This window comes from Phoca vitulina, unplaced genomic scaffold (genome assembly GCF_004348235.1).
Source record: "Phoca vitulina isolate PV1807 unplaced genomic scaffold, GSC_HSeal_1.0 scaffold62, whole genome shotgun sequence".
Lineage (NCBI taxonomy): Eukaryota > Metazoa > Chordata > Mammalia > Carnivora > Phocidae > Phoca > Phoca vitulina.
In genome coordinates this window covers 7,171,184-7,242,688 of record NW_022589765.1, presented here as the reverse complement: position 1 = coordinate 7,242,688, position 71,505 = coordinate 7,171,184, and the positions used below count along the sequence as shown (strand labels likewise).

At 45.8% G+C, this 71,505-nt stretch overlaps 1 protein-coding gene across 1 annotated transcript; it reads left to right on the top strand.

The window, feature by feature from the left end:
- Window positions 1-12,524: 12,524 nt before the first annotated feature.
- Window positions 12,525-65,341, top strand: IL13RA1 (interleukin 13 receptor subunit alpha 1). The gene is made up of 11 exons (XM_032391410.1): window positions 12,525-12,767; window positions 18,832-18,971; window positions 26,700-26,838; window positions 28,600-28,720; window positions 37,998-38,185; window positions 40,278-40,429; window positions 45,585-45,632; window positions 45,917-46,049; window positions 48,828-48,924; window positions 50,699-50,783; window positions 62,848-65,341. Exons 1-11 carry the CDS (start codon window positions 12,686-12,688, stop codon window positions 62,938-62,940), a joined length of 1,278 nt encoding a protein of 425 aa, XP_032247301.1. The 5' UTR covers window positions 12,525-12,685; the 3' UTR covers window positions 62,941-65,341.
- Window positions 65,342-71,505: the final 6,164 nt, after the last annotated feature.

The following is a 71,505-nucleotide window of genomic DNA, read 5'->3' as shown; positions in this document are numbered from 1 at the left end:
TGGGTTGCTTCCGTGTTTTAGCTACTGGGAATAATGCTGCTCTGAACCTGGGTGTACAAATATTTGTTTAAGTCCCTGCTTTGAATTTTTTTTTTTGGATATATACCTAGAAGTGGACTTGCTGGATCATACAGATGAGGGAACAGAAGGCAAGCGGAGGACAAAGCAGAAGCTGACACCCCGCAAACTCCCCCCCCCCACCGCCACTCCCAGGTGGGACATGTGTGACATTCCTCGGGCACCCCTGGCTGCCCTAAAGCTAAGGGAAGGGAAAACAAATAGGTAACTGACAGAGATCACAGTCGTGCCAGACCTGAGTCTCCATCTGTTTACCAATGACTTAGTGATTTACAAGGAAAAAGCATTCTTATCAATAACCTAGCTTCCAGAGACCCATAACTCAATTTCCTGGAGTCACCCTCCCCTCCATCCCTCCGTGATGTGGGAAACCGAGGCAGAAGAGAAAGGGAACAAATTTAAATTTCTTTACCACCTGCAGCCCATTGACAAGGACCTGAGAAAGGCAGAGTATAACGTTCCTCCGGGAAGCTCCCAGCTGTCTTAATGTTAATGCCTTAGTAGAAGGAAAAACAACCTTAGCTTGACAATGACCAGGCCTCCAGTATCCCGTGAGCTTTCTTTAGCATATGAAAGTCCTTTTGGACACCCCCCTTTTTCCTTACCTCCCCCAACTCCCCAGTATATAATCACCCACCCCTCACCACCCCGCTGCAGCAGCCCCTTCTGCCACGGGTCCTGTCCCTGTGCTTTCATAGAATCACCTTTCTGCACCAAAGACGTCTCAAGAATTCTTTCTTGGCCTTCGGCTCCGGACCCCACCAACATTCCAAAACGACATCAGTACAAGTCCGCGTTTAAGTTTTTGAGGAACCGCCAAGCTGTGTCCCACAGCGGCCGCCCCAGGTCACATTCCCGCCAGCAGTGCACGAGCATTCCAACTTCTCCACACCCCCACCAACACTTAATTCCTGTTGTTTGTAAAATAATAAGCCTCTGAATGGTTGTGGGGTGGCATCTCATTGCGGTTTTGATTTGCGTTTCCCTAATGATTACACCTTCTTTTTAATAAATCCTATGATCGAGAAACGCCTTAAGAGATTTAAAGAACTTGTTCACAAGATGAATGACCCCCACGTGTGCCTAGAAGCTATTACATGTAGTTTGTTTCAGGTCAACTATTCTTGTAACTGAGGAAACTAGTTGCTTTGATACTTTAAGCATCAATGTGGTGGGCCCTGGGCTAGACACTTGTCACAGGTTCGGTTCCCCAGGAAGTAAAGTCTGGGACTGGACCTAGGGTCCTGGATCATTTGTAAGAGTTTAAAGGGGTCCTGAGATGAAAAATTTAGAGCTCCACTGGTCTGGAGCATGCTAAGGGAAGTAAAACCCACTCAGAGTCACTTCAGTCAAATATTTATCTGACTACCAAAATTGGAAAACTCTCTCTCCCTCTCATCTCCGTTCCTTTTCCCATTTTGCACCCCTATCTCCAGCATGTTTATCTCATCTGCTACTCTACTCCATATCCTTTCTGTGGCTTACAAGAAACTAAAGTGTTCCTATTTCCTGTTTTCAGGAAGACAGATCCAACACATTATATATCGTTTGGTTTTTTTGAACTTCTGAACCACAGAGAGGCATTTTGTGATTATATATACTAACGGCCAGGAACATATTGCATTTCATCTACATCAGAAGTCGCAATTGCACTTTTGTATTAAAGAAGTTTCAGGGGCTCCTGGGTGGCCCAGTCGGTTGAGCGTCTGACTTTGGCTCAGGTCATGATCTCAGGGTCCTGGGATCCAGCCCAGCATCGTCCTTTGGGCTCTGTGCTCAGTGGGGTGTCTGCTTCTCCGTCTCCCTCTGCTCCTCCTCTTCTCTCTCTCTGTCTCTCTCTCTCAAATAAATAAATAAAAATCTCTAAAAAAAAAAAAAAAGAAGTTGCAAAAATATCAACAGCATCTATTTACAATTTATTGTGAAGGGCACCTGGGTGGCTCGGGTGGTTAAGCGTCTGCCTTCAGCTCAGGTCATGATCCCAGGGTCCTGGGATCGAGTCCTGCATTGGGCTCCCTGCTCAGCGGGGAGCCTGCTTCTCCCTCTACCCCTCCCCCTGCTCGTGATCTCTCTCTCTCTCTCACTCTCTCTCTCTCAAATAAATAAATAAAATCTTTAAAATAAAATAAAATTTATTGTGAAGAAGAAAGGCGTATGTTTAATTGCCATCGAAAGATTAGACTCTCATATTCGAGTGACGCCCATTTGAAATATGGAAATTCAACAGCTCTGTTTATTTCAATCCAAGTGTGGAAACCACCAGAGAACAGAAAAACACCCAAAACTCCGCCAAGTGCCAATGGTCCTCCAGTGACACAATGTCTCTTGAAAGAATGTCATGCTCCAAAGGACACAGAAAAAAGCAAAGCTCTGAAGTAACTGGACTAAGGGATGGCCATGGCAATCAAATAGGAAATCAGAAGAGGCCTTCTTTTTTGGTCTGGGGAGTTTTTGCTTTTCGGAAACATCGTGTGTGATGTCCAAGCATCATATACACACACACACACACAAAAATACACAGCTTGCTAAATTTAGCTGCAGGTCTGTCACAACAATGATGACAAAATTTTCCTCTGACCACAATGTGTTCGAGCACAAATGGTTCCTCTTTCCAGGTTCTGGTTTATACATATACAAATTCCTAGTGAGGTGACACCCACTCTCCCACAGCAGGACTCCTTCTTGAGAGCAGACCATGAGGCCCCAGCTGTACTCCACAGGCAAAAGCACTAAGGAAAGCAACTGTATCCTTAGGTGTCGAGTTCTATGGCTTTGTACCCATTTCACAGAAACCGATGATCCCAGCGGGTCTGATTTCGCCAGGGCCAACCTAGAGTAATGGGTAGGGTTGGCTTCGTGTTGGGTGGTACGTTTGTCACCTTGCAGAATGGGAATCAGGGGACAAGGCACCGCTGTCTTGCCTCCTGCCCTCTCTGGGCCACCAAGCCCCTCCATGCTGACACTCTTCCCTAAGGGGCTTCACCATTGCAGCTTGCATGCGGAGCTCGCCTGGGGATGAAGGAGTATGAGGAAACAGGAAACTGAATGGCAGTAAAGGAGAAATGAAAGAAAAAAGACTGAGAACAAATGGGACAATATCAGCAGAAAGGAGAACAATAGAAGCGGAACTGTAAGAGACAAGGGAACCCTAAAGATGATAGAATACTAGAACTTCTAATAATAGTTCCCATTTATTAACGCTTACTATATGTTAGGCGCTGGATTAACATTCAGTGTGAGTTTCTTCATCTCATTTAACCCTTACAACAAACCCTGTGGTAGGCACTACTATTATGCCTATTTTAAAGATTTTTATTTATTTATGCATTTGAGAGAGAGAGAATGAGAGAGAGAGCACGAGAGGGGGGGAGGGTCAGAGGGAGAAGCAGACTCCCCGCTGAGCAGGGAGCCTGATGTGGGACTTGATCCCGGGACTCCAGGATCACGACCTGAGCCGAAGGCAGTCGCTTAACCAGTTGAGCCACCCAGGCGCCCCTATTATGCCTATTTTACAAAAGATAAAACACCCTCTTGTAATGAAAAAACGACTCCCAAGAGCCCAGCATTGAAAAGAAGTTGAGAGAGGAAAGGACAAAAAGAAACAGAAAAAAAAAAATGGGGTAAATGGCACAAAATCAGATGGTAAAAACAAGCGTAAATGTATTACAACTAAAGTCAACAAAGAATTTGACAAATCCGGGGCACCTGGGTGGCTCAGCAGGTTAAGCGTCCGACTCTTGATTTCCACTTGGGTTATGGTCTCAGGGTCGTGAGATCGAGCCCCACATTGGGTTCCATGCTCAGTGCGGAGTCTGCTTGAGATTCTTTCTCTCCCTCTCCCTCTGCCCCTCTCCCTGCTTGCGTGTGCGCTCTTTCTCTAAAATAAATAAATAAAATCTTTAAAAAAAAGAATTTGACAAAGCCACCATCGTAGTATCATGACGGGGGATTTTAACACATCTCTCAGTAACTGATAGGTCCAACAGACAAAAAAATTAGCAAGAATATTAATTTGACCAACATGATCCACAAACTTGATCCATACAAAGAACACTGGGCCTATAATTTGAGAATACAGTGGTGCCTTGAACAACACGGGTTTGAACAGCGCAGGTCCATTTGTACGCGGATTTTTTTCAACTAATACAGCAGAGTACTGTGAATGCATTTCCTCTTCCTTATGATTTTCCTAATAAGATTTTTCCCCCCCCCTTTTTTTTTTTTGAGTAATCTCCACACCAAGCATGGAACCCAACACAGGGCTTGAACTCACTACCCAGAGATCAAGACTTGAGCTGAGAGCAAGAGGCGGATGCCCAACCGACTGAGCCACCCAGGCGCCCCCCCCCACCGATAAGATTTTCTTTTCTCTAGCTTACTTTATCTTAAGAAGATGGTATATAATACATAGAATATACAAAAACATGTGTTAATTGATGGTTGATGTTATCAGTAAGGCCTCATATCAAGAGTATGCTATTTTGGGGGAGTAGGCTAAGTTTAGGAGGAGCCAAAAGCTATTTGCAGATTTTCAACTGCGCACAGGGATGGCGTCCCTAACCCCCACATTGTTCCAGAGTCAATTGTCTACATTTTCCTCAAGCACTCGTGGAACATTTACAAAAATAAACTCTACATTGTGTCACAAAGCGAACCTCATCAAATTTGCAAGGAAGGGTAGCATCCTGGAAACTGAGGCTGCAGAGAAGGGAAATGACTAGCCACTTCCCGTCCTTCCGTTGTGAGAGCGCGGAGCGCACACGGCCACCGCTCAGCCCGGGGGAGGCTAGCAGCTAGGCAGTGTCGCAGTCCTGTAGTCGCCTGGTTCTGACTAGTGCAGTCACAAAAGGCAGTCCAGGTGAGAGGATGTGGGAGAGGCAGGGCCATTCGGGACGAGGGTGTGATGATGAGTTTGGCTGTTCCCACGCGTCCCCTCCCCGGCCCAGCCCAGTGTTTTCCAGACTGGGGCTCTCAGTTCCTTGCTTGTTTAGGGAACTGTCCAACAGGCAGGTAGGCAAAACGACCTGGGAGAGGGAGGGGATGTGCAAATTAGAGTGTGGGTTCCTGTGGGAGTCACGGCTATGCAAATGGCCTCCTCCTTCTCAAAGAGGCTGTGTGAATGAGGGCACGGCTGAAGAGGAATTATCCTACACGCTTAAGGCAAACAAACAATGGAGACTTTTCAGGGCCAGAAGGTGCGGGGCACTAACAAGCGAAGGAGGCATTTGAATCTTTCAACTCGGGAGCCTTGAGGCTGACAAGATGAGAGGCAGACAGACAGACACCAATGATAGCTAAGTGGTGAGGCAGTAACAATGCTGTCAATGGTGTGCAAAGACCAGACCCGTCCTGGCTGGGCCGGGGGAGGGGACAGGACCTACATAGGGTCAGGCACGGCGGGGGAGAGGGTGCGGTGAGATGCTGGGGTGGTGGCAGCAACGAAAGCACCCCAAACCAAAAGCCAAAGGAGGAGCCCTGGATGCTGACGCATGGAGGCCCTTCCTCTTTCAGAGACCGAAGTGTTGGAAAGCAGAACAGAGCTGATTCCAGAGAGGAAGAGTTTGCAGCCTGAAGGGACTGAGGCCATGGAGTGACTGCACGGGATGTTGACTGCTTTCAAGGGGTGCAAGAAAGACTAGGGGGCCAGGCCCCGAGGGCACGCTCTTTCATAGAGCAGCACCCCCAAGGAGTTGGGCGCAGGGAAGAATCAGCCTCACAGCCCCTGGGGTCTGATGGTGGAGCCGGAAGGTGGGTGGGGGCCGCCCCTGTCCTTGACTGCCAACCCCTCACCTAGTCTTCCCCCAGCCTTCTGGCCTCCAGGCAAGAATCAAGGAAGTTTTTTTTTTTTTTTAATTTTTTATTGTTATGTTAATCCCCATACATTACATCATTAGTTCTAGATATAGTGTTCCATGATTCATTGTTTGTGCATAACACCCAGTGCTCCATGCAGAACATGCCCTCCTCAACACCCATCACCAGGCCAACCCATCCTCCCAACCCCCTCCCCTCCAGAACCCTCAGTTTGTTTCTCAGAGTCCATTGTCTCTCATGGTTCTTCTCCCCCTCCGATTTCCCCCCCTTCATTCTTCCCCTCCTGCTACATTCTTCTTCTTCTTTTTTTCTTTCTTAACATATATTGCATTATTTGTTTCAGAGGTACAGATCTGAGATTCAACAGTAAGAATCAAGGAAGTTTTGATCATTGATCTTAGAAAACCAGATCTCCCAAATGTCACTTTTACGATGTCACCACCTTGGTCATAAAAGTCTTCCGTGGCTCCTTATTGCTTATGAGATCCAGCCACAAAGTGACTGCTGTTGACTTCTTTCTCCTTCTGTCTCCCTGTCGCCTGCCTCTCTCAAGTTCTGGTCATCCTTCAAGGTCTAGTTCAGTGCCCATCCATTCCAAGAAGTCGTCCAAAGCAATTCCAACCACACTGGTCCGTCTTGCCTTTCTCTGAGCATTTATGTTTGTGTTTGCTGCATTTTCCCTAATTGTTTTCTATGCCTCCCCACCGCTTTGACTGGAAATTTCCCAAGGACAACCATACGAACTGCTGCCTTTCGTTGGTCGGTTGGTATCCCTCACAGCACCTGGCACAGTGTGATTTATGCATTCATATATTTATTGAGTATGTACTATGTGTCGGGTACAATTCTGAGTGCTGGGGATAGAGCTGGGAACAAACCAGAAAACATTCCCTGCCCTCACGAAGCTTACATTCCAGGGTAATGGGGCAGAATGACCCAGGAAGGGGGCTAGCAGGCGGGGGCAGGTGGGGCTTGAAATTTTCGAGTGGTGGCTAGAGCGGGCCTCGATGAGCCATCTACATGACCTGACGGAGTAAGACGCGTGGCTATCCTGGGAGGTTGGAGCAACTCACAGAGGAAATAGGGCAGGGCAAAGGCCTTGAGGCTGGAGTGCACTTGACTCCTGTGAGGAACAGCCAGAAGGTCAGGGTGGCTGGAGGAGCATGCCTTGGGCAGAGCAGTGGGAGGGGAGTCTGGAAAGGTGGGTTAGGGTAGGGCCTTGGAGGCTGGTGGAGAGTCCTGAGCAGGCAGGTTAGGGTAGGGCCTTGGAGGCTGGTGGAGAGTCCTGAGCAGATGGGGTAGGGTAGGGCCTTGGAGGCTGGTGGAGCGTCCTGAGAAGGGGGGTTAGGGTAGGGCCTTGGGGGCTCGTGGAGGCTCCTGAGCAGATGGGGTAGGGTAGGGCTTTGGAGGCTGGTGGAGGGTCCTGAGAAGGGGGGTTAGGGTAGGGCCTTGGAGGCTGGTGGAGGGTCCTGAGCAGGTGGGATAGGGTAGGGCCTTGGGGGCTGGTAGAGGGTCCTGAGCAGGTGGGGTAGGGTAGGGCCTTGGGGGCTGGTGGAGGGTCCTGAGCACATGAGTGCCCTGTTGAATCCAAGAGTCAATTTAATAATCACTGTAAAGTTTGGAGACCTGAAGTCAATCGGCTTCAGGACATTGACCCCGACAGATACCCCAGCAGCACACTTCTTGGCCTCAGGCGAAAGCCGGAGGATCCGGTCCTGAGCCCCCGTGCAAACGGCACTCTCCCGAGTGAGCTGCACTAAACCTGTAGGGAAAACCCCTTCGGAAGAGCAAGAACCTCCAAGTCACCGAAACCCAGACCCCGAGAGCGTGGTATGGCACCGACACTGACCACGTCACATTCAGTTTTGCATTCTCCGTGGTGCCAGACAGCGTGTTTGCTCGAGCCACCCCAAACAAACTCAGAATCTAAGTAAGAGAAGCGTGTCCACACTTGCTGTACGCACATGGTTTCAGGACAAGCCCCCCGGTGGTTGTCCCTTCCAATCAGATTACTGCTCCAAAGCTCCTCGTAGGTGAAAATCCGAGAGTTACCCTGGGCAGAGTCTCCGGCCTCCAGGAGCTTGAATCTGGGGGCAGCTCAGGACATGCACACAAACCTCTTTGTTAATCGCTACAGTAGAAGCATTTGTCGAGAGAGAGTAAAGAATTTTGCATTTGGGGGTTAAAGAACCTTAAAAAATGTGACATTAGGAACGGAAAAGCTTTCTGGTTAAAGAGAACAGCAAGAGGGTAGGTTTGTAGGGAGAAAACATCAGAGGTGACAAACGGGGGCCAGGCAGGTGGTAAGTGGGGGAAGCAGGCCAGGCCGGGGAGCACGGGGTCTGTGCCGACGGGGAGCACACGCCCCGTTGTTAAGGTGCCCGCACCTGACGAGCACCCGCGGACCGGTGGTGCCCTGGAACTCAGGTCCAATGCTACCCCAATTTCTGGTATCTTCATTTCTTTAAAAAAAAAAAAAGATTTTCTTTATTTATTTGTCAGAGAGAAAGAGAGCACAAGCAGGGGGAGTGGCAGGCAGAGGGAGAGGGAGAAGCAGGCTCCCCGCCGAGAAAGGAGCCCGATGCGGGGCTCAATCCCAGGGCCCCAGGATCATGACCTGAGCTGGAGGCAGACGCCTAACTGACGGCACCACCCAGGCGTCCCCAGAACTTCTGATTTCTTAAGAGAAGCTGAAAATCCGGGGTGTCATGCAAAATCTCCTGATTTTTTTTTTCATGTTTAGTATCTAAACCCAAATATATTTAAACACAATGTGGGCCAAACAAAACTGCCTGCAAAGGACTTTGAGCCTAAAGCTGGCCGGTTGGCTGAGAGGGCTGGGCCACGGAGTGACTGGGGGAGCCTGGCTGGTGAAGGGACTGTGAGACTTTCGGGGAATCCGTCATGAAGAAGCAAGCCGGCAGACAAAGGCGTCAAGACTACCTTTTGTGGCATTTGAGGGGAGGAGGTGTCCCTTTAAGAAGCTTGAGCTGGGAGTGAAATGATCTGACCTGCACATCAGGAAGATTTGTCACCTGGCGGGGAGAAGGGCAGACCCTTGTAAGGGAAAGGCAATAAGGACCTGAAGAGACCAGTGGAGGTGAGGAAGGGGGAGAACTGACGTGAGAGATGTTTTGTGATAGAAGCCCTGCGTGGCTGGATGGCTGGGCGGGGAAACCACACACGCCAGATACAGGAAAGGAACGTGTCAAGGTTAAATACTTTGAGTGTCAACCTCTCACTGACTTTTAGTGGGCATGAGGACAATGGATGGATAGGGGCCAAGTGCAAATATAACAAAGAGTACACTAGCTCAGGACTTCTCCACTTTGGCACTCTGGTCATTCTGAGCTGGATAATCCTTTGTGGGGGGGGGGGGCTGTCCTGTGCATAGTGGGGTGTTGAGCAGCATCCCTGACCTCTACCCACTAGATACCAGTAGCACGCCCTCGCACCCCAAGTGGGGACCACCAAAAATATCTCCAGACGTTGCTAAATGTCTCCTGATGAGGACAAATCAACCCTTGTGGGGACCTATTGCTTTAGTGTCAGAAGAAGGGAAATTCCCTATTTGCTGTTTCCCTTTTTTCTTTTCACTGCAGTGGTGGTGAGTATCTGTTCGGTTTTGGCCTGATAAAAGGCATAAGACCCTTTGTGAGATTTTTACCTAAGGGGCCAGAATTCTTAGCTAAGCCCTTGGTATATATGCTGACGTCTGCGTCCTTGATGAATTCAGGAGGGTGTTTCTAACTGGCTGGAAGGAGAGCTGACTTTGGAAAGAGGAACATCATTCTTTCTCCCCAACTATTTTCTTGTTTGTGCCCTCTCCCAACTCCACTCACAAAAAAGGAGGAAGCCTTAGCGAAAAGGGTAAAGATCCAAAAAGCCAATGGGAGCGGCCAAGGTACCTGGGGCAGTCCAGAATTCCAGCCACCTCAGGGCCAAAGCGAAAGGAAAGACAATTGGTAGTCTCACACCCAAATCGTCAGGGGCTCAATGAATTACGAATTAAAGCTAAACATGATGCGGACTCATCGTGACTTGGATTACACAAAGCCCAAGTAAGAGCTGTTTATTGCAATGCCTGGTAACCCATCCCTTCGGCTTCATCCTCCCGCAGACCAGAGCAGTGGCCTAATTCAATCTAAGATGCTCTTTGAGTAAAAGTACACGGGAATTACAAATAAAAGATTGATGTTGAAGAGAGAGCATTCCTAAACCTTTTTTTTTTTTTTTTTAAACGTGGCTCAAAATTTAGGGTAGAGAGGAAGTGGGACTGCCTAGAACACTTGTTTTTTTTTTTTTTTTTAAAGACTTTATGTATTTATTTGACAGAGAGAGACACAGCGAGAGAGGGAACACAAGCAGGGGGAGTGGGAGAGGGAGAAGCAGGCTTCCCGCTGAGCAGGGAGCCTGATGATGCGGGGCTCGATCCCAGGTTCGATCCCAGGACCCCGGGACCATGACCTGAGCCGAAGGCAGACGCTTAACGACCGAGCCCCCCAGGCGCCCCTGCCTGGAACACTTGTACTCACGGTCAGCAGCTCAGTACTCTTATGGTCATGCCTCTGCCCTTTGTCTTTTGCCTCACAACTCTCACAATTCTCGGGACCTTTTCTGGAGGCTAATGACCATCGTGAGCCTTATTTTTCTAGTCATTTGCTGCCATTACTATTCATTTCATTAGGCACTCCCTCAATCCGTGCCAGACAACGCCCACGGTGGCACTAAGCCAGTCCCCAGGGGCTCCTGTTCCAAGTGGAGACTTCGTAAAAGGCCGATGACATAATCGTTTTGGAAATGTTATTATAAACTTATTGTATAATGTTTATAGCAAATGTCAACAAGTATATGTGTGTGGTGATGTGAGGGGGGGGGAGGTCTTAGGTTAGAAAGTGGCTGGCCTATCTGCAAGGGGATTCAGAAATAATAGTAATATCTCTCAGTTCTACCAGCTTCCACGGCTTACAAAGTGTTTTCATAAACATTACGTCGTTCAGTAATACATGCAGACAAGGAGTGATTCTGAACCTTGAACGCAAGACTTATCTCGAGATTCTGCGCAGGGAGGCCTGCCTCCTGGAAGCCTCCTTTGCTCCTTCTCTCCCAGAAGGTGCCCCTTCTTTGTGCCCCACAGTTCCTTGCTTTTGCCCTTATGAGAGCCCCCCACACTGGTGGCAGCTCTTTGTTGGCAGGGCCTGCTTTTAATTAGGGGCTACCCCAGTTCCTGGAAGGACAGGAAATATTTATTGAACTCAAGGGCCATAATTCTCAGAGTGAGGCCTTTGTTTCAGGTAGGTTAAACATCCCCATGCCTGGAGACTAGGTGTGTTATCAGCATTTTTACTGCTATATTTTTTTGCAACAGATTTCGGGTGTACACATTGGCTTAATTCAACCAAAATACACCTGGATTAGTGGGTCTCATCATCCATCCAGATCTGACCCTTTTTTGGGGGGTGGTGAGAGAATAATGCCCCTCCCCAAAGATGTCCATGCCCTAGTCCCAGCCAACCGTGAATACGTGACTTTATATGGCAAAGGTGACTCTGTAGATGTGATTCAATAAAGGATTTTGAGATGGGGATTATCTGGTAGGTCCAATCCAATCACTAAGGTTTTTATTAATGAAAAAAGGCAGCAGGAGGGTCAGAATCAGAGAAGTGACCTGAGCAGTGGCCTGGGCCGCCTAGAGAAGCTAAACACTGCTTCTCTCTCAGAACCTCCAGAAGGAACACAGCTCTGCTCACGCCATGATTTTGGCCCAGTGAGACTTCTGACCTCCCGAACTCTAAAAAAAAAAAAACCCGTGTCAAGTCACTACATTTATGGTAATTGGTTATAGCAGCAATAGGAAAGTAACAGGGGTTCCCGTTCTCCTCCATCCCCAGCCTCATTGACCTTCATAGTCACTCACTTTCTGTGTGTCCTTCTGACTCACCTTCTGACTCTAAACCTGTGAAAAAGAAATATGCAGAAAGTTGGTTGTGTGCTTTTCAGAATGCAAGTACTGGACATAGTATGGCACTGTCCTTCCCATTTAAAATTTTGCTCCCCACCACCACCCCCCGACTCAACATTCTGTATTACCAGCTTTCCAATACACCTTCCGGCCTTTTCGCTAAACACGCCCCTGCTAAGTTCCCCCTTGGGTCTTGGGCCCCGAGCCCATCCTGGGAGGTGGGGCTGGGATTAGGAAGGCTGGAGTCAGAGGTTAGGAAACAGGCGCTTAGAGGCCGACGACTGGGAGCCGCCTCTCCGGACTCCCAGACCGAGGCTCCTTCCCGGCGGTGGCCCTGACCCGGGGCCCCGGGGCGGGGGGCGATGGACGGCGGCAGCCCCGGCGCGACCCAGGTCCCGCAGGTCCGCGCGCACAGGCGGCGCCGGCCGGGGCTGGCTCGGGCGCGCGGAGGGCGGGACCGGCGGGCGCCTGGGCTGGGCCGCGACGTGCTCGAGGAAGTTCAGTCTGGCCCGAGCCGAGCCGGGGCTCCGGAGCGGCCGGGGCGGGGGGGGGGGGGGCGGCGGGGCCGCGGGGCCGCGGGGCCGCGGCGAGGCCAGGTGCGGCGCGGCGCCAGGCGCGGCAGGCGCGGGAGGCGCGAGGACCCCGGCGCCCCGCCCCCTACGCCCGCGGCTCGCGGCTCGGGTTACCTGCGGCGGGTGGGCGGGGCGGCCTTTCCGGTCTGCGCCGGCCCCCAGTTTCCAGGGCGGCGGAGCCGGGAAGTGGGAGAGGGAGCGAAGGAGGCGGAGACTGCCGAGCCCCGCAGCCCGGCCGGGCTCCGAGGACAGGGGCTGCATGGAGCGGCCGGCGCGGCTCTGCGGGCTGTGGGCGCTGCTGCTGTGCGCCGGCGGCGGCGGCGGGGGCGCCGCGCCTACCGGTGAGTTTGGCCGCGGGCAGGGGGCGGCGGCCGAGGGGGCGGCTGGGGTCGCGGCCGACAGGGGCCGGGGGCTGCGGCGAGGGAGGGCGCTGGTTGGGGGGGGGCGGCCTCACGACGCCCCGCGCTCGGAGACCGCAGCCTCCGGCGCCCGGTTCGAGGTGGGGTTCCCGGGTCGCGGGCGGCCGTGGCGGCGGCGGCGGTGGCGGCGGAGCGGGACGACGACTCGCCGCCGCACTTCCCTCGCATCGTCGGGAAGAGCCGAGGAGCCCGGGGCCCAGGCGCGGGAGAGAAAAGTGGCCGCGGTGTCCGAGGGCGGCGGGGCGGGACCCGGGAAGTCGCCCGGGAGGGGATGAGGGGGCCAGGAACTGGCGGGGTTGGCGACCGAGGTCCGGGCGGGCCGGGATCGCCCCGGGGCTCCTTGCCGGGGACCTCGCCGGTCGAGTGCGGGGGTGGGGTTGAAGGGAGCTCCTGAAGACCCCGGTCCTCGCAGAGAAAGGACGTGGGGGCCACGGCCTCCTCTGGCGTTCGAGAAATCCGTTTGGGAAACCCGGAGCAGCATCGGGGTGAATTCAGGCCTTTTTGTTTTCTTTAATAGCCCTTAGATTTGGAAATAATTTTCGGTTTACAGAAAAGTTGCCAAGGTACTCCAGGGAGTTCGCATATACCCCTCACCCTGTGCGGCAGCTTTTCATTAATCAGCCGGGCAGAGTTCTACCGGGAAAAGTAGAATGACTTCCGCACGGACAGCTCCCGGCTCGAGTGGCCTTCTGGCCACGTCGGGTGACCACAGTGGCTCCAAATTTGAGAGGTTTTATTACCATATTGACACAGACGCCCACAATTTGCTTATTGCATTTTCACCAGTGTGTTGGGCTTTGAAACCCAAGTTGAAGTGTTGATTGGGAAATCTTGATGCCCTCTATTGATTCAGTCAACAAAACGTATGCAGGCTGCTCTATGCCAGGTGGTGTTCTAGGGGCTGAGGACGCTGGGGGTGAGTGAAACAGACCAAGCCCCCGCCCTGTACAGCTTCCGTGCTATTGGCAGAGTCCCGGGGTTGGGGGGTGCGGGGAGGCGGGGGGTAAAATATCAGGTTGTCAGATGGCACCAAGTACAATGAAGAAAAACGAAGCCTGGAAGGGGTTTGCCGTTATAAATAGGGTGAAGTGGGAAGCCCTTACTGAAAAGGTGGCATTTAAAGTGGAGGCCTGAGGCAGGTTTGAAGTTTCCAGTTAATAATTATTCAAGCGTCTGCGTTGTTGAGCTCTGAGCCAGGCTCTGGGGGTTCTCGGAGAGCCTTAGGGTGTACAGCATAATCCTTGCCGCCCCCTACGTGCCTCCAGTGCAGGTGGGGGATCGGATTCTTACAACCATATGAGGAAGCCCAGTGCAGAGAAGGGAAGAGACTTGTTGAGGGTCACCCCACTCATTGGGCTCCTGATTTTCACCGTCCTGCTCCAACACCTTCCCTCCTACAGACTCCCACACAAACAGCTGTAACAACAGCTGGCCTTCTAGATAATGCCCGGCAACCCCCCACTTAATCAGTTTTGTCTCAGTGGTTCATTGGTAACTTGGTTACTTAGAATACAGAAACTTTTTTCCCATTAGAAAAAATATTGATAGGGGCACCTGGGTGGCTCAATCGGTTAAAAGGGGCTGCCTTCGGCTCAGGTCATGATCCTGGGGTCCTGGGATCGAGCCCCACGTCTGGCTGCCTCTCCCTCTGCCTGCCACTCTGCCTACTTGTGCTCTCTGTCGAATAAATAAATAAAATCTTTAAAAAAAATATTGATAGAATTGCAAGGAGGTATGGTGAAGGAAAAAAAAAGAAACAGGGGACTTAAGTTTTCTGACATTTCCCAGCTGTGGGGCTCTGGGCTAGTCATTTCCCCGTGCTCATGTGGCAGTTTCCTGATCCGTAAGTTCTAAGGGCTCTTCCTAGCTCTAAGCTTCTCAGTGTTCATAAAAATGATTAGGTTACCAGCTTTGTTTAGTCTGTTTAGGCTGCTGGTCCATGTGGTGGCGTGTCTTAATAACCACAACTAGCATTCTATAGTGTTTAATATACTCTGTGCCACGCAGTGTTGTGAGTTTTTTCACTTACGTTGTTTCATTTCGTCTTTACACAAAACCTATCCTGTAGGTGCTGCTCTGAGTCCCATCTTGTATATGAGGTAGCTGAGGCACGGTGAGGTTAAGAGCCTTGCTCCAGGCCTCATGGGTTATGGTAGAGTGGAGCGAGCCTTCCAGTCCCGGTGGCCAGACTCCAGAGTTCATGCCCTTGACCACTGTATTCACTGCCTCCCTCTGTTGAAGGGAGGGGAGTCCTTGGCTGGGAGAGGAGCTGGGCACCTCCCAGAGCAGCAGGGCAGGATTGGTTGGGACCCATGAACAGATGTCCAGGTCATCTGTTAAGAAGTGACTGACCGTATATTGGAGACTCGCTTTATAAGGGCCACAGCGCGTGGTCCAAACCGTAAGCACTGTAGGCGTCCGGAGGAGGGAGAGCCGTGAGGGCCGGCAGTTGCGTGGAGGTGGTAAAAACTTGAGCTAGGCCTTCAGGATGGGTGGAATTTGAGTGGGTGGAGAAATTCTTCCAAGTTGGGGGAGAAGAGCAGGAGCAGAGACGCAGGAGTGCGGGGGCAGAGGGTGCTCCTTTGTGGGCAGTGAGCAGCCCGGCTTGGCAGGAGGGTGTGTTGGCAAAGTCAGTCGAGGCGGAAGAGTTTCGTTTGCCCACGAAGGCCCTGAGCGGGGCACGGCACGAGGGACATGACAGCGGAGGAGAAGCAAGCAGGGAGACCTGACCGGGTGACAGGAATCGCTGGAATGTAAAGCTGTGCAGGGCTCCAGGGTTGAAGATGTCCGCTAGACAGATGTGTTGTGAGTGTCTCCTGTCCAGGGCCGGGACTTAACTGGTGTCAGCCTGCCTCGAGGGGCCCAGCAGAGCACGCTGGTGTAATTGGGATGATTAAAAGAGATGTTGCAAGAAGAGATGGACAGACATTGATGACTGACTAGATGTAAGGGAAGGAGGCGGTGACTCATGTATGACTGTTGTGATTAGCTTTTCCCGGAACATGCATGCCGCTGCCAGCTCCTGGGATGGGATAGGGCAGAGCGAAAGTGAATCCCGAAGCAACATGCCTTATTAGAAAGAGCACGGACCGTGTCAGTTCCTAAGTAGAATGGGACGCTGTGCTTCATGACCATACAGACTCACTTGAGGTCTGAAGTTGAGTTGGGGGGAGCCACCCACTTGAGTCCCTCCCGCCTGCCCATTCCCCTTTCGGAAGGCAGTGATCAACCTCTAAGAAAGGTTGGTCTAACTTGTTCTGTCTCACAGGCTGCGGGCACGTATACGTTCCACAGCCAACCAAAGCAACTGTTGAGAGCTGTTTTGTTTCTTCAAAAAGAAAGTAGATCGCTAACATTTCCATAGCACTTGCTTTGGGCCAAGCACTGTTCTGAGCATTTTATCTGTATTAACTCAGTTCATCCTCAAAATGACCCTTTTTTGATGGGTTATTATTTTTATCCTTGTGTTACATATAAGAAAACTAGAGCATAGAGAGGTTAAGTAACTATCCAGCTAGTAAGTAGCAGAGCTGGGACAGGAACTCAGGCAGTCTGGCTCCAGAGTTCATGCTCTTAATCCTACACTCTACTGAAAGTATATTATGTCTTACACATGAGGAGCTGTCAGAGATCTTTACAAGAAGTACAGTCACCACTTATTTATGTACATATCTCAATGTGTTATATGCATATACACACATATTCATTTCTATCTAAATGTTTGGAGATTGTATTTAAAGTTTCTGGACAAGTGTGTGTATGTGTGTGTGCACGTGCATGTATTTTAAAGTATAAGAAGTAGAAAAATCTCAAGGGAAATGGAAGGCCATTAGGGGGGGAAAAAAGGATGGCAGATAGCCACAAGTACCCTAAAATGCAAACCAATTAGAAGATTTGACTAAAAGGCACTTCAGAACAGATGGGGGAAAAATAAACCCTTTGGAGAGATTGGAAATAATGCAGGCTATTGTTCTATCAAAATACTGAGGTTAAAAAGTAGATGTTATAAGTCTTGAAGATTGAAGTGTGATTTATGTGAGCCATAAATAGGTAGTATTTTTTTTATTATCAGAGCTTTAATTTTTGTGGGGGGGTAGGAAGGTAGAGCGTCAGCAAGTTTGCTGCACTCTGTTTCTGGAAAGTAGAGAATAAGACTGATACACCTCAAGTAGATTATAGTCTTTAGGAGGAACAAAGTTTTTATTTTTTTATTATTTATGTACTATTTATTTAAAGAGTTATTTGAGAGAGAGAGAGAAAGAGCAGGGGGAGGGAGGGGTGGAGAGAGAATCTCAAGCAGACTCTGCTGAGCGCGGAGCCCAACACGGGGCTCGATCTCATGACCCTGAGATCATGACCTGAGCCAAAACCAAGAGTCCGACGTTCATCCGACTGAGCGACCCAGGTGCCCCGGAACAAAGGTTTTATTAGAGCCTCCATAGCTGACAAATGATTTGTCTTCCAGAGTTTCATCCACGTGATGTTAGAAAGACCAAAATGGAGTAGCTGTACTCGCTAGTCATTGCTTCGAATCCTTACGTTGGCACTGTTGCCCGAGCCGTGGGGGCTTCCAGACTCTAGCTGGGTTTTGATGCAGTGCAGTAGGAATTTTCTGCTTCCGCTGGTCCTGCTGTGGGCTGCTCCTGCCCACGGTTGGGCCTTTGGTCAGCCTTGTGGAAAAACTAACGGTAGAAGAGCTGGGAAAGAGGGAATGAGTACCCAAAGTGCAGGGCCTTTGCAGGCTGCCATGACTAAAACTGACGTTTGGGGAAATGCCAACTATGTAGTGCCTGTGGGGCTCCTGTTTGGGGACAAAAGGCATTTTTTGTTCAGTTAAAGAGGAAGGTGATGGTATAAGTATTTACAGATCCCGTAAGAGGCCCAGTGCACTCCAGAGTGTTGGCACAGAGTAAAAAATACAACTCTGTGGATTGACAAATTAAGACAGCTGTGGCTCGTAAGTAATTACTAATGATTGTTTGCAACGTTGGACCATTTGGAGGGATTTTTTTTTTAATTTAATAAACTTTATTTTGGAGTGATTTTCAATTTACAGAAAAGTTGCAGAGATAGGACAGAGAGTCCCTGTACGCTCCTCATCCACTTTCTGGGGGACAGTTTTCGTAGTCCTGGTCACAGGAGCTGTCAGCAAAGTTTGAGATGATGTTTCGTTCCCCCAACCCCCGCTCTGTGTATTTCCCTGCGTTGGGCAGAAGCAAACTCCTTTCCCTGGTGATAGAACTTGGTCCAAAATAGTAGAGTCACTAAGTATTTGGTAGAGGCAGTGGTGGGTTTTCTCCAAATGAAACACATTTTTGAGACACTGGTTCAGTTTCTCCTCTTCTCTTCCCTCTTCAGATTAGTCAAGGCTACAGTCCCAGCTGTTTATTGTCAGACCTCAGGGGAACAACAAGGACTCTTAAATCTCTTTCAGGACTTCTTTGGAAAAGTTGTAAAAACTGTTACCAGGTCACGTTAGCAAGCATGATGAAAAGATATGCTGCTTAAACTCACGCACAGAACTGCTGAGATTGACATGGCTCTGTCGAGTGAGGTGTAGATCCCAAGCATAGGGAACCCCAAATTCCTGCAGGAGGGAAACGGAAATTTAAGACTATACTCTTCCCTGTGTCCACACTATAGCAAGTAATTCAGAATGTGGCCTTGGAGGCACACTTTCTGGGTTTGTATCCCGACTCTGACGTTTATGAGCTATGGGACATGGGGCAAGTGACTCATTGTTCTTGACCTCCGTCATTTCATCTTTAAGATGAGGCTGATAGTCCCTATCTCGCAAGATGGTTGTGAGGAGCCAATGGATTAGTGGGGAGAGTACTTAGAACAGTGCCTGGCTCAATAAATGTTAGCTGTTGTTAACTTAGTTTTATTATTCTTGGCCTCTAGGACTGGGAGGAATGGCTTACGTGGCCCACTGAAAGCACTGGCTGATGTTGATAAATTTATTTCTTGTGCTTGATTTGAGCAGAAACTCAGCCACCTGTGACAAATTTAAGTGTTTCTGTTGAAAACCTCTGCACGGTCATCTGGACATGGGATCCTCCTGAGGGAGCCAGCCCGAATTGCACCTTACGGTATTTTAGTCATTTTGACAACAAGCAGGACAAGGTAAGTGTTCTGGAACGTATTGCATTGATGAGGTAAAGTGAACACTATGAATTGGAGCCCAGAATAAACAGAATTCTAATCTTACTTCAAAGTGGGAATTTTGTTTTGGGTCGTGTCCCAATTTTACCTGGGAAAATGACTGAAAAGACTGTTGGAAAAAAAACTGAGCATTTGAACATTTGAAAATATTTGCTCATTATCTGATAATCAAATGCAATGAGATTACTGTGTTAGGAAATACCAGATATCTTTTATCTACTAGGCACTGAACAAATAATTATGTTAAAATGTGTTCCCGTGTTCCTGCCTGTAGCCTCGTATGTAGACCACACTTCCAGTTTCTCAGGGAGCTTTCACGTTCACCGTCTCGCTAACAACATGCACACAGATATGCAGGAACCATGCAACGCAAGAGTAAATGACCACATGGCAAGTGAAAAAATAACACGTCTGTGGCAGATAGGCTTGACTAGGTTTCCCGATGCCTGAGGAAAAATGAGGGGAACATTCAGCCTTCCCAGTCAGATGTGGTCAACTGGCATAAGTGAATTTTTGTTAACGGGATTGGATCATTTCAGATTCTTTATGATAGTCTTATTCAACGGAATTTTCGCTCAGGCCTGATTGGTTTGAAGCCCCTTCTAATTGACAGGTTCTTCAAAGCATCAGATCATCTGTCCAAAACTGTTTTATATCTTTATGCCTTCTTTCAGTGAAGGGGGAGGTCAGGGACATTTGGGGTTGAATTTGTCCAGGATTGTGAGGAGGCTGAATGAGAAGTTGTTATTAGTGACAGGGCTTTGGCTCAGTGAATTTCGAGATCATCAGATTCATGCAGCTCGGTGGCAGGGAGAGTCGGGAGAACTGGGTTCTAGTTGGCGGACCACTCAGCTATCTCTGTGGCCTGGGCAAGTTACCTAACCTCTCTGAGCCTTAGTTTCCTGCTGTGTAAAGTATGGCTTTACTCACTTCCCTGGCTTGCTGGGACACGGCAAATAATGTATGTGAAAGCTTAATAAAGCGAGGATGGAAAAGGTTCTTCCTCTTGAGGGAAACTTGCTAATCTGCCTTTCTTGCCCCTTTTCTGCTGAGGTGTTAATTATGGCTCAGGTGTTCGCTGATGAAGAATTGAGGCTACTCAGGAGTATTTGCATTTTATTTATTTTTAATTTTTGTAAAGATTTATTTGTTTATTTTAGAGAGAGAGAGTGCAGTGGGGAGGGGCAGAGGGAGAGGGAGAGAGAATCTCAAGCCGACTCCCCACTGAGCATGAAGCCCGACAGGGGACTCAATCCCAGGACCCCGAGATCATGACCTGAGCCAAAATCAAGAGTTGGCAGTTTAACCGACTGAGCCACCCAGGCACCCCAGAAGTATTTGCATTTTAAAGGAGGTTCTCTAAACCTGAATAGACATTTTTCCAAAGAAGACGTACAGATGGCCACCAGACATGTGAAAAGATGCTCAGCATCACTCATCGTTGGGGAAATACAAATCAAAACCACAATTAGATAAATCACCTCATACCTGTCTGGATGACTAGTATCAAAAAGATAAGAAATATTGGGGCACCTGGCTGGCTCAGTCAGTGGAGCATGCAACTCTTGATCTCGGGGTTGTAAGTTTGAGCCCCACATTGGCTGTAGAGATTACTTAATAACAAAATCTTAGAAAAAAAAGGACAAGAAATATCAAGTGTTGGCGAGGATATGGAGACAAGGGAACCCTCTTGCACCGTTGGTGGGAATGTAAATTGGTACAGCCGCTATGGAAAACAATATGGAGGTTCCTCAAAAAATTAAAAATAGAACTGCCCTATGATCTAGCAATTCCACTTCTGGATATTTACCTGAAGAAAATGAAAACACTCATTTAAAAAGATACACGCATGCCTGTGTTTATTGCAGCATTATTTACAATGGCCAATTTCCAATAGCCAAGGGATAGAAGCAACAACCTAAGTGTCTACTGATAGATGGATAGATGAATGGATAAAGATGTGGTATATATATATATACATATATATATATATATACATATTATATGTATATAATATTACTCAGCCATAAAAAAGAATGAAATGTGGCCATTTGTGACAACATGGATGGAACCAAAGACAAATACCATATGATTTCTCTCATGTGGAATCTAAAAAACAAAAGGAACAAACAAAACCAAACTGCAACAGATTCACAGATACAGAGAACAAACTGATGGTTGCAGGGGATGGAGGATGGGTGAAGTAGGTGAAGGGAATTAAGTCATTCAAACTTTCAGTTATAAAATAAATAAGTCATGGAGATGAAAAGTACAGCATAGAGAATATAGCCAATAATATTGTAATAACTTTGTGTGGTGGCAGTTTAACTAGACTTATCACGGGGATCACCAGGTAAGGTATATAAATGTCAAATCACTATGTTGTGCACCGGAAACTAATATCACATTGTAGGTCAACTATACTTCAATTAAATAAAAGCAAACAAACAAAAAAAGAGATGCTGTCGACGCAAAAAGAAGCCTGTAATACTTTCAGGAGTTGAGTTCCCCTTTTCACACTGTTGGCTTCCTCTTGTTCCTAAGGAGGGGCCATAGGCATTTGGATTCTTGGTGGCCACTTTCCTAGTTCAGCCTTGAGAAATTCTGGGAAAGACCTTGAAGTCCTTCGCCTAAGTATCTCATTGAAACTGAGGAGAGGTCACCTTTTTTTCCTAACAGGTCCACATTCATTAGGCAGCCAAGCACACCCGAGGATCGATCAGGTAGACATGGTGGTAGTTTAGCCTAGAAATGGGGCTCATTCCACAGTGTAGATACAGACATTTAGACTTGAAAGTAGCTTTAGGAGGCAGTGGAATTAGACAGAATTGGGTTTGAACATTTGCCTCTTTGCCTTTCGGAGGTGTGTGACCCTGAGCAAGTCACTTAACCTCTCTGAGCTTCCAATTCCTTGTTTGTAAAATGCTGGGGTAGGACCTACTTTGTGTGAATGGTGCGCGTGTTCAAGGAGATGATGTTTGTAACACATCTGGCACCACGTTAACGTTCAGTAATTGTCAGCTTTTATTATTATTGTTAAGTTGAATCACGTGAAATTGTTGCTTTTTTAGGTCATATGGTTCAACCTAATATTACCCTCCATTTTGCCCCTGAGGAGACCAGATGGAGACCACGAAGGGAGACCTCTGCCTAAAGCCTGCTCCTTTATATTCCAGCCATTTGATAGTGTTCATGGCTGTCCACTCGTGATAAACACGGATTATCCCTTGTAATCAATGATGGGAGATTTCCTGGCCAACCTTTTGAAGTTTACAATCCTGAGGCTGACCGTGAACGGCAGGAGTGATTTCCTTTTCCCCTTTCCATCCTTTAGACAAAGCATTGGCATCATCAGACAAAACTGGGGCGTATATGTGCTTTGAAGCATATTGAAGGAGCGGCTTTCGGATAGTTTGTACATGTTAGGGGGGCTTATGCGACCATCTAAAGATCCTAAGTTGCTAAATGAGATAAACCCTTGAGGTCATTTTCAGTCTTCAAATTGGAGGACCATTAACACGAGTGATAGGGATTCATAGATGATTTTTTAAAAATACAAGGTCAGGGGCGCCTGGGTGGGTCAGTCAGTAAGCAGCTGCCTTTGGCTCAGGTCATGATCCCAGGTCCTGGGATCGAGCCCGGCATCGGGCTCCCTGCTCAGCAGGGGGCCTGCTTCTCCCTCTCCTTCTGCCTGCCACTCTGCCTACTTGTGCTCTCTCTCTATCTCTCTGTCAAATAAATAAATAAAATCTTTAAAAAGAAATAAAAAATAAAAACACAAGGTCAGTTTTAAGTGGCTGCCCTCCACCATTGTTTTAGCGATATCTACTAGTTTCCTAGTCTGGCAAGTAGGAGGATCTGGCATCGAGTTTTGATTTTGTTTTTGTTTTTTGGCTTGTTGCTGTTAAAAAGAATGTTGATTTATGTGCTTTGGCATCAGATTAGATCTCTTTTATCACCCAGAGATAGCAAGTCTCACTAGGTGAATAAATTTAGCTATTGTTCCATCCAGGCATCCAGAGAGGCAGGAGCTGAGTCCAACTCTCTTTTTCTACTGAGAAAGGAATCTGGAATTGGGAAAGGTGTGATCCAGCCAAATGAACATTGGTCCTGAGGGGGGAGGGACCAGTTCAGGACTCTGGCCTTGGTTTTTGATAAATTTTCAAAGAAGCCCAGATTCCCCAAGGGGTGGAGCAGAGTGTCCTACAGCAGCTACCAGGGGAATGAGTCACCACAGCCGAAAGTCACGTGGGAGCCATCAGCCTTATCTCATCAAGATCTGCTGGGAGGGATTTAGTTCCTTGTCTGATAGAGATGTGCTGGACTTGGTGATCATTGACAACTGGGGTTTCTCCTTTTTTTCATGCCAATTTAATATTGTTTACCTTAAACTTTGAAAGAGATTTTTTTTAAAGATTTTATTTATTTGAGAGAGAGAGAGAGAACGCACAAGCAGGGGGAGCGGCAGAGGGAGAGGGAGAAGCAGGCTCCCTACAAGCAGGGAGTCTGGTGTGGGGCTTGATCCCAGGACCCTGAGATCATGACCTGAGCCGAAGGCAGACGCTTCACCGACTGAGCCACCCAGGCGCCCCTGAAAGAGAGTTTTAAAAATGATTTTGTTTTGGGCGCCTGAGTGGCTCAGTTCGTTAAGCGACTGCCTTCAGCTCAGGTCATGATCCTGGAGTCCCAGGATCGAGTCCCGCATCGGGGTCCCTGCTCAGCAGGGAGTCTGCTTCTCCCTCTGACCCTCCTCCTTCTCATGCTCTCTGTCTCTCATTCTCTCTCTCTCAAATAAATAAATAAAATCTTAAAAAAAAAATGATTTTGTTTTTCCCCCTACTGTCTCTTTTCTCAGTTATTACTATTATTATTATTATTTTAAAGATTTTATTTATTTATTTGACAGAGAGAGACACAGCGAGAGGGGGAACACAAGCAGGGGGAGCGGGAGAGGGAGAAGCAGGCTTCCTGCAGAGCAGGGAGCCCGATGCGGGGCTCGATCTCAGGACCCTGGGATCATGACCTGAGCCGAAGGCAGACGCCCATCGACTGAGCCACCCACGCGCCCCTCTCAGTTATTATTTATATGCCCCCAAGGACAAGGTTCAGATTAAGTACTAAAGTATTTTTTTAATTTAAAAAATTTGATTATAATAAAAATCTTTGTGTAATAAAATTCCTCAGCCCTCTCACTGGAACAGTATCTAATATAATAAGAGAACTGGGGTTTTTCCCATGATGATTCTAATTTATGGCATTTAACCATACGTGTTCCGCCTGGTATCTTCAAAGAACAGAGGCTGCTTCCAAACAAGAATTATCAAGGATCCTTGGGTCAGGGTGGCTCCTTCAGGGGTATATAGGACTTGAGCTTAGTAAAATTGTGACGGTGAAATTTGCACTTGGAACTTTTGTGCCACCGTTACCGTGATCCTGGGGCTGGTCTTCACTTTCACAGGCTGAGAACCCTCATTTCCTCAGCACACATTCATCTCTCAAGGGCCAGTTCCTTACTTTGCCACAAGAACTGTCACGGTGAAAAAACATTCTAGAAAGCTTTCTGTTGGCGTAACTGGTGTGTTCCATCCCTGTAGGCAGCAACTATATAGAAAGCCAAATGATAAGTAGGTTTCTTGTGAAGGAATCAGAAATTAGTTGTGCAAATGTACTTGGCTAAGAGTAGCTAGAGGTCTCACTGAAGGTAGGCATAGCTTTGCCAGTGGACAGAAGTACTCATTGTCTATGGGCCCAAATCCCCCTCTTTTCTCCCTGCCAGAAGTTTGCTCACACCTTTGTTTGTCTTTTCTTCGGAGCTGACCAGCTGGCTCCCTTTTCAGAGTGCTGTCTTGCCTGGGCCTAAGAGATATTCAGTCTCTCTAACGTGACTTTTTTTCATGTCTTTGCTATGATTCATCATTAATTGGTGGTTTGCTAGCTACCTCTCTGAGAGCATCCTTATGTCTTGGTTTTGGGAGTATCTCACAGTTGCCCCCATGCTCAGCTGACCTCAGGCTTGGGAAATGGCAGAGTAGCTCCTTAGGGGGGCAGATAGAGGTAAATGTGACAAATCTTCCCCTTCAGGGCCATCAGCACGTATATAAAAGGAAATGCTATCTCCAACTTGAGTCAGAAACCATTGCAAAACAGGAAGCTCCTTGGAGCTCTGATTAAAAGCAGCTTCATTCTTAATCCAACTCTGTCCGCTTGGGAAATGTTAATTTCCTAAAGAGCCCTCTAATCTCATTATTCTGAATCATACTGACCAGATTTGTGATTTGTATCTGTATGCTGTCTATAAGTTGGCTTTCTGTAGTTCCACAAGCCCATCTACTTTTCAGAATAAGAGTGTGGTATACTCAGTGCATATAGCAACGTTTAAAATTTCTGTGTTTGTGTGAGGTAGTCAGAATGGTCAAACAGTACAGAAAGATGTTTAATGATGTCTCTCTTTGGTCCTCAGGGCCTCCTTTATTTTCTGTTCTCAGAAGTGACCAGGATTACTGGATTTTTTTTTTTTAAAGATTTTATTTATTTGACAGAGAGAGACACCGCAAGAGAGGGAAGACAAGCAGGGGGAGTGGGAGAGGGAGAAGCAGGCTTCCCGCAGAGCAGAGAGCCCGATGCGGGGCTCGATCCCAGGACCCTGGGACCACGACCTGAGCCAAAGGCAGATGCCCAACGACTGAGCCCCCCAGGCGCCCCGGATTACTGGATTCTTAAAGCAGTTTTTACCTTGATCTTGATAGTATACTGCATCTAGTTAGGAAATGAATTTTTTTAAAAGATTTATTTATTTTGGGGCGCCTGGGTGGCTCAGTTGGTTAAGCAACTGCCTTCGGCTCAGGTCATGATCCTGGAGTCCCGGGATCGAGTCCCGCATCGGACTCCCTGCTCAGCGGGGAGTCTGCTTCTCCCTCTGATCCTCCCCCTCTCATGCTCTCTGTCTCCCATTCTCTCTCTCAGATAAATAAATTAAAAATCTTAAAAATAAAAAAAAAAAGATTTATTTATTTTTAGAGAGAGGGAGAGAGAGGGAGCGCAAGGAGGAGGGGCAGAGAGAGAGGGAGAAAGAAACCCAAGCAGACTCCATGCTGAGCGCAGAGCCCGATGTGGGGCTCGATCTCACGACCCTGAGACCATGACCTGAGCCGAAACCAATAGTCAGATGCTTAACCGTTTGTGCCACCCAGGTGCCCCTAGGAATTTAATTTTGATAATCTTATTGTGTTTCCTTTAAAATTGCTTTTAGACAGTTGATGTGTTAGCATGGTAGGTTTATAGGCAAATGTCATGATGTTTATACATTTAAAATGTGGGAAATTGTCTTTTATCTATACCAGGGTTTCTCAACGGTGGCACCACTGCCATTTGGTGTGGGCTCATTCTTTGCTGTAGGGGGAGGGAAAGCTGTCCTGGGCGCCGAGGCATGTGCAGTAGCATCCTTGGCATCTGCCTACCACACGCCAGTGGCTGTGCCCTCCTAAGTTGTGACAGTCAAGCACGGTCCCGGGATTGGGGCTGGGGGCAGGGAGAGCAAAATCACCGAGGTTGAGAGTCGCTGACCTGTGCCATCTGATAACCTTCCCCTTTTTTTTTTTTTACACATTTGAACATGCTAATGTTTTATTACCTAAGTGTTTTGCTATATGTTTGCTAGAGCAATACCTTTTTACAATTTCCGAACCTTAGAAAATTGCTCCTGAAACCCATCGTTCAAAAGAAGTGCCCCTGAACGAGAGGATTTGTCTGCAAGTGGGGTCCCAGTGCAGCACCAATGAAAGTGACAATCCTAGCATTTTGGTGGAGAAGTGCACCCCGCCCCCGGAAGGTAACAAGCGAAAGCACTGTTTGTTGGTACTTGGGGGAGAAAGGCAAATTATCCATATGTTTATGTTCAGTGTTCGTTAATTCATTCAGTTTTCAAATATTTGCTGAGTCTGATAAGTTCCAGGCACGTGTACTAGGTGATAAATACGAGGACGTCCCTGCCTTCGAGGTGCTCACGACTTGACTAACTGTGCCTCAGAGTTCTGTAGCATTTAATCACTCGGCATGTGATGTACACACGTAGACATCCTCCCCTAAATTGAGCCTCAGAAGCTTATCTTGCAAAGCGAGCAAGGCATGGATTATTACCCTGCTCCATTTTATGAGCAAGAAGGGAACTGAGTGGGTTGCTCTAGGTCTTCAGATTACAGGTCCAGTGCCTTAAGAAAACCCCCAATACTGTCTTCCTCATTCGATAGAAAGAGTAGCTTGATAGACAAGATGTATTGGGGGAAAGATGTTAGAAAAGGAAAACGGGCCTGCTGGCCTAGCTCCAGTTCAGGACGAGCCCTAGGAAAAGCGGCCACGTGGGCAGGTTGGGCCTTGGCCCCCAGGCCCCTTCCTGCCCATCACCCAGGTCCTGCTGGCTCTTGGGCTGCGTGCAGGGAGGAGCTTATCCTGATGAAGGGCAGGGCTCCTGGAGCCTGGATGTCCATGCTTAAGTCGCAGTGCTGCCAGGGAACAGCTGCGTGACCTTGAGCAGACGACTTGGCCCCTCCCTACTTCGCTTTGCTCAGCTGTAAAATGGGCTTGATGATAGCACCTGCCTCCCAGGACTGTCGAAAGGGTTATGGAAGTCAGTCTAGGCGAGGGGCTTAGAACAGCACCCGGCAACGCGTAAAGGCTGGATGCGTATCATCTAGTAATCCCATGTTGCCCCTTGTTTGGAGGGTCCCATCTCTCCCACTTCCAAACCTTAGCACTATGTGGCCCGTTCTCCAGGCCTTTCCCTCTACCTGCCTTGCACAGATCAGAAGTATATGAAGTCCCATTTGTAAAACTATAAAATTCAGTACTGCCACAAGGCTGGGAGCCTGGTTTGAAACAACTTACCGCCCCATTCTCATTTCTTTAGAAGTTTAATAAATAATACGAAAAAGCCTAAATTGTACTATGACATTAAAATGGTTGATGATGCCCCTGGATAATACTCCTTCAAGAATCCGGACATGATGCCTTAACTCAAAAGGCTATATTATAAAGGTAGGGATTTCAGATGATAAAGATTATATGGCTCCTAAAGTCTTAACACACAGTAAACAACTACCAAGAGTTATATTAATGCTGACTTTCCCCCAGGCTGCTTCAGGAAGAATGTTTGTTTCGTCTTTAAAAAAACAACATGTGTTAGTATTGGTCAAAAGACAGGAAGGTAAATTTTAACTCAATAGACTTGTTTTCTTTAAAGACAGGTAGATACATGCGTTGTTTGTGTTTTCACACTCCTTTAGGAATGCCATACTTATTTCCTACCACTGAAATATTATTTGACCATGAAACACTCTCTACAGTTAGGAATACAAAGTTAGGGTCCCTCAGTGATAGTAAAGATATTTTCTTGGGATCTGGAGGTGAGAGAGAAAGTTGTAACAAGTTAGATTTGGGTTTTCTCCATCCTGGGTGCCTTCTGGGTAAAATGGTATGAGAAATTAGGAATTGGCTTTCTGGTAAAACACTCTCACCATCCCTCATGCCCCAGAGGGTTTGGCGGGTTTGGCTCACAGGGTAAGAAGCATCCTAAACCCTTGGCTGGGTCTTCTAGGTGATCCCGAGTCTGCTGTGACTGAACTACAATGCGTTTGGCACAACCTGAGCTACATGAAGTGTACTTGGCTCCCTGGAAGGAATACAAGTCCAGACACCAACTATACTCTCTACTATTGGTGAGTGTGTATGGGAGACGTGTGGGGGAAGGACTGATTGTGATTGTTTGGGGAGCGTTGGGATCTAACCTACTTAAAAACCGAAACCGAAAAAAGAACATCCTGGTTTTGGGGGCTTTGTTTATCATTACTTTTTTAAGATTTTATTTATTTATTTTGAGACAGAGAGCATGAGCACGGGGAGGGGGGTGCAGAGGGAGAGAGAAAGTCTCCAGCAGACTCCCTGCTGAGCGTGGAGCCCGACGCAGGGCTCGATCTCACCACCCCGAGATTGTGACCTGAGCAGAAACCAAGAGTCGGATGCTTAACCGACGGAGCCACCCAGGCATCCCCTAATTATCATTATTTTTAATTGAAGTATAAATTAACACACAATGTTATATTAGTTTCAGGTGTATGACATAGTAATTCAACAATTCTGTACATGACTCAGTGCTCACCTCGGTAAGTGCAGCTGTCACCTGTCACCATACCATGTTATTGCAGTATTACTGACTATATTGCCTATGCTGTGCTTTGCATCTCCCTGACTTATTTATTTTTTATTTAACTTATTTTTATTTAACTTATTTAACTGGAAGTGTGTGCCTTTTAATCCCCTTTGTCTGTTTCACCCACTCTCCACCCACCTCCCCTCTGGCAACCACCAGTTTGTTCTCTGTATTTAAGAGTCTGTTTGTTTTGTTTTTTAGATTCTACATAGAAGTGAAATCATATGGTATCTGTCTGACTTCTTTCACTTACCATAATATCCTCTAGGTCCATCCATGTTGTTGCAAATGGCAAGATCTCTCTTTTTTTTTTTACGGCTGAGTAGTATTCCATTGTGTATATATACCACATATTCTTTTTACAAATCCAAGAAGATGGGCAGTTTGATTCAGTGGAAGGTGCATCTGCTTTTGGTGTCTACTTTCTTTAAAAAGTAACTGTAGATCCACAGGATGTTGCAAAAACTGTACAGGGAGATCCCAGGGCACCCTTCATGCAGCTTCTCCCGAAGGTAACATGGTCTGTAACTAGAAAGCAGTATCAAAACCAGAAAGTTGCTGTGGTTACAATCCACCCACCTTATTCAAATTTCACCAGTGTCACATGCACTTGGGTGTGTGTGTGTGTGTGTGTGTGTGAGTTCTATGTAATTTTATCACACGTGTAAATATAGAACAGTTCCATTACCACAAGGATCCCCTGAGTTGCTATTTTATGCCCATACCCTCTTCCCTTCCGCACCTCCCCCCGCCTTTCCCTCCCCCAAGTCTCTAACCTCTGGCAATTACTAAACTCTTCTCCATCTCTATATTTTTGTCATTTCAAGAATGTTACTAGAATAGACATAGCATATAACTGTTTGAGGCTGACTTTTTTTAAAAAAAAAAACAAAAACACTCTACATAATACCCTTGAGGTCCTTCCAAGTTGTGTGTATCAGTAGTTCATTTTTTCTTTTTTTATTCCATGGTGTGGATGTGCCAGTTTGTTTAAACATTTATTCATTGAAGGATATCTTGGTTCTTTCTAATTGTTTGCAGCTATGAATAAAGCTGCTATAAATACTTGTGTTCAGGTTTTTATGTGAGCATAACTTTTCATATCTCTGGAAGAAATGCCCAAGAGTGCAATTGCTGGGTCATATGGTAATTGCATATTTTGTGTTATAGCAAACTGCCAAACTATTTTCTAGGGTGGCTGTATCATTTTACATTCCCACCAGCAACGTATGAGTGATTGGTATCTACCTTTAAAAAGGAAAACGATATCATGCCCAGTGATAAAAAGTAAGTTGACTCAACACCTGAAACTAATGTAACATTGTATGTCAACTCTACATCAATTAAAAAAAATTAAGGAACTGATGAGAAAACAACTATTAAAAAAAAAAGTAGATTAGCTCCCCACAAAATAACATACCTGAGATTTGTGAGCACATCCACAAAATGTGTTAAATTTCTAAATTGATCTTTAAGCATTTCCTTTCTTTTAGAGCCTAGAATTATTAGCAGCAGAGCAAGGAGGAAAGGACCAGGTTAATCAGTTCAATTCAGTAAGACTTTATTTGGCACACATTGTGGGTAAAGCACTGAATAGGCAGCAGAGATAAGAAACATGGCTCTTTGCTCATAAGTTTAAAATGTAGAGGGGGAGAGACAGCCCCCAACCCAATTACCTGTGTAAAAATAACAGTGTATGATGAAGGCTAGCAGAGACACAAACGCTCTTTAGAAGCTAGGGTGGAGCTTGGGGGAGGTGGCAGGGCAAGGCTGGGGGGCTGGGATGAAGGGGTTGGACTGCACCCATGGGGGGTTTCTCTGAGCATGGGCGCTGGGGAAGAGCGGGGAGGAAGAAGGCCCATGTTCCGTCTGTGTGATACCGGGCTGGGGAAGAGGGAGAACTTGCGTCGGCAGTGTGCTCTCCCCATGGCCTTGTCCCTTCTTCTGTGCTTCATTCAGACTGTTTCTGAGAGAATGGGGTGCGGGGGGCCACGTCCAGGTCTTCCGAAACTATAGGATAAACATGGCCTTGGCTCCCGGAACGTCCATTTTGCCCGATGACGTGATGAGACGAATTTTTGGCGTCTCAAAGCGCTCTGCGAATCCCGGCATCGCAGGACTCTCTGGCCTGTCCCCTGCGGACTCGCCGGGAAAAGCCCGCACTCTCCTCCCCTGCTGCGCGGGGTGCTCCCCGCCGAGTCCGCCTGGGAAGCCGGACGGCACTGAGACCGTGTGGCTCAGTCTCGAGGGTGGTTTTTTCTCCTGAGATCAACAGTTCTCATTTGAGGTTTTGTAGTTTCACTTGCCCACTTGTGGTACTTGTTTCTCCTTTCATTAAAGCCCTGCAGTGGCTCCCTGGTGGCTTTGGGATAGAGTCCAAACTCCTCAGCACTACGGACAGGAGCCCTTTCTGACCTGGCTCCTTCCGCCCCGTCTGGCCCCAGCCTCCTCCTCCTCCTCCCTCTGTGCACTCCACCCTCTCGCATCCTCCCTGCCGTCCAGTCCGCGCCCAGCGCCTTTCAGTTCCTCAAACAGACCCTTCGGCCACTCGAATGGAACAGTGGCAGCACGCCGCGTCCCCGCGCAGTGAGGACCTCATCCTTTCGCCTGGACACCTCTGCTTTGTCCTCAGCTCAGCTCAGACATCACTTCCCTTCCAGAAAGCCTCCCTTGACCTCTCAAATCTAGATACGTGCTGGGTCATTGTGTCCCGCAGTACCTTGCACTTTCCTGTGTCATCGTACTCAGCACATTGTGTTGTCACTTCCTGTTTACTTAGCGGTAGCCCTCCCCGGGCTGCCGTCTCCCTTGAGAGCTGAGGCTGTGTCTTGTTACCCTCAGGGCCTGACACATGGTAGGGGCTCCAGAAATAAGGTTGAAATGCGTGGTAGGTTCCAAAGCTTAGAGAACATTTGGGATTAGCGTGAGGACTTAGGAGGGGTAAGCAACTCAGGAGCATTATGGTCCAGGAGGAGAAAGAGAGAAGGACCGAGTCGGTCGGACTCCCCCAAGGAATTGCTAGTGAAGGGGCCAGAGAACTAAGCCTTAAGAGGAGTAGCCTGGCTCAGAAGATGTTGCAGTGAAGTCTGGGGAGAGCCGTTCGGACAGGCTTTTAAGATGTCTTAGAAGTTGGTAGCATCCCTGCGTTTATTATGCTGTTAACTTCTCTTGCTTTCCCTGGAGTAGTTATTGGTAAAATCACAGGGAAAACCTTTAGAATCTGTGTCTACAGAAGGAGCAGGGGAGGGAAGGAAAAGCATGAAAACCGTCCCTCATTTCATGGCCGCCTGTGCCGGAAAGCAGTCCGGATACGGGAGTCAGAGCGGGGCTGGAGGAGAACAGGGGCCCAGTCCTTGGAGTTCTTCTGAGCCAAAGATAGGGAAGTGCCTTGAGGCGTGTACTAGCACAAAACAAGTCTGTGCCAATTGCAAAACCTGCGCCCCCTCTGGGTGAATAAATTATAGAAAAAATTGGACCCACCAATTGGAACAAGCATTCTTCTTCCTCTCGGTTGAAAGAGTCCTCTTCCTCTGGGCTGATGCAGCATCTTGCCAAAGCTGAGAGCGGATGGTGCTTGGGCTGGCTGTCAGCCCTCAGTTGGTGCCCCTGTGCAGAGTATAACCTGCAGCCATTGGGGGTGGCTCACAAAGCCATCCCAAGAGAGTGTGGTTCACTGATGCCCGAGGGGGCGGGTGTCAGGGACACCACTTCTTGTCATGTGTGTTCCCAGCATCGGTCATCAGCGTGGACTCTTTCCGTAGTACATACGACCTGTGCTGTCCGATAACGGAAGCCACAACTCCCCTGTGACTACTTAGATACGAATTTAAATTAATTAAAATTAAGTCGAATTAAAACTTCAGTTGCTCAGTCTTACTGGTCACTTTCACACGTGGCTAGTGGCTCCTGCCTTGGACAGCACAGATAGAAAACATTTCTGTAATCCCAGAAAATTTCCTTGGACAGTGCTGGTACAGATTCTATATTCTTCTGCCCTCAGCACTCCACAGCTTCTTCTTTTAACAGATTATTCTGTTAAATGGGCATAGTAATATTAGTGCTACCTCTTAAGGTTGGTGTAAGGGCTGTTATTGGGTGAGAAGTATTTGGAGCTGTGCCCAACTGCTAACACATACAGAGTAAGTGATGAGTGCGTGAGAGCTAGGTATTTTTTTTATTACTATTATTCATCCCCACTCCCTTGTAGATGTAGCCGGTACGCATTGGTGGCTTCTTCCCCCACTTGGAAGAATTAGCAGCTAGTCCTTACCTCCTCTACCCCTGCCCTCCCCTAGAGAGATCCTTTCCAATCAAAACCACAAAAGAAAGGCAGATGCTTGGGTCGTTCATTATCAAGCACTTGGAATTGGTTTAGGTACCAATTATTTAACCAATCGTTAAATCATGTCAAACGAACTGCCAGAGACTGTTTCCCTACTCCCCAGTTAGAAACTGGAATCACTCTGAAGCCCCAGGGCAATGGCTTGTGGTTCTGCAGGGCTAGTCTGGCATTGAAAGGAAAGCTTGGGGGAGGTGGCAGGGCAAGGCTGGGGGGCTTAACAGCTACAGACTAGGGGCGCCTGGGGGGCTCAGTCAGTTAAGCGTCTGTCTTCAGTTCAGGTCATGATCCTAGGGTCCTGGGATCAAGTCCCATGTCAGGCTCCCAGCTCAGTGGGGAGTCTGCTTCTCCCTCTCCCTCCTCTCTCCCCAGCTTGTATTCTCTCTCTCTCAAATAAATAAATAAAATCTTTAAAAAAAAGTAGCCACAGACTAGCTCTGCCAATGAATTTTAGGGCATTTCTTACCACATTAATCATCTTCAGAGTTGGGGAAATTGTCTTTAAATCTGTCCATTTCCTCCTTATGTCTATAGTGTGATTCTGTGGAGGATTTCAGTGTCTGAATCTTCACAGGAAGCACCTGAATGCCTTCTGGCTCAGGTTCTTATCTAGTATTTTGCAAGAAGTCCCCAAAAGTTGTCTGTTCAAAACCCAGTATTTCCCCTTTTGTTATTTTGTCCAAATTACAACAACAAAATTTTTTTAAAAATTTCTTATCTGGGGTCCATGAGAGTATGTGAAACACCCAAGGTACAGAAGTGAAAAAGGAATCTTAAAGATTGCCCATTAGAGAAGTTCCTTTCACTGGTTGAAAAAAATTAATTTTCTGCCTAGTTTTTTTTTTTAAGTTATGTAACAAAAGTGTCATAAATTTCTTCAGTTTCTGTTTCTGGGTGTGGGTGAAAACCATTCCAGGCCTGTCTGATCTAAAACCTAACCATGGCACTAACTTAGAAACTACAGTTTCTAAGACTGAACCACAGGGGCCTACAACTAGGAGAAAAACTTTATGTACCATCTCTTAAGGGACAAGAGCATCTTCTGTATTTTCTTTAAAGATTTTATTTATTTGAGAGCGAGAAAGCACAAGCGGAGGGAGCGACAGAGGGAGAGGGAGAAGCAGGTTCCCTGCAGGGCTCGATCCCAGGATCCTGGGATCATGACCTGAGCCGAAGGCAGACGCTTCACCGACTGAGCCACCCAGGCGCCCTGCATTTTCTGTATTTAAATACTTCTTTGCATAGCCTTTGAAGGAGTAAATACATTAGATCTGAGTTTTGGGGTTTGTTTTTAAAGACTTTATTTTTGTAGAGAAGTTTTAGATTTACAACAAAACTGAGGGGAAGGTACAGAGATTTCCCATGTACCCTCTGCCCCCACCATTCATGGCCTCCCCCATTATCTGCATCCCCCCCCCTCCCCAGGGTGGTACATTTGACACAACTGATGAACCTACGCTGATACATCCTAACCACTCACAGTCCATACTTTACCTTCAGGCTCCCTCTTGGTGTCGTCTGTACTATGGGTTTGGACAAATGTATAATGACACGTGTCTGTCATCATAGCCTCGTACAGAGTATTTTCATTGCCCTCAAACTCCTCTGTCCTCTCCCTGTTCATCTTTCCCTCTGCAGCCCCTACAGCACTGATCCTTCATTGTCTCCACAGTGCTGCCTTTTCCAGAGGGTCCTGTGGTCAGAATCCTACAGCATGCAGCCTTTTCAGATTGATTGGCTTCTTTCACTTCGTAATGCGTGTTTACATTTCCTCCGTGTCTTTTCCTGGCTTGATACCTCTTTTTTTACCATGCTGAATAATATTCCGTTGTCTGGATGCACTGCAGTTTAAATATCCACCTGCTGAAGGATGTCTTCGTCGCTTCTGAGTCTTGGCCGTTATGAATAAAGCTGCTGTAAACATCTGTGTGCAGTGTTTCGCATGGACATAAGTTTTTGACTCCTTTAGGTAAATACCGGGGAGTGTGATGGCTGATCATATGGTAAGAGTATGTGGCGTTTTGTAAGAAACTACCAAACTCTGCCCCCAGAGTGGCTGCAGTATCTTGCATTCCTGCCAGCAGCGAGAGAGCATGCTTGTTACTCCATGTCCCCCCCCCCCCCCCCCCCCCCCCCCCGGCATTTGCTGATGGCACTGCTCTGGGTCATGGCCATTCTAATAGGTGTGTGTAGTGGCATCTTGTTGTAATTTGCATTTCCCTGATGACATATGGTGCGGAACATCTTTTCAGACGCTTCTTTGCCATCTATATTTCTTCTTTGGTGAGGTGCCTGTTTTCTTATTGTTTTAAGAATTCTTTGTATATTTGGGGTAGCAGTCCTTTATCAGATGTGTCTTTTGCAAATATTTTCTCTGAGTCTGTGGCTTGTTTTCTTATCCTCTTACTACTGATTTTTGTAGGGCTGAAGTTTTTAATTTTAACGAAGTCCAGCTGACTGATTATTTCTTTTCTAGATCCTGTCTCCGGTCTTGTATCTAAAAAGTCGTCACCACGCTGCAGCTCATCTAGCTTTTTCCCTATGTCATCTCCTAAGAGTTTTATGGTTTTGCACTTTACATTTAGGTTTGTGATCCATTGTGAGTCTAGTTTTGTGAGTGGCGTAAGGACTGTGTCTAGATTCATTGTTTTGCATATGGACATCTGTCTAGTTATTCCAGCACCATTTGTTGAAGAGACTGTCTTTGCCCCCTTGTCAAAGATCAGTTGACTGTATTTATGAGAGTATCTGATGTGCAAAAGAATCCCCTGGAGAATCGCTGTCAAAATGCTGATGCCTCGGCCCTGGGCAGAACCTGTAAGTAGGATTCCCGGGAGAGGGCTTGAGGAATCTGCACTTTATACAGCCAAAGATGACTCGGAGGTAATAAGTCAAGGGTTTGGGACTCGTCACTGTTAGGTCGTTCTTAAAATTGCCTTCCTTTTATGTAGAACCTTTGCACAGCTCCCATTATGGCTGAGGTAGGGCTTGACTCTGGCTTCTGCCAGCTACTATAAGACAGAACCCTCTGACACCCTAGACAGAGAAGTGTCATGAGCACCTCCCGTGGGCCCGCACCGCACGGGGTGCTGATGCTCACTGGGGAAAGGTGTGTGTAGAGGTTCGGGATGGGAAATAAGGTGCCAGCATTGCTGCTTATTGAAGGCATTTAAAGCCACACCGGAGTAAGACACGTAGAAAACCATTGTGTTCTGGAACATTGATCTGGCAGGGGTCAGAGGGCACTAATAATGAAGGTCAGAGAGGTCCTTCTGGAAAGGACATGAAGCCCGAAGTGATGAGGGCATGAAACAGGGTGAGGGTTCCAGGAATGTCGCAGGAGAGAATCCAAGAAGCTTTGCAAAGGAAGAAGTAACAGAATTTGGTGACAGAATATGGGGAAAGGGGAGGGGGGAAAGGGTGATTTCAAAGGCCGTAATCAAGGAGTCCAGAAAAAACGTGCTCTGACTGATGGGAATGGGGAAGGTCAGAAGACAGGCAGTTTGGCAGGGAAGAGAGGGCATAAGGACGTTGACTTTGAGGCCAGAGTGGAGGACTCAAATGGAGCAGTTAGAAATCTGGGACTAGCTCCAAGGAATCCCCAGTGTAGAAATTATAGTCAAGGGACAGACATGATAAACGGGGAGAATGGATGAGGGAGTAAGCGGTAGAAAGGAATGTGCAGAGGGCAGAGGACCGAATGTGAATCCTCTGAAAAGGGGAAAGGGAGGAGAAGCCATGAAAACAAGGCAGGCAGGCAGAAGGGCCAGAGGAGAACCATGGAATTCAGCAGATGAGGCATTTTCAAGAAGCCTGAAACTTCTCATGCTGGCCTCATAACATCTCTCATACGGAAGATGAAAAGGAGTCAGAGCTCCTACAGTTTCCATAGCTATTGAAAGCACTAGTGTTGGGGCGCCTGGGTGGCTCATTCGGTGAAGCGTCTGCCTTCGGCTCAGGTCATGATCCCCAGGGTCCTGGGATCGAGCCCCCATCGGGCTCTCTGCTCAGCGGGGAGCCTGCTTCTCCCTCTCCCTCTGCCTGCCACTCCCCCTGCTTGTGTGCTCTCTGTCTCTTCCTCTGACAAATAAATAAAATCTTTAAAAAAAAAAGAAAGAAAGAAAATACAAGTGTTTGGGGCGCCTGGATGGGTGACTCTTGATCTCAGGGTCGTGAGTTTGAGCCCCACATTGGGTGTAGAGCTTACTTAAAAAAAAAGAAAAGAAGAAAGTACCAGTGTTCATCAAAAAGGAACATTCGTTTCTTCCTAGAGTATGAAATGGAGCCACATTATAAAATAGGGTTTTAAGAAAAGTTATCTTTCCATATTGCAAATGTTGCCTTTCATGGTCCTCTTCAGCCGTTTGAAAGAAAACAAACGTCTGCCTTTGTCTCCTAAACACCTTGTGAAAAATAATCCAGAAGGTTGTCTCATTATATCTTGCAGGCACAGCAGCCTGGGAAAAATTCTTCAATGTGAAGACATCTATAGGGAAGGTCAACACATTGGTTGTTCCTTTGCTCTGACTAATTTGAAGGATTCCAGTTTTGAACAACACAGCGTCCAAATAGTGGTCAAGGATAATGCAGGAAAAATTCGACCATCCTTCAATATAGTGCCTTTAACTTCTCATGGTAAGTTTTAGAAATCCTGTACAACAGTGTGGATTAAAGTGTTACATCTTTTGAACAGTCAATACAGAGAATAAAAAAGGGATGACTTTGGTTTTAAGATTTTCCCAGAAAAAAAAAAGGACTGTATTTATGTATACCTTTATTTGATTTTTTTTAAAGCAGCAGGCTTGGAAATTCTAATATTTCTTGAGTATATGTGCCACATGCTTTGCTCTTGTTTGCTTCTGAGTGTGCCAAGACTTCGAACACGCAGTCAGTTGTAGGACCGAGACTGGAACCAGGCTCTCTGACTCTTAAGATCTGTTCTCTTTTGCTGATGATGCTCGAGAGGATGATGCTACAGAATAAAATCAAATATGGTTCCTGAATAATCTTTCTCTTAGTTGAAAAAAGGCTTCGACTGGAGGAGGAGCGATCGGAAATGATTCAAACTAGCTAACGTGCAGGGTGGTGACCACTCAGAACAGCCAACGCAGCTGAATGTTGGCCTATTAGAAAGAGGCCTTGACTTGAAAACACAGTATCTGCTTGAGCTCCTAGGTCTTCACTTTGGACAAAGCATATAAACTCTCTTTAAGTGTTTCCTCATCTGTAAAACAGGGTCTGAAGTCCTTCTTGACCTCAGAGGATTGTCTGAAGTTTCAAATGATGTGAGGTATATAAGTATTTTGTAAATCTCTAAAGCAGACTACTACTATAAGCATCGTGTTTATTTATTTGTTGTAAGATTCCAACAGGGAGCGCAGATTCTGGTTAAGTGGTATACAGAAAATTTATAGGCACATAGCCATGAATTGACAAAGGTTCCCAAGTCTGGGAGCAGAACACTATTTACCACCCCTTCAGAGAGTCACGCAGGTGAATTCTAATTGTGGACCGAAGGCCAGGGGAGTGAGGTCGTGGTAACTTGCCAAGGGGGATAATCTGAAGCAAAGCCCTTTGCTGTCCTCCCCCTTGCTTGGCGGATTGTCCTCGGTGAACCTTTTATTTTATTTTATTTTATTTTATTTATTCATTTTAAAGATTTTATTTATTTGACACAGAGAGACACAGCAAGAGAGGGAACACCAGTGGGGAGTGGGAGAGGGAGAAGCAGGCTTCCCGCCCAGCAGGGAGCCTGACGACGTGGGGCTCGATCCCAGGACCCCGGGATCATGACCTGAGCTGAAGGCAGACGCCTAACGACTGAGCCACCCAGGCGCCCCCTCGGTGGACCTTTTAAAGCTCATTTTGCTCTTCTTCCTGGAGATTAGTGGCGACATAAAGGGAGATCCTTCTCAGCTGGAAGATGATATCTTCGAGTTGTGTTCTGCTCATCTTCCACTCTCTTCTGTCACTTAGTATTAAGTGTAGTTGACTCCTGAAAAACTAAATTGACTAGGCTAATTTTTTTTTACTTTAATTGTGGTTATAATCACATAACATTAGATTTCCCATTGTAACCGTTTCTAAGCATACAGTTCAGTAATGTTAAGTATATTTACATTGTTGTGCAACAGATCTCCAGAACTTTCTCATCTTTTAAAACTGAAACTCAATGCCCCCTAAACACTAATTTCCCCTCCCATAGCCCTTGGTAACCAGCTTTCTCTTTTCTGTTTCTATGATTCTGACTATTTTAGATCCTTCATATGGGTGGAATCCTACAGTGTTTGTCCTTTTATGATGGGCTTATTTCACTTAGTCTAATGTCCTTGAGGTTTGTCCATGTTGCAGTATGTGACAGAGACTAGGCTAATGTTTTAATTGTGGTCTTTGATTGACGCAAGTGAGTGGCAGCTGAGGAAACCCCTGGTGCCCCTCATTATCCATTAGGTGGATGCACATCTGGACCCAAGTGCTTCTTTTCTTTATTCTCTGTGTCACAGCTGGATATCCTGATTATACCCCAGCCGTGTTCTAACCGGATCGATGCAGGTCAGAGTTCACGTCATCTGCCAGACACCCCAGAGATGTTCTTTGGATCCATTTTATGAGCAGTTTAAAATAAGCTTTCTACATTAATCGTGACCTTCATTATGTCTACCCATATATGAACCTCATCACAAATACTCTGGAGGCTAATTTGTGTTCTTCTGTTTCTGTCTTTCAGTGAAACCTGATCCCCCACATATTAAACGTCTCTTCTTTCAAAATGGTAACTTGTATGTGCAATGGAAGAATCCACAGAATTTTTACAGCAGATGTTTATCTTATCAAGTAGAAGTCAATAACAGCCAAACTGAGACGAATGATATTTTCTACGTAAGTTTTTCCTAGCTAGTTGATTTTATTTGGATATTTTTCTTTCACTTGAATTTCTTGTAGGGTAAGAAATGGAAACATCAGTGAAATGTAGCTCTTAGATTTGTCACCTGATGATGATGATGATGGTGATGATGAAATTTCTTGTCTGAAATAGGGCATGGTGGAAGGTTTGATGGTTTATGGTAGGAGCATTAGCTGTAAGATTCAAGCCATTCATCAATTCATTTGCTGAACAAATTTTTATTACATATCTGCCACGTGCCAGGCACTGTTTTATGTGCACATGACCCTGACGAAAAGGTCTGTTTTTCCCGTGAAGCCTACCTACTAGGAAGTATGTATGTAAATGAGCAAGCTAATTTCAGAGCATGAATGCTATGAAGAAAATCAGATGGGTCATGTAGTAGCATGATGGGAGGGCCTGTGGGAATATGAGGTTGGGTCATCATCCGAAGTGACGACATTTGAGATAAGACCAGAGTGACAAGCAGGGGCTAGCCATGTGAAGATCTGGGGGTGGAAGGGACAGCAAGTACAAAGACTCTGAGGCAAGAATGAGCTTGGCATGTGTGGGAGACAGAAAGGAGACTGGTGTGGCCAAAATAGAGTAGGGAAAGACATGTAAGCAGGAGGCCGGGGTCCGATCCAGTAGATACTTCGAGGCTCTGGTGGTGGCCATTCCATGGTCTTGGAGTTCGTGGCAACTAGAGTTGTCAAATGTGAGTAGCCCGTAGTTGTTGGATTCGGTACATTTACGCCGTTGGGAATCTAGTACAAAACATACTAATGAGAGGTCCTTGTGGGCCACTGGGCATAACAGGATGTGGTGTAACCTCAGAGCATTGGTCCCACTGTTCCGCTTTACGGTAGAGGTCACACACTCGGGCCTTCAACGCTTTTGTCTGAACTACAAACCAAGTGGGGTTTTGCTTAAATTCAAAAATTTTTGCCCAGATTTAAATACCGTGGTCCCCAAGGAGTATAGTTTCCATAAGGTGGCACCTCAAGACCACAGGGACTGTGCTGGTCACTGGCGTGCCAGCCACCCCGGGCCCCGGGGTGCATTGGAGTTGGAGAAGTTCGAGACCAAGGGTTTTATATTGGCTTTTAAAGGAGCCCCACATCTTGCAAGGGACAAATTCCTTGGTCCAGTTGTTTTAGCTTGCCGTGGGAGTTTCAAAATACTTAACTAAAACAAGCCAGCGTTGACAGGCTGTAACCCCAGAGGGAGTGCCCAGGTCCACAGCTGACCAGAGCGTTTCTGGGCAATCGCAGGTGAATCTGTTTGCTGAAATAGAATAATCACTCTCCATGCCAGAAACCGGTGTCCCCATATGGTACTGCAAAGGGAAAAAGCAGAGGGCTTCCAAGTGGGGAGAAGGTGAGGCTTGGATTTACAACGAAGTCAGCTGTCAGAATGACTACTCCAGCCTTTACTGTTCTCTTCTGTCTGAAATCCTGAGACACATGCTGCTTGTATTACTCACTTGGCACTGAATTACGTCCTGCTGGTTCCCCTGATCACATGGGTAGGCCTTGTGTCCCGACTAAAAATAAAAGCTCCCGTAGGGAGGAGTTAGGTGGTGTTTACTTTGTGCGGCTCCTGCTAATAGCGGCTGACGTGGATGGAGCGATTACTATGGAGTAGGCGTTTTCATAAGCACCTTATCTCAGCTGTCTCGTGTAGTCCTCACGGTAACCCTGAGGATCTGGGGCCTGTGCTTTTGTCCCCGTTTCACAGATGAGAAAAAGGCAATCTCAGAGGCTTACTCCTAAGGTAAGTGGTAGAATCAAGATTTCAGCAGGTCTGACTCTAAAGCTTGTGTCCCTAACCCCAGGGGCCACCTCAGTACTTCCTCTTAACTGTCCCGGCGGTCACTTGTTAGGTGTTTATGATGGGCTGCACAGATCCTCTTCCAGGCACTTCTACAGTAGCCTCTAACAGTCCCTGAAATGCTTCTATCTGAATCTGTATTTTATTGAGAAGCTAAGGCTCAGAGAGGTCAAGGCACTTGCTCAGGCCACACAGCTGGTAAGTTGGTCTGTATGTATTCAAAGGGTGGGCTTCGCGTATTGAACTTGGACCGAGAGCGTTTGGTCTAACACCATGTGCATAGTCCTCACTTAAGAAACTCTTGTTGAACTGAATTACCTTTTTTTTTTTTTTCCCACAAACTTCCGCACTGAAGAGAATGTACATACTATGGAATTTATCCTCCTAAATCCGAACCGTAGTCTATTTGGAATTAACTCTGTTTATACATTTGAGTTGAATGTTCTTTCTCCTAGCAGATGTTCACCAGCTGCTTCCTCTCCTAAAATGTCATCAGCTTTTTGTGTGCTCACTGATTTTGAGCTCTGCTGGTTAGACCTTTTTTTTCCCCCTTTTTGCAAGATTTTTTAAGGAATTATTTTGCCTGGTGTTGTAGTTAAGAGGGGGAAGTAGGCTGGGACATGAACTGGTGCCATCACATGGGAGCTCTGGTCAGAAGTAGCTCATGACAGAATCACAAAGCAAGGAACGACCTTTGACCACCCCGCTTCTCCACAGATGATCAATCTACTCAGTCCTCTGTGCCCTTGTTTTCCTTTTCTCACAGAGTTATCTGAGCAGCCGATAAACTATGCAAGGGAATTTACGTTTGAACAAGAGCCCAGAACCTTCAATTTACACAGTGATGTGCCAGTTTTGGAACGTACATGTATCTGGGAGATGGCCCAGGGGAGGGAGACAGGAACCTGCAACCTGATCCCTCAAGTGGTAGTTGGTACTTGGGATTCCCCCTCAGGTCTCTGATTCCCAAGTGGCTTTTTCTCTGCCGTATATGAAGTATCGACAGGATGCTCTTTATCATTCAGTTGGCCTTTCAGTTCCTCACAGATGCGGCTAGGGACCATTTAGTAAATAACATTCAAGGTCAAAAATCAGAGCTGTGTGTTCTGGTCTTCATCTCATGTTTAAATGTCTCTTTGAAAGAAGTTGACTGTTCCAGCTTTATTGAGGTACGATTGACAAGTAAAACCATATATATTTGGGTTGTACAGTGTGATTATTTTCAAGGTGTACAACGTGATGACTTAATATACATATGTCTTCTGAGATGATTACCACAATCATGCTAATTAATACATCCATCGCATCACACAGTTACCTTTTTTTAAATGGTGAGAACACTGAAGATCTACTCTCTAAGCAGATTTCAAGTATACAATGTGGCATTATTAACTATAATCACCATGCTGTACATTAGGTCCCCAGAACTTACAACTAGAAGTTTATATACCCTTTTGCCCAACATCTCCCCATTTCCCCCGATCACCCAGCCCCTGGCAACCACCATTCTACTCTCTGCCTCTATGAGCTCATTTTAGATTCCACGTTTAATGGAGGTCATACAGTGTTGGTCTTTCTCTGACTTACTTCACTTAGCACAGTGCCCTCGAGTTTCATCCATGTTGTCATAAATGGTAGGATTTCCTTCTTTCCCATGGCTGGATGATATTCCATTATATATATACCACATCTTTATCTATTCATCTATCAGTGCACACTTGGCTTACTTCCATATCTTGGCTATTGTAAATAACGCTGCAGCAAACATAGGGGTGTGTATATCTTGTATCTTTTCTTTCTTTTTTCTTCTTTCTTTTTGTTAGACAGAGAGAGAGCACGTGAGCAGGGACAGGGGGCGGAGGGAGAGAGAGAGAATCCCAAGCAGGCTCCACACCCAGTGCAGAGCCCGACGCAGGGCTTGATCTCACAACCCTGAGATCATGACCAGAGCCGAAGTCAAGAGTTGGACACTTAGCCAACTAAGCCACCCAGGCACCCCAGCAGTGCATGTATCTTTTCAAATTAGTGTTTTCATTTTCTTTTTTTCCCAAAGATTGATTTATTTATTTTAGAGAGCACGTGTGTGAGGGGAGAATGAGAGGGAGAGAATCTTAAGCAGACTTCCCACTGATGCGGGGCTCCATCCCACAACCGTTGAGATCATGACCTGAGCTGAAACCAAGAGTCAGAGGATTCACCAACTGAGCCACCCAGGCGCCCCAATTTTCTTCAGAGACCCAGTAGTAGAGTTACTGAATCATATGGTATTTTTTTTAATTGAAGTATAATTGACATATGGTGTTAGTTTCAGGTGTACAACATATTTTTTCAACAAAATTCTGTACATTTCTCAGTGCTCACCATAAGCGTCACCATCTGTCACCATACAATGTTATCACGATATTATTGACTATATTCCCTATGCTCGTAGTTCTATTTTTAACTTTTTGAGGAAGCTCCATACTGTTTTCCATAGTGGCTGCACCAATTCACATTCCCACCAACACTTCTAAGAGCAGAAATTGAGAGTGCTAGATGCTTCACATCCTCAACAATACTTGGTATTGTCTGGTAGGTGTGTGTATTGTTATTTTGTGGATTTAATTTGCATTTCCCTGATAACTAATGAAGTTGAGCACTTTTGCACATGTTCCTTATCGATTTGAATACCCTCTTGTGAAACGCCTGTTCAAATCTTTTGCCAGTTTTTCTGTTGGGTTGTCTGTCTTTTCCTTATTAATTGGTGGGATATAGGTATATATGTGTGTGTGTATTATATATAAATGTAAGTATATATTATATGATACGTATATATGCAAGTCCTTTGTCAGGAATTGCAAATAACTTCTCTCACTCTATACATGACTTTTTATTTCCTTAATAGGATATCTTTGATGAACAGAAGAAGTTTGCAATTTTAGTATAGGTGACTTTATAACAATTTTTCCTTTAGGGTTAATATTTTCTGGTTTTATTTAAGAAATCTGCTTCAAGGTCATGAAGATGTTCTACATTTTCTTCTAAAATCTTGCTGTATTTATGTATTTGTTTGTTCAGTTTAACTTTCACATTTAGATCTGCAGTCCATCTGGAAATGACTTCATAAATAGTGTGAGGTAGGGGTCAAGATTCTTTTTTTTCCTGTATGGATATGTAATTGACCCAGCACCACTTATTAAAAAAAAAAAAAAACCAACCTTCCTTCACTGCACCTGGTCCTCTTTTGATGGGATAAAAGGGAACCTTGTTAGAAATGGTTAAATGATATAATGTAGTCTCTTAAATTTTTTGAATTTATTTGTTTTTTATATCTTCAAGGTTGAAGAGGCCAAATGTCAGAATTCAGAATTTGAGGGAAACCTGGAGGTCAGTAAATTCAACTTTAGCTATTTGGGCTTAAAGTCATAGAATAATTGGGGGTGGGGCAGAGCGACCATAGCCTAAATTTGAACTGCTTTGAGAAAAACAGACTCCTTTATTCTCTGGGTTATTGCCAATTTTTGTTTGAGGAGTTAAAGTCAGATAATTTGGACTGCAGTCCAAGTCTTAATCATATACAGAATTTGGCAGATAATTATATTTAGGATTCAGAAGCAGAGAAAGAGAATAAGCTGATAACATTCCTTGTGTGTTTTTATTTTATATCTAAGGGTACAATTTGTTTCATGGTCCCCGGTGTTCTTCCTGATACTTTGAACACAGTCAGAATAAGAGTCAGAACAAATAAATTATGCTATGAGGATGACAAACTCTGGAGTAATTGGAGTCAAGCGATGAGTATAGGTAAGAGAACAGGATTTCATTAAAATTTAAACGACTGATGCATGGAAACTAAGCTGAAGCAGAAAATAGATTGGGGTAAAGGATTGTTCTGCGTTATTGATGTCATCCAGAGAATATCTACAATTGAACTGTATTTTCTGTTTAATTACTGTCAAATCACCCAGGTTTAATTCACAATGTACAGCTCTTTGAAAATCCACAATCCAAAAGGTGTTATTCTCTCTTCCATCCTGTCTCCATCTTCTTAACAACCTGAACAAAAATATCAGAAGGCAGGCATGATTAAATCTGCAGATTGTGCAATGCTAGAGAGCTAGCCTGTGTGCTGGTGACAGAATCAAGAGTAGAACAGTGACCTTGATGTCATTTAATAGAGATCAAACTGTATCTAGGTTTGAAAACAACAGTTTCATTTATTAATGGAGTGGCTGAGCAAACTGTGTGTCAGGCCCAAGTATAAGATTGGAAAGACCTATGCTTTATGGATGTGTGTGTGTGTGTGTGTGTGTGTGTGTGTGTGTGTGTGTGGTGGGGTGGGGGAATAGGGTTTTATTGAACTGTAAGCTCAGAGTGACTCAGCATTGACTTAAATATCCCCCAAAGGCATATGCAGCCAAAGGCCACAGTGAGGGTGCAGCACCCAGAACAAGGGAGCGCTACGGGGTGGGGACGCAGTGTCCCAACCACCTCACAAGTGTGCGGTATTCGATTCTGGGCACAACACTGTAGGAGGTTCAGTGGCAGACTGGAATCTATCCTCGAAAGGGGTATCAGGATGTGAAAGAATCTCAAAACTTCGGGAGGAGTGGTTGATGAAGCAAGCTCAGGGGTGAGGAGTCCTGATTGCGGAATTCTAATAGTTGGGCTGTTGTTAGGTAGAAGAGGGAATAGGTTATTTTATTTCGTGGCTCCACGGGGCAAAATAGGACCAACTGCAGAACCTTCTAATAGCTCTCTAACGGTCAGAGAAACAGATTGTTGAGGTAGGCAGTTCCCTATTAATTGAGGGACTGAACAAGCTATGGGCCAGGCATGGTTGTATTAGTTATGAATTGTTGCATAACAAAGCACCTCAACACTTGGTGGCTTAAAAGATACCTATTTACCATCTCACAGTTCCTGTGGGTCAGGAATCAGGGCCCAGCTTAGCTCAGTACCTCTGGCCCAAGTTCTCTCGTGGGGTTACAGTCAAGCTGTTGGCTGGGCCTGCAGCCTCATCTGAAGGCTTGACTAGGGCTGGAGAACCCACTTCCAGGCTCACTTTTGTGGTCGTTGGAAAGCCTCCATTCTTTGCTGGCTGTTGGATGGAGGCTGTGGCAGGTTGAATCATATCCCTCAAAAAGATACGTTCAAGTCCCAACTCCTATACCTGTGAATGTGACTTCACTTGGAAATAGAGTTTTTGGAGATGTAATCAAGTTAGGATGAGGTCCCACTGTCTTAGAGTAGGCCCTAAATCCAATGACTAGTACCCTCGTAAGAAGAGAGGATGCACAGAAACACCGAGAGACACACAGACACACAGGGAAGAAGGCCCTGGGAGGATGGAGGCAGAGAATGGAGTGATGCAACTGCGGCCATCAGGAATGATGCAGGAACACCAGCGAGTCCTGGGGGCCACCAGAAGCTAAGAAGAAGCAAGGAGGGATCTTCTCTAGAGCCTTCAGAGGCAGCATGTCCCTGCGGATACCTTGATTTTGGACTTCTAGCCTCCAGAACTGTGAGAGAATACATGCCTGTTTTAAGCCAACTGGTGTGTGGTGGTTTGCCACAGCAGCCCTAGGGAGCTAATGCAGAGGCCTCCCTCAGTGTCTTGCCCCTGGGACCTCCCCACGGGGCTGCCTCATGAAGTGGCAGCTAGCTTGCTCAAGTAAGTGACCCAAGCAAGAGCGTGTGAGAGAACACCCATGCGGAAATCACAGTCTTTTATAACCTAATCTTGGAAATGACATCAGCGCTGCTATTCAGTTCTTTTACAAACGAGTCAGTCAGTCCAGCCCACCCTCAAGGGGAGATTATGTAAGGGTGTGACTATCAGGAGGCAGGGATCATCTGGGGTCACCTTAGAGGCTAACACAATGATGCTAGGCCCTGATGTTGCTTTCTAGATGGTCATGCCCTAGTGGAAAAGATGAGCATATAAGTAGACATGACATTCTGTGTGTGAGATATAGCAAGGCAGTTAATAAAAAGCTCTGGAACTTTTCGGACAGTGTCGGATTTGAGGCTTGATGGCATCACTTCCGAAACCCTTCTGGACGAGCCATTGAACCCCTCTGAGCCTTGTCCTTCTCATGTGTATAAATGGGAGATACTATTACGTATCTCTATTGCATAGATATAAACATGTACAAGCCCTTGGGATGGTATCACGTATATAGTAGATGCTCAGTTAAGAAGGAGTGGTAGTTAGGGTTAATTTACATGTTCTAATAGTGGTAAGTAACCAATAAGAAAAGGTAGTCACGGTTAATGAGATGACCTTTTTTTAACAGGTCTAACATTGTGAATAGTGTCTGAAAACTAGTTAAGATATCCTGGTATCGGATAACCCTCAAGGTGTTTATTCCTCTGGACGGCATTTTAGGCCCTAGAGCAGGACTGTGTTGTTCACGATTAAGGGAGTGGAAGATAAGATAATCGAAGAGTTTTGGAAAATAGGTTGGGGTGGAGCGCAGACATATCTGTGATCTCACTAGTTTGAGCCTACCGTTGCTTGGTGTTTTTTTCTCAGAGGGGTTGATTGCTCACGTTTTGTGTTTGCTTTCCATTTGCCAGGTGAGAACACCGACCCCACGTTCTACATAAGCATGTTGCTCGCCACTCCGGTCATTGTCGCGGGCACAATCATAGTCCTTCTGCTTTATCTCAAAAGGTGAGGCCGCGGCCCAGGTTGGCCTGGCAGTTTCTGCTAGCCTGCGGGCTGCAGTTACTACTCTCTATGAGGGTGTTGGGTGTTTGGCCCGGGTATCAGGAGCGCTTTGGCCATAAATGACCCGGCTAGTATTACTGCAGAGCAGGTTGCGGCTTAAAGCTGTGGGAGAGAGCACTTCAGCAAGTCGCGTCGGGTGGATGGTGCTCTGTGTGCGCCAGCGGAGAGCCACGGGAGCGGAGGCCAGAGCCAGCTCCCAGAGGCCGTGGCAAGGAACTGAGATTTTTCTTCCTAAGCATGACAGGGACACATTGGAGAGTTTTGAGCAGGGAAGGGCCACGACCTGATTGTACTGTCATAAAAGGTCACCGCAGTTGCTGAATGAAGAACTGGCTTGGGCAAGAATGGCAGCGGGTAGGCCAGTGAGGAGGCCTTGCTGTGGGGGGTGGTGGGGGAAAGGTGAGGGCGGCCTAACCTAGGAAGTTAGCAGCGGAGTTGGTAAGATGTGGTCAGAGGCGGGATGTATTTGGAAGGTCGAACTGAGGGTACGTGCTGAAAGCTGCTCATCCGCCCGTGGAGGTCTGAGGCGGGTACTGAGGGTTCAAGGAGCGCTCAGGCTTTGGGCTTCAGCAACTTGAGTGAACGCGGGAGCCGTTTGCTGAGACGGAGAAGATTGCGAGGAGCCCTGGCTGTAGGGCGAAGGTGAGGACTTCAGGTCTGAACGGAAGTTCGAGATGCCTAGTAGATACCCAAGTAGAGATGTTAAATGGGTAGTTGTGTGATGAACCTGGAGTACAAGGGAGAGGTCTGGGCCGGAGATCGAATTTGGGGAGCCCCTCGGCATGTAAACAGACCCGAAGCCCTAAGACTGGAAGAGATCACTCGCAGAGCGAGTGGGATGGAGGGCGAAGGACAGAGCCCTGGGCCACACCAACGTTTAGGGCCCAGGAGATGAGGTGGGGCCACCAAAGGGTACTCTAAGGTACAAAGATGGACAGGGGGAGAAGAAGAAAGAAAAATTAAAGAACAATGTACCCTGTTCTCAGAAGATTATTTTTTCAAAATTATAAGCAGTAAGCCCCCATCAGGTCTATGCTGAGTAAAGCACCATTATTATTTAAATACTAGGGGAGGGTGCACACACACACACACACACACACACACGCACACACACGCACAGAGTCATAGCCATGTGAGGTGATGGATGTGTTAATTCGCTTGATTGTAGTCATTATTTCATAATGTATACATATATCAAAGCGTCATGTTGTTCATCTCAAATGTAGATAATTTTTATTTGTTGAGTATATCTCAATAAAGCTGGAAAAAAAGTTTTAAAAATGATAGGGTATGAGCAGTCTGTTTCCCCTGATGGCCCCTTTGGTCTGCCCATACTGGGTGCTCTCAGGACATTGGTTTCTCAGCTTCTTGTGAAATTTCTTCACAGCCACTTCATCATTCAAGATGACTTCGGTACCATGTCTTTAGTCCAAGTCTTCTTTTAATGTGGCTTTTTTTTTTAAAGATTTTATTTATTTATTTGAGAGAGAGAGAGAGAGCACATGAGAGGGGGGAGGGTCAGAGGGAGAAGCAGACTCCCTGCTGAGCAGGGAGCCCGGTGCAGGACTTGATCCCGGGACTCCAGGATCATTACCTGAGCCGAAGGCAGTCGCTTAACCAACTGAGCCACCTAGGCGCCCTTAATGTGGCTTTTTTTAAGTGGGGCATTCCTATGGGCTGGAAGATTTGATCAAAAAATGTCTCTGTTTTCTTAAAGGCTCAAGATCATTATATTCCCTCCAATTCCTGATCCTGGCAAGATTTTTAAGGAAATGTTTGGAGACCAGAATGATGATACTCTGGTAAGTCCTGATTCCATGAAATTTGAAATTGTTTTTTGTTGGGAGGCTATGGGTTTTGTGAAGAGTTTGGTAAAATACACAAAACATAAAATTTGCCATTTTGACCATTTTTAAATGCACAGCTCGATGGCATTAGGTATATTTACAGTGTCGTGCAGCCATCGTCACGATTTCCAGAACTTTTTCATCATCCCAGATAGAAACTGTGCCCGTTTAACACTAAGTTCCCATTCCCCCCAGCCGCTGGTCACCTCTTTTCTACTTTCTGTCTCTGAATCTGCCTCTCCTGGGTACCTTGTGTAAGTGGAATCCCATAGTATTTGTCCTTTTTTGTATCTGGCTTCTTTCACTTAGCATAATATTTTCAAGGTTCATCCATGTGGTAGTGTGTGTCAGAACTGTATTTCAAAATGGGTTACTTTTTTTTAAGATTTTATTTATTTATTTGACAGAGTAAGCACCAGAGGGAGAGGGAGAAGCAGACTCCCCGCTGAGCAGGGAGCCTGATGCAGGGCTCGATTCCAGAACCCTGGGATCGTGACCTGAGCCAAAGACAGACGCTTAACTGACTAAGCCACCCAGGTGCCCCTAAAATTGGTTATTTTAAACTTCATTTTATCTAAAAGATTAAAGAAGAGGCAGTTTATCATGTTGTATCCCAGGGGCGCCCTGCTGGCCCAGTCAGTAGAACGTGTGACTCTTGATCTCAGCGTCATGAGTTCGAGCTCCACATTGGGCATGGAGCTTGCTTAAAATAAAAAATAATTAATTTAAAAAATGTGGTATCTCAGACTAAGCATACCATTTGAGAAGTCCTCAGAATGCTTTGCCCATGTCATCTCACGGGGCTTCATTCTGTCCCGGAAGCAGGGAATCTGTTTAATCCAAACATTCAAGGAGTGGAGCCTCCCTGATGAAACCAGTCCATAGACAGAGCTTCTGACTCTTGGAGACATGGGGAAATAGAAAGATAGGGTAAACAGTTGAAATAGATTCTGTTCGTGCTGTTGCCTGGAAAGCTGGCCTCTGAGGCCAAGGCAAACCCACCCGAACTGTTACGGACAGTTTGCTGCAGACTCTCATGCTAGAATTGGTGGCTGGAAAACCCAAGACCTCAGGGGAACCAAAGAGTTTCAGGTTTCCCTGATAACTACATTCACCCAAATAAAATAATAAAGACACTAAATGGAATAAATATCAGTATTATTACATATATTTTAAATTAGTAATATCAGGCACAGGGCAGTTAATTTAGTGAAGTAGTACAGCGTAGCACATAATGGCCTGGGCTCTGGAGTCAGATTGTCTGGGTTCAAATCTCATTTACCATCTGTCTGCCCTTAGGTGACTTCCTTAACCTCTCTGTGCCTCAGTGTTCTCGTTTGTGAAGTGGCGGTAGTGATACAGCACCTGCCTCACGGTGGTGGTATGTGGGTTCGATTAACTTAATACCATAAAAACCACTTAGCACGCAGGCATTCATGAGTGCTCAGTGTCGGTGATTAGTCTGTTGATACTGTCCATTTATTGTTAATCCCCAAGCAGTTCTTTTTTTTTTTCTTTTTAAAAAGTAAGCTCTACGCCCAACATGGGGCTTGCACTCATGACCCCGAGATGAAGAGTCACATGCTGTGCCAACCGAGCCAGCCCAGTGCCCCTCCCCAAACAATTCTTGTCATAACAAGTGATTTACAATAGCAACGATGATGTATAGTGGGGGAAGGAAGGCAGGGAGGCCGATGTGCTTTCAGGGGAGGATGCATCTGGATCACTTTCTCACCAAGTCATGGTCACACTGCCAGACCCCGGGTGAATAGGGCATTACCAGGCAGGTGGGTCCCAAAGTCAGGTGCCTGATGAGGAGATGGTACACTGTCACCAAGAGGGAATATGGCAACCGGTGGCTCTTCACCTTTAGTTGAGTCACAACCAACTGGAACGCTTGCAAGAATAGAGCATCCGGGGCCCCGCCCCCAGAAAGTGTGACTGCGCAGGTCTGTGAAGGGCCCCAGGAATCTGCGTATTTAACAGGAGCCCACAGAGGATTCCTATTCTGGTGAGATGCTTTACAGAGCCCACTTTGAAAAACACTGTTGTGGCTATTTTCCTTAGGATGACCCCATCTCTTTCTTCATCTCCCCAGCTAGTGTGCTAGCTGCCGGGGGCTGGAGATGGTGCAGGTCCTCGGACACCTCTAACCGGTCCTTGAAAGTCCGCTGTGTGCATACGGCATATCAGGTGCTGGGCTTCTGTTCCTTAGCGTGTCCTCATAAAAAACAAGTTAGGCTTTCAAAGCATTTAATGTCACAGCAATATACTCACGATACAAGAGTAAGAAACATCATCCCTACAGAGTACACTGCGATCCTAATTTGGATAAAAACGCATGAACATACACATAGAACAATGAGTGGAAGGAAAGGAATCAAAATGATCATCTCGGGGCAGAAGGGCCGTGCAGATAATTGATGTTATTCTCTGCCTTTGTGAAATTTCCAGATTGCCTCTAATGAGCAGGTATTACTTTCATAATAAAAAGGAACCCTGTACAAGTCATTAAGGGAAAAGAGAATATTTTGGTCATCCCGGTTTGAGAGATAACAGGGACTTGAACTTAGGTCGCAGCAGAGGAGATTGACGCAAGAGACATTATTAAAGGCAACTCATTACAACGTGGGGACTCTGTGGGCGATGAAAGGTACAGAAAGTAAAAATAATCTCAAGGTTTCGAGCCTGAGTGATAGAGTGAACGACGGTAACATTGACAGCAAAATCAGATCAATTATCTTTCTCAGAGATGGGAAAATTGCTTTTTTTCAGTTTGCTGTCTAGAGGATAATATGTTGTCCCGATGAGTCAGAGAATTCTATAATTTAGCGAGGCAGATACACTGACAAGATGGACCACTAAAAGCATAAGATGTTTTTGTTTGTGGTGGTTGCAGACCATTAAATAAAATCAGGGTTTAAAACTGAAAGTATAATAAAAATGCCAGACAGGGGAAAGGATAATAGAACAAATTTTCATGTTTTCTTTTTAAGCAAATGAATAATCTTTTCTCTACATGGCAGCCGTGGAACTGCATATGCAGCAGAAAGACAAACCTTTTACTTCTAGAATTACCGAATTATACAATGAACATAGCCCTACAGGTCATCCAGTGAGGTGGACTTTTCACGTGTTGAATTATTTATCTTTAACCGTAAATTGTTAAGACGCTAAGATGCTAGTCCTACCCCCTCATTTTTAGAGACAGGGACGGTGGGGGCCCTAGAGACATTTCTCAGGGACTGTCACCAAGAGAGGTCATGGCAGAACCTGAACCAGAAGCCACGGTAGCCCAGAGTTACCATCTCCTAATCCCGAGAAATAATCCCTGCCCTTTCTTAATACTCTTCTTCCCCACTACACCATCCATAGTGGTTCTTTAGGAAAAAAAAAAAAGAAAACAAAACCAAAAAAAAAACCTCATTTAGGTGTGGCCACGAAGGAGTGAAATTCTCTGTATAGTTTTCCTTAAGGTTCCTAGTGTTTTGACAGTGTTTTGTTCATCACTATAGTAACATTGTGGCCAACAGCATTTCTTCCTGTGGCTTTGCTGCTTGCCTTTCCTTTGTGACTAACTGGGCTGCGGGCCACGTCTGGGGGGCGCGGGCTGTGCAGAGGGGATTGCTTCTCCGCATCTGCATTTCTGTTTCATCCTTAAAAAATTATCTATTCTTCCCCGCTTCTTGGAAACCAACTATGCTGTCAGCACCGTGCCAGTTTCGCATTCCTGATTGGAAAGCGGCTTTCTAACTGGGAGTCGACTTCCAGATACTGCTGAGTTGTTTCTAACTTTTTTTTCTTTTCTCACTTCAGCATGTATCTTTAAAAACTAGGAACGCAAGAAAAATTAGGAACACTTGCCTACATAAGCAAAATAGCATGGCTGTCCTTTTAAAAAGGATTCATAATCCTTAATATCATCTAATATTCAGCCCCTGTTGCAATTTTTCCAGCTGTCCCCCAGTTGTGGGGAGCCAGGTCGGATCCAGTCATGGCACCGTTAGGGACGCAAAGAGGGAGCGCTGTGTGTAGGGCAATAACGGGGTGTCCCCTCCTGCCCCTTGATGCTTATTTCCCCCCTCGCTGGCTGAAGATGGTCTGCATAGCGCTGGGTTAGCACCCTGTCAGTGAGCGTCCTGTTGGCGCTTTAGCTCAGCTCCGTAGCTAATGCTTTCTGTGCTCGTTGGTCTCCTTGAGTGAATCAATAATTTCAGCAGGCATTCAAAGTGACGATTTTTCTCATCTGTCATCTAATCTACATTTATAAGCTGCCCCTTTTCTCTAAAGCACTGCTTTGAGTCATTAACTCAGCTCTTTGGTTGTTCTGAAATTCTGTTTCTGCTAGGAAGGCAAGTACATGTTTAATTCTTTCCCTTTACTTCTCAATTTTTAAAGACATTTTTAAAGGGTTGGAGCCATAGCCACCTTAAATGGTACCACCTTCGTCCCCTTCACACCACATTCAGCCAGTTCTTTTTTTTTTTTTAATTTAAGTAAACTCCACCCCCAACATGGGCTTGAACTCACAACCCCGAGATCCAGAATCTCACGTGCTACCGACTGAGCCAGCCAGCCGCCCCTCAACTGGTTCTTTTTTTTTTTTTTTAAGATTTTATTTATTTATTTGAGAGAGAGAATGAGATAGAGAGAGAGAGCATGAGGGTCAGAGGGAGAAGCAGACTCCCTGCTGAGCAGGGAGCCCGATGCGGGACTCGATCCCGAGACTCCAGGATCATGACCTGAGCTGAAGGCAGTCGCTTAACCAATTGAGCCACCCAGGCGCCCCTCAACTGGTTCTTTTTTAAGCTGCAATGATTTTTAAGGCAGTGGTGATCCCCAATTCATATTGTTCAACTTCCTATTGTGGATGTTGATCTGAAGAAAACCGGGGCATGTAATCCGTTGACTTGTATTCCTACAAGAGGCCACTGTTTCGCACAGGGCTTAGAGGCACAAAACTCACTTCGCTTCTAGGGAAAATTCACTGTGGGAACCAACCAAACCTTGAAAGTATTCTTAACTGGACATTTAGTGTTCCATGAAACCACGAAATTTATTTATTTCTTTAAAATATAAAAGCCTACGTAGCCTGCTGCTTTTCTAGGGTTGGATGGCTCATGACTAAAAGCCAGTTGTGTTAGCCTCCCAAACACTGATTTTTTCTTTTTTCCGTCTATGTTGTTTTTCATCTTTGGCCATTATTCTGTTGTTGATTACCTTGTTTTAAAAAATTGGCAGTGTGAGAATCAAATTACAGATGGGTAATTTTGTGGATTTTTTTTTCTGCAAGTAATTTTAAAAAGACTGGCATATCATTCATGAAATTGAATAATAGGTCAGAGCATTTGTTCCCTATTCTTACACGGACTTATTCATAAAAGCAGTCCTCAGGAAAAGGCCACAATGCTGATGATGAGTGAAAATGAGAGTAATCTGAGTTTTAGAAATGAAAAAAAGGCAATTGAAAAAATTAATGTCCTCTTGGAAGCCATTTCTGCTGCAGTGTTCACCCCATTAAAATAGATTGTTTTTTTTCCCCCCGTCCAACCCAGCTAACCATTAGATCTAACAACTAGAAACCAATGAAGGTGTGTAATCTTCAGCATGCATTTTTAAAAATAAAAATATATTTTTTAAAAGCAACATGTATTTATTATAGAGAGATGAGAAATACAGATCACCAAAAGAGAAAAATAACATCACTCTTCATCCTATCACCCTGACATAATCATCTCTAATGTTATGTGAACAACAGAGAGAAATGGAACTTTTAATCATAAATGGAGTAACAGATGACAGCAATAATAATAGTTTGTACTTACGGAATTTTTGCTATGTGTCAGACACTTTTCTGCGCACCTCCTTCATCAGTGTGTCCCCATCTTGCAGTCGACCTCATCTCCAGCACACAGTTGAAGGTGAGGTACCAGAGGGAGAGTAGGTGTAGCTTGCTCCAGGTTCCAGTGCGAGGACACAACAGAGCTAGGGTCCAAACTTAACGGACAAGAGTCCGACGTGGGGTCTGAACCCAGGCATCCTGATTCTCCAGTCTAGACTCTGAGGCAGTCAGTCATAGGATATGTTTTAATACAGTGCTCATATTTAATTTTATTTGAATTTAACGGATGAGAAACAGGTGGAACTGAAGGAATTTCTGAACTTCTGACAAATTATAAAATAAGTTGTTTTTTTTTTTTTTAAAGATTTTATTTATTTTTCAACAGAGAGAGAGAGACAGCGAGAGAGGGAACACAAGCAGGGGGAGTGGGAGAGGGAGAAGCAGGCTTCCCGCTGAGCAGGGAGCCCGATGTGGGACTCGATCCCAGGACCCTGGGATCATGACCTGAGCCGAAGGCAGACGCTTAACGACTGAGCCACCCAGGCGCCCTAAAATAAGTTTTGATGATTATTGAAAAGAGCCGTTTTTCTCTATGTTCTCCCTGTTCTCTCCCCTTTTTGAAGTTGCCCGGTGTCTGCATGGTCCGCGCGGGTAACTGTGCTATACCACGGTGTCTCCCTTGGAGCCCTCGTGTGGTCTTCCGTCTGGGTGGCCGTATATACGTGATGCTCACTACCGGTCTTCATGTTCATGTCTCTCCAGTCACTTCGGTTGTTCGAAGCTCTAAACGTTTTCTCAGGGAGGATTCATGGGACCAGCATTTCCTGAATTATTTACACATGGATGGAGTCTGCTGCATTAATAATTGAAAGTCATTTTAGCTAGATATAAAATCCACGGCTCACGTGTTCTTGCCTTGGTTATCTTAAATGTGGCATCCATTTTCTTCTGGCATAAAACGTTGTCAAAGTCTGCTGACAATGGAATTTTCTGTATTGAAATACTTGGTCTTGGAGCGCCTGGCTGGCTCAGTCAGTGGAGTGTGTGACTCTTGATCTCGGGGTCATGAATTTGGGCCCCACATTGAGCATAGAGCTTACTTTAAAAACAAACCAACAAACCCTTGTTCTCTTCTGTCTGATTGTCAAAAGCTTTATTTCTTCCAAGTCCAGTAATTTTACCAGAATACGTCTTGGTGTTCTTGGTCATCCAGGCTTGATTTCTGAGGTAGGTGGTGTACCCTTTCAGTATGCAGTCTCAGATGTTTGTTTTTAATTTCAGTAAAAATGTCTTCACTTACAGACTTCACTTACTCTGTTCCCTTGTTTTCTTTGCCTGTCTTCTGTATTTGTCACATCCTCTTGAATAATTTTTATCCACCTTCATTTTTTTTAAGTTTTGATGATTATTGAAAAGAGCTGTTTTAATTAATTTTTTTAGAGAGTGTGTGTGTGTGCGTGCGAGCGGGAGTAGGGGCAGAGGGAGAGAGAGGGAGAGGGAAAGAATCTCAGGCAGACTCCCTGCTGAGCGTGGAGCCCAACTCAGGGCTGGATCCCAGGACCCTAAGATCATGACCTGAGCCAAAGTCAAGAGTTGGCCGCTTAACCCACTGAGCCACCCCGTCTCTGTCTGGGTCAGTGTGGCGTCTTTGTGCCCAGTTGCTCCTCAGAGTGGGACTTGGCCCTGGAAGGGAGCTTTGGATGGTTTTGAGAGTTCTTGGGGCCCAGGCAGCTCCCAGGCTCTACCATGGACTCCTTGCACTCAGTCACTATTTGAAAGGGCAAACCCCTGCCGGTCTTAGTTGTTGTTCATAAATTAGCTTGCTGAGGTTTGAGTTATTTTAGAGTTCTCAGATCTATCAGATGTCTGGCTGGTTACCTCTCCATACCGCTCCATAACTGATTCCACTGTGCTCGTGTAGCTGTCTTGAATTTGTCCCACCCATTCGTATTTCAGGGTTCACAGGGGACTCATCTTGATCCGGTTCTGTCGTAGATTGTGTCTGTGGATTTGGCTGTTGCTTCCGTCCTTACCCTAGTTACCTTTTCTACTTGTGTTTTCTATGGTGGCATTTGGGGACATTTAAAAACTATGCTGCTGGGCACCTGGGTGGCTCAGTCATTGGGTGTCTGCCTTCGGCTCAGGTCATGGTGCCAGGATCCTGGGATCAAGTCCCACATCGAGCTTCCTGCTCAGCGGAAACCCTGCTTCTCCCTCTCCCACTCCCCCTGCTTGTGTTCCCTCTCTCGCTGTGTCTCTATCTGTCAAATAAATAAATAAAATCTTTAAAAAAAACCCCCAAACAACTATGCTGCCGGGGCGCCTGGGGGGGCTCAGTCGGTGAAGCGTCTGCCTTCGGCTCAGGTCATGATCCCGGGGTCCTGGGATCGAGCCCCGCGTCGGGCTCCCTGAGTCTGCTTCTCCCTCACCCTCTGCCTGCCATTCCCCCGCCTTGTGCTTGCTCTCTCTCTCTCTCTCTGTCAAATAAATAAAATCTTTAAAAACAAAAACAAAACTATGCTGCCAACCACTACCTTCCTCCCAGGATTTCTCTGTAAACTACGGACCACGGGCCAAATCTTGTCTCCTGCTTGCTTGTCTACAGCCTGCAAGCTAAGAATGGTTTTTATACGTTTAAATAGTTGAAAAGATCTAAGGAAGAATATTTTGTCCTAGCACATGAAAATTATCTGAAATTCAAATGTCAGCGCATCCGTTAGTTTTGTTGGAAGACAGCCGCACCTGCTTATTTACATGTTCTCTGTGGCTGTTTTCATGCTGTAACAGCAGAGTGAGTTTTGGGGACAGAGACTCAAAGCTGAAAATATCTATTATCTGGCCATTGACAGAAAAAGTTTGCCAACCCTGGTCCTATAATATACTTTTTAATGGCTAAATAGTATTCCATTGTGTGAATGTATCATAATGTACTTAATGAAGTCCCTATTATTGGGCATTTAGATCAATTCTAAATTTCATCATTATAGGCATCATTTCATAGCTTATATTAGCGTATATATTTTATTATTTTGGGGAGGGATATATTGTTACAGGTAAGATTGCTGGATCAGAGGAGATTATGCTTTTTAAACTCTTTGATTAATATTGACAAATTGTCATCCAGAAAGGATATACAGGCTAAATAGCTATTAAGGATACTGATTCAATAAATTATGGTGCCTTCATGCAATGAAATACTGTGCAGAGGGTAAAGAAAATGAGGTAGCTTAATTTTACTGATATATAAAAATCTGTAATATATACTGTTAAACACCCTGGTTACACACGTAGAGTATGATTCCTTCATATTAAGGAAAGGGGGGCAATTAGAATACATACTTTTAACTTTTTCACGAGAAGCATAGATTACAAGTAGGTTGTACCAGCTTACACGCCTAGCCGTAGTATGTCTGAACGGTGGTTTTGCCGTGCTTTTGTCAGCGTGAGAGTGTCTTTTTTTTTTTTTTTAATTCTTGCCAATAGACAAGAAAAGGGCATCTTGTTTTCATTTTATATATCAACTTTTGTATTGTTTTGTATGTTTATGGGCTTGAATTCTTTTGTGAAATTCTTGTCCATTGTCCATTTCTTTTTCCTTGCCATTTTCATGTTTTGGAAACTTGGTAGTTCGTAAAGCTCTTTAAAAAAAAAAAAAAGATTTTATTTATTTGGGAGATAGAAAGAGCAGAGCAAGAGAGAGAGAGTATGAGCAGGGGCGAGGGGGGAGGGACAGATGAAGGAGAAGCAGGTTCCCCGATGAGCAGGGAGCCCAACCCGGGGGGCTCGATCCCAGGACCCCAGGATCATGACCAGATGCTTCACCGACTGAGCCACCCAGATAGGTGCCCCTGTAAAGCTCTTTTTATCTATCAGCCATTAATCCTTTGGCTTGTTGTCCGTTTGCCTCTGTGTGGTATTTAGGGTGATTAATGGTGTTTTTCTTTTTCTTATGCATTCAAATCTTCCTGTATTTTTTGTGTGCAGGAAGCCTTTTTCCGTCTCAGATTGATGTGCTCGTTGCCCAGTATATTTTTCTAGTTCTTATTTGATTTTGTTTTTTACATTTAGGTCTTTCGTCCATAGGGAATTTATCCGTGTGGGCTGTCAAGTAGGGTTTAACTTTATTTTTCAAATGTTTAGCCAGTTGTCTTAGTGCCATTTATTGAATAAGCCATTATTTCAAGGTTATGTAATTTTTTTCAGACTGTTTCTTATTAGATCCTGTGCATTTCACATTTTCAAAGGCCAGGTTTGTTGATTTGATTTATGTAAAATACAATTTCTCCTTTTTAAGCACACAGTTATTCTGTACGGTCGCAGTTGTAGCAAATGTGTGCAGTTTTGTCGCCACCGCTCATGCCGGTCAAGATCTAGAACATTTTCATTGTCCTCCAAAAGGGTCCCTCATGCCCCTTTGTAGTCAGTCCCCTCACCCCTGACCTTGTACTCTTGCCACCGCTGATCTGTTTTCTATCCCTAAATTTTTGCCTTTTCCAGAATGTCTTACGAACGGAATCCTCAAACACATAGATTTTGGGGTCTGGCTTATTTCACTTAGCACAGTGCATTTAAGAGACTTCTGTGTTGTTGCGTGTATCGGTGGTTCATTCCTTTTCGCTGTCAAACAGCATGCCGTGATATGGCTATACCACAATTTATTTAACTGTTCACTTGTTCAAGGACAATGGGCTTGTTTCCAGTTTGGGGCTTTTTCAAAGAGAGCTACTATAAACATTCACGTACTGGTCTTTGTGTAGACATAGGTTTCCATTTCTCTTGGGTAAATACCTAGGGATGGGACTCCTGGGTCATGAAGTAGGTGTATTATGTTTCATTTTATAAGGAACCATCCGACTGTTTTCCATGGAGGCTGTGCTATTTTACATTTCCACCAACACTATAGGAGAGACCCAGTTACTCTGCATTTTTGTCGGCACTTAGGAATGTCAGTATTTTTTATTTTAGCCATTCTACTAGGAATATGAGGGTTCAATCACTTATTTAGAATAATTGGGATATTTTCAGCAGTGTCTCTCAACTCATCCCTGCCTGTGCTTTCTAAGACCGGGCGCTCCCAACTTGCTTAGTCCATCTCTCATTGGACAGCCCGAGGCAGCGGAAGAGTCACTGTTGCTCTTGTTTCTGTTTTTCTGCTTTCCCTTTCCTTTCCTACTAGGCTTCTCAAACCAGAAAACGTCAGCGCAGAGAAGGAGCTTAGAAATAATCTAGTGCAGGGGTGGCAAACTTCTCCTGTAAAGAGCCAGAGAGGAAACATTCTTGACTCACCCGGCCGTTCGGTCTTAGGGCAACTCACCTCTGCTGTGGTAACGTGAAAGCAGCTGCAGATGGCACAGAAGCCAAGAGGCGGGCCTGGGGCCCGATAAAACTTTATTTACAAAAACAGGCAGCCTGCTGGATCCAGCCCTTCCACCACAGTTTGCTGACCCCTGCTTTAGTCCAGCAACTTTATTTTACAGATGAGGGGACTGAGCCCAGGTTCTACCCTTTGCCTTGATTTGTAAGTAAAGAAGGCAAAGGCCGGGATACTGGCTTTTGCCGTTAAGAGACACACTTAACATTGAGTTCAGGATGAGCTTCCCTTTGAGTGCATGATTCCCGGTTCTAGCAAATTCATGTCTAGCATGAAACTGTTAATATAGGGTCTTTCAAAAGTTTTAACTGCACTAAGACTTTTGGGGACATTTTATATATTGCCATTGACCTCGATGCTGGTTGACTTTTTGAGCCTATTATCTCTGGAGCAATGGGCAAATTTGAGTGGCAAGAAAATGAAGGTAGTAAGAGTTAATGTAAGAAAAGCACGCCACCCTTTTATTCTTCTTCTTCAAAAGACTGTGTTTCCAGTTTTGGAGATGTCCACATTTCTCTCTCTCGAGATAGCTGTCAGACATCATGTCACAATCCCACGCTCTCCCCTCCCCCTTGAATGTTAATTCCAGATTGTTTTGTTTCATGAATTGTTCAAATAGATGAAGATTCTTAGTAAAAAACAAAAAACAAAAAAACCCAAAACCAAAACCATAAGAGGATAACATACACTCCTGGTTCCATGCACAGAAACCTAAAAATAAGCCCTGGCCGCTGGTCCTCAGGGAGAGAACATTATTTAGAAGAGTCATCGTGTGTGTGTGTGTGTGTGTTTTTCCTTCCTTCCAGCACTGGAAGAAGTACGACATCTATGAGAAGCAAACCAAAGAAGAGACCGACTCTGTGGTGCTGATAGAAAACCTGAAGAGAAACTCTCAGTGACGGGGATATTTATTTTAACCTTCAACGTGACCTTGTGAAGATTCATCCCATTCTGCGTTTGTTATCTGGGAACTCGTGAAGCGGAAATTGAAACTACTGGGGCCATTTAAAAACAGGCAGCTCAGAAGAGCCGCGGTCTTTCTGTTGAGTCGAGCACTGAGAAACTAAACCTAAGGGGCTCTTTTGGCGAAGAGAGTGGAGTCCTTGTTGAATTGTAAAAGCAGACCGCCCTCGCGACGGCTTCAAAGTCAGGGACAAAGCAAACAGCGATGATGGCGGTAGAGTTAATCTTCCCAAGAGTTGTGACAGCTTCTGAGGGATCTGTGCCTGCTTTGTATTCTCTGTGCCCAACAAAACCAACACATTCGATTTTGTTGTGTGAAACTCATTTTGGGTGCAGTTGCTCATGCCAGCCCCTGAGTCACAGAGAACGTCTAGCAAACGAAATTGATAAAATCTGTTAATCTGTTCCTTGGGATCTCGTGGAGGAATGTGTGTGGCTCTGAAACCTCTTAGCAGCCTGGGATCCTCAGCGCCGTGAGCAGCAGGTGTCTCCGCTTGGAAAGGCTCGGACATCAGCGCTGGCCACGAGGAGGACACCTCCAGAAAAAGCAGAGGCCGCTCCTTCCCCGACACCTTTCAAAGCCACGGCAGGCTTTTGGGGGCCCCAGTGGAGGGTGGCAGGGCTTGCTGGGCGTGAGGGTGTGCAGCCCGTGCCTTCTTCCCTTCCGCTGCTCAGAGCAGATGCTCGCCCCTGTGCCCCTGCGCTCAGACCCCAGCCCGGAGGCGCCGCTCACTCGGACGGGGGACAGTCGGCCGAGACCCCTCTGTCCTTACCACTTTATCTCCACCGGTCAGGTGCCAGACCTTTCGACTCCCCGGTTCCCCCGCCCAGTCTCCCCGGCCATGTGCACCCTCATTCCCGGCAGCCAGCGGGTCTTTCCCCTCTGGCTAGAAATTAGAATGTAAAGCTGCTCAGAACACCTAGAGGGGCAGGGAGTAATTTGTATCTCAGGTAAAGTGTGAGGAGACTAAGAAACAATGACTGATTCTTGCATATTTTGTAACTTCTGCGTGAGTCTGCATTTCTTGGAAGGTTTTCAGCATTTACTATTTCTCTATGCATTTTCTAAGCAGAAAGGAGGTATTATCTTCACTTTGAGCTTTGCTCTTGGTTTCAGAAAGGAATAGTTACGTCTTCCCCTTTTCCCTTCTGGCCACGACTGGTTGTGAGTAGGTTTTGCTGCTTGTACGGACAGCATCTGAGGCTCCAACATTTGTATTTTTTTTTTTTTTTTTTGCATACTCAGGGTTCCATTCTCACCCAGCCCTGCATCAGACCCACAGAGATGCTCCCTCCACTCCTCTTCCTTCCTCCAAATTTAAAGAAGCTTGGAAGCGAGAAGCCCCCCACTCCCCGCCCCCACAGTCTCTCTCCCCACACGCCCGGACTCTGATTCCTGATAAGAACTTGAAAATGTGATACCACAAGTTCTCCAGGCACTCACCCACGGGCAGCAATCAGATGTTGTGACTTGCAGCTCCTGCTTTTAGGGGACGACAGGAGGAGGTCAGAGGTTTGGGCCCAGGTGGCCACCGGCTGGCACGGCCGCGGAGGAGGAGGGCACCCTGGCTTGTCGGAGGAAATTGCGGGCCAGGGGTAGACGTCAACGTGTTTCCTCCCTGTGTCTTTTTTTTCTTTTTTAGGTCAGATTGAGGTGGGAGACAGGCAGAGTAGATGTCCCACCTTGTTTTACGGTTCTCTAGAAAGAGCATTTGGTTTTCCTGTGTCGGGATGAGATTCTCTCCCAGTCAAGTCTTTTATAATTCTGGAAAGCAAAACACCTACACGCCTCAGCCAGGGCCATTTTTCCTGGTATCCTATTTAGATGGCAGTGAGGGAGGGGATGCTTTGGGATCATGGTTCCCCAAGGGACTGCAGATGGTGACAGTCACAGCCCGGGAGCGGGGACATCGCACTTGGTTTCCATTCTCCGCTTTGAGCTGTCAGATAGTCGAGGGAAAAGGGGGCAGCAAACTACGGGAATACCTATGGCTGTTGGAGAATTGCTGAAGAGTGATTCCCCCGGTGTTGGGAGCTCTCGGGAACTTGAATACATCAGTGGGATTTCCATCGCCCGTAGGAAACGCGTAGGTTCATTCGCTGTGTTATGCCTAAACTATATGGATTTTCTTTCCCTCCACCCACCTAAGTAAACCCAGTGTAAGGATGGTCATTCTTATTCTTTCATTCAGATAAGTTTTTCCTCTATCTGGGCACTGAAGGGATACACGAAACAATGTTAAGAATATTTTTGGTAATGCCTTCAACTAGGGATCATTTTGTTTAACTTCTTATAGGAAAGCTTGAGTGAAATAAATACTGTCTTTTTGTATGTCACCCACATGTTCTCCTTTGGTCTTACTTTGGTGTAAAGCGTTGTGAGGAGTGGGTGGTGGAAAAATTGGAGTTAAAAGAATAAATGTGGGGAAAAAAAAAATCCAAGACAACTATTTTATCTTACAGTCATTTCTCATAAGCTGCTCTGCTGTTCTCCGTGCGCCTGTGTTTTCTGATAAGAGCACGCACCGAGTTTAATAGCAGCAGTACCTAAAGGGACGCAAGTATTTGATAAACTGTAGTTGTGGTAATTAAGGGAAATGCACCGCGGGGCGGCTGCCGTGCCGGGGTGAGGGGCCCGGGAGGGAGAGCGGGGTCCGCAGGTGCAGCTGAGGCACCTCGCGGGGCAGGCGGCTGCAAGGGGCTCCAGCTGTCGTCGTTCAAGGGTGGGATGGCAAAGTATGTCATTGCCAAAGACGGGGGGGCGTGGGGGGAGGCCTCTGCCGGCTGCCTGCGCGTCTCCATCCTGACATACCTGGTGGTTTGGGTGGTCCTGGTGAAGAAGGGTTACCAAGACTGCAACACCTCCCGGCAGAGCAGCGTGTCACCAGAGTCAAGGGCGTGACCTTCACCAACACCACCTTAGAGCTTGGGGAGCGGCTCTGGCCTGTTGCCCACGATGTCATCCCACCGCGGGGAGAGAGTGTCTGTCGTCACCAACCCGATCGTGACCCCCAACCAGTGGCAGGAAACCTATGGGAAAAGAAAAAGAAATACAAGCGTACACGTGTGTGTGCGCGCGCGCACACACACACACACACACACACACGCACATTCTTAAGGAGACTGTCCTGGTATACATGATGGGGGACCCCCAGTTAGAAATTCGTCACGTGAGCAGGTTAGATTTGAGCCTAATAATCAGTTTTCAATAGCTGTCCTCTTAAGAGATGGTAATGTGGTTTCATATTTTCTATAACTACAGCAAAATGGTTTCAATGTCATGGAGGGTTTTTTTTTCTCATTCGTGTTGTTAAAAGGAAAACCATGGGCCCAGGCCCAGCATGGCGTCACTTACCCAAGTCAGTAAGCCAAGACTTAATACGTAACTGCAGTTTCAGCCTTTAACCTTTAACCAGCCAACATGGAATTTCCTGCCCAGCACTAGGAATTTTACTGATAGACCCTTTCCGTTCCCCTTAGGAGGGTGACCTTGCTTAAAACAATGGATTCCTTGCTAATAATTTCCTTTTTTCCACTCCCTATCTTTATTATTAATTTTTTTTTAGAGAGGGAAGGTGGAGGAGGGGCAGAAGGTGAGGGAGAGAGAGAGAAAGAATCTTAAGCAGGCTCCACACCCAGCATGGAGCCACCCATGTGGGGCTCAATCTCATGACCCTGAGATCATGACCTGAGCTGAAATCCAGAGTCGGACACTTAACCAGCTGAGCCACCCAGGCGCCCCTCACTCTCTACGTTTAAAAGCCTTTTCTTCTCTGTGGCTCTTTTTTTTTTTTTTTAAGATTTTATTTATTTATTTGACACAGAGAGACAGCAAGAGGAAACAGAAGCAGGGGGAGTGGGAGAGGGAGAAGCAGGCTCCCCGCCGAGCAGGGAGCCTGATGCAGGGCTCGATTCCAGGACCCTGGGATCATGACCTGAGCTGGAAAGCAGATGCTTAAGGACTGAGCCACCCAGGCGCCCTTCTGTGGCTCTTTTGAACTCTTCTCTACTTATTAGGTGCGGATGCTGCTGGATTCATGAGTCAAATAATAAAACCAATTAGATCTTCAAATTTGCTTAGTTGAGTTTTGTTATTTAACAGTGTTAAGCTCTAGGAATGGGTCTTTAGCCAGACCACATTTATTAATTACCCTGAATCTTTACAAGATCCAAACCCTAGGGAGTGGGTAGGGGCTGCTGATCTCAGTGAGGTTATTTCTGTAACCATCTAGAATGATCCAAGAAGAGTCTGGAAATCTGTCTCCAGGTAAGTATAGTTGTGTTTTTAATAAGAAAGCTTTGCTGCTTAATACATCAATATACTGAGTATTATGACAGAAAACATTTGAGTACACACTTGCGGTTGCTTATCTATAGGAGATCTATGGAAAACACATTTTTGTAGTCATAAACATGTTCACCTTGTCTCGGGGAGAGGAGCCAGAATGATTGAAGTACATTTGATTTCCAGAGTAATTTACCATTTTGTCATTTCCATGAAGTCCTGCTCGTTTACAAGCTCACATGAGAAACACATTATGCCATCAGAGTATTAGTAGTTTCAGAAGAAAGCAAGGAAACAAGAACACTTATTTCAGAGACTCTTCTTTTAAACCCTGATGATTAGATCAAGCAATAAGTTTCTTGTAAATACTGTAGCTAAGTCTTGGCATGCTTTTACTTTAAGTGAGGGAGGAGATTTATTGGCATTTGGATATGCTAGATATTTTTGACATCAATCCCCAGGATGAATTCTTCCTGAAGGTTCTTTGGCCTTTAACTGTCTTTCCTAATCGTCACACTATTAGTTTACTATTAGCAACAGGAAAATATTTGACTGCTAGTTTTCAACATTTATTAGGTATAAACATTACATAAAAAGAGAAAATAGTTATTGAGTGGCTACCAGGTGCCAAGTTAGATGTATTATTTCACTAAATTCCCACGTGACACCCATGAGATAGGTGGCATTGTTACCTTCATTTTATAGATGAAGAAACTGAGACATAAAATGATTGAGTTGGGGGCTCCCATATGGCTCAATCAGTTAAGCATCTGACTTCTGCTCGGGTCATGGTCTCAGGGTCCCGGGATTGAGCCCCGTGGCAGGCTCTGCGCTCAGTGGGGGGTCTGCTTGTCCCTCTGCCCTTCCCCCAGCTCGTGCGCTCTCCCTCCCTCCCTCTCTCTCAAATAAAATCTTTTAAAAAAATAAAACGATTGAGTTGTGTATGCAAGATCACCCAGCTAGTAAATTACTGAGACAGAATTGGAAACGAAGTCAGCCTGACATGAGAGCCTGCATTAGAAGGCCGGTGATATATTTACTTGTCCTAAGAAGAAAGCTACCTAAAGAAGAAACATTTTCTTTCAAATTGTTGCCAAATTGCTTATCAAACAGAAGTTATTTGAGAATGTTAACCGTTTAAGTGAGCTTTTTACAGCGTCTTCAGATTCATTTGTGCATTCTATTCATCTGTGTGCTTTGCACAGGGCAAAGTAACCTAGAGTAGAATGTCCGAGTTCCAAATGACCTTGGGCAGATGTTTCTTCCTGTTTGCATCGGCTTCCCTATCTATAGATGAAGATGTTAGACTTCGCGATTTTTCATCCCGTCCAAAGTTCCTAACAGTGGCCGTAAGTTGTGGAACTCATTCAGAAGTGGGGGTCTTTGCTACAGACACAAGCAATGCCATGGGCAGGTCCCTTCCTCTCTCTGGGCATCAGTGTTCTCATCTGTAAAATAAGGAGACTGGACTAGATGAGCTCTATTCTGACATCCAACAGAAACTGAGATAATGACTTGTTTTGCATATCAAGAAAATGCATTTACGGTCACCTCCTGCTGCTACAGGAAATAGCCATGAGCAGTTAACTGCCAAAAATAACCAGAGTGGGTCCTTTAATACAACAGTACGAACAGAGGGGTTGATACGTTGGATGAGCCCTGGGGTCCATCCAAATCAGAATTTTCCACAAGGGCCCAGCCATGATGGTGCCTAACAACTATTTCTTACCATGCTTTGCAGATCGTAGGTCATTTTGCCTAGAGACACAAAAATGGATTTTTGTATAATACAGATTGCTTCTATAATGACATTTGATACGTTACCTAAAATAGAGTCCCTTTGAATTCAATACTTGCAAATTTGGTCATTGGATTTAACTTTTTGGTTTTTATTTGATCAAAATGAAACTAATTTTATTATTTTTTTAAGATTTTATTTATTTATTTGACAGAGAGAGACACAGCGAGAGAGGGAACACAAGCAGGGGGAGTGGGAGAGGGAGAAGCAGGCTTCACGCTGAGCAGGGAGCCCGATGCGGGGCTTGATCCCAGGACTCTGGGACCATGACCTGAGCCGAAGGCAGATGCTTAATGACTGAGCCACCCAGGCTCCCCAATGTACATAATTTTACAAATCGAAGAATACCACAGGGCTTATAAAACACAGTGGTCTCCTGCCCCACCACTCCTGACCCCTGATTCCTGCTCCCAGAAAAGACGCCCTCACCCTATCCCTGGACCCTGTGAAAATGTTATGTTACATGGCAAAAGGGGCTTTGCAGATGGCATTACGATTATAGATCTTAAAATGGGAAGATTTTCCTGGATTATCTGGGTGGGCCCAATCTCATCACTTGAGCCCTTAAAAGCAGAGAAGTTTCTCAGGCTGGAAATGGAAGAGTCAAAGCACAGAAAGGCCTCAAAGTGTTGTCATGGGCTTGGGAATGGAAGAGGCTGTTAGAAAGTGCTGGAAGGAACTGGATCCTGCCAGCAACGTGAAATGAGCCTGGCAGCTGAATCTCCCCCTAGCGTCTCCAGATAGGAGCCCAGGCTGGCCAACTACATGATTTCAGCCTTATGAGACCCCAAGCAGAAAATCAATCATACTTTGTTGGACTTCTGACCTACAGAAGTGTGAGATAATAAATTTGTGTTGTTTTAAACTGCTTTTAACGTTTTTAGCTGGTTCTTTTGGTATCTAACTCTTCTGACTAACGCCCGAATACTTAATGATATTTCTGATTTTTATTTAGGTTTAGAAATTACCTATTTCTGAATTTCTGCTATGGAAGATGAGGAACTAGCTCTCTTATATGTCCCCAACACACACACACACACACACACACACACGCAGACATACCCCACATGCACTCACACTTCTACAAATACAAAAAATTTTGGTTAAAATATTTAATATTTGCAGTATTTGTATAATCATGCACAGTTGATTCATGTACAGTACCATTAAATTGTATTTCCTTTATCTTGTCTTCGCCAAATTGTCTCTTTTTTTTGGTTTGATTTGTTTTTCTAAGTACCTGTCATGAGTTCAGCCCCAAACTTGCTGACAGAACCACAAAACTCCATTCGGCACGGTCACCTATCACACGTAATCAATGAGTTCCATTTCTTTTTCTTGGAGACAACCCTCGTGGAGTTTGCTGACTTCCTGATCCATTCTGGAATGTTTGCCCTCCGGGCCTGCAGCCCAACTGTCATCGGGGAGTGCCCTTTGCTTCTCTTCTTTGTTTGACTCTGCTTTCCACATTTCAGGTGGTCCTCTTTCTTGCTTTATGCCCTGGTTTTGCCAGACTACATCCTGTACTCACTTCCTTAGAAAGATTGCGAGGGAGGTATTTTTTTTTTTTTTAAGATTTTATTTATTTATTTGAGAGAGAGAGAGAATGCCGAGAATGCGCACGAGCCAGGGGAGGGGCAGAGAAGCAGACTCCCCACTGAGCAGGGAGCGCGATGCGGGACTCGATTCCAGGACACTGGGATCATGACATGAGCTGAAGGCAGATGCTCAACTGACTGGGTTGCCCAGGCGTCCGCGAGGGAGGTAATTTTTTTAATAAAACCTTTCTGTATCTGAATATATCTTCACATATGATTAAAATTAGCCCTAGGTGAAGAGTTCCTAAATAGAAACAATTTCCCTTCCGATTTTTGAAAACCATATTCCACTATGTTCCCGCTTCTAGTGTTGCTTTTGAAAAGTCTGATTCCTTTATTGATTTCCAATTTTCTGGGTGTAACTTCTCTCTCTGCAAGCTTAAAAGTTTTCTTTTGGTCTCTAGTGTTTTAAAATTTCACAATGAGATGTCTTCTTGGGCATGTAATTTTTTTTTAAGATTTTAAGTACTCTCTATACCCAGCGTGGGGCTCAAACTTACAACCTTGAGATCAAGAGACGCACGCTCCACCGGCTGAGCCGGCCAGGCGCTGCTCCTTTTCCTTTATGCAAAAATGAGAATCGTGGTGGCAGCGATGTATCTTGCTTTAACAGTATCATGTTACACTATTTGCCTTCACTGTATTGAATTGGTAGTAGCATGACATTTTCCAATTGCATTGTTTTGAGAAAAAGAATTCTATATTCAACTCTTAGGAAGTCAGAATCTTAGCTCTTTTTATGCTTCTAAAAACACTTAAAATCAAAAGTAGTTTTTTAAAGATTTATGTGAGAAAGAGAGAGAAAGAAGGAGGGGGAAGG

Coding starts and splice junctions, on each gene's coding strand:
- IL13RA1 (XM_032391410.1), top strand. CDS start 12,686: ATGGAGCGGCCGGCGCGGCTCTGCGGGCTGTGGGCGCTGCTGCTGTGC. Junction 28,721..37,997: donor AACTATACTCTCTACTATTG/GTGAGTGTGTAT, acceptor TATATCTTGCAG/GCACAGCAGCCTGGGAAAAA. Junction 45,633..45,916: donor AATTTGAGGGAAACCTGGAG/GTCAGTAAATTC, acceptor TTTATATCTAAG/GGTACAATTTGTTTCATGGT.